General features: G+C 25.7%; 1 protein-coding gene across 1 annotated transcript; it reads left to right on the forward strand.

Annotated features, from left to right (window-relative positions):
* Positions 1-20,594: 20,594 nt before the first annotated feature.
* On the forward strand, positions 20,595-50,443 carry LOC135924089 (uncharacterized). The gene is made up of 15 exons (XM_065459137.1): positions 20,595-20,628; positions 20,744-21,372; positions 30,894-31,030; positions 32,074-32,563; positions 36,442-36,656; positions 38,854-38,990; positions 39,654-39,822; positions 40,467-40,554; positions 43,690-43,828; positions 44,382-44,579; positions 46,740-46,930; positions 47,646-47,749; positions 48,607-48,770; positions 48,947-49,072; positions 50,353-50,443. Exons 2-15 carry the CDS (start codon positions 20,772-20,774, stop codon positions 50,441-50,443), a joined length of 2,850 nt encoding a protein of 949 aa, XP_065315209.1. The 5' UTR covers positions 20,595-20,628; positions 20,744-20,771.
* Positions 50,444-53,931: the final 3,488 nt, after the last annotated feature.

Consider the following 53,931-nt stretch of genomic DNA (forward strand, 5'->3'; position numbering starts at 1 on the left):
AAATTACTTCTTTTTTAAATCAAATTTATTACTATTTTTCTATATCTAAAAACATAGTATATATATAAAAAAAAGTTAATTGAACATATTAAATAATCAACTTAAATAGTTAATATATAAAATAAACAATATTCAAATTTATTTAATCAATCAACATTTCTGATGATAAATTACAGAGTTTAGAAGTACCATTTGCATTGCGTGGCACGGATTTGAAATATAAATTTAAGTCCAACCCTGTTTTAATATTTTTTGCCCCAACACGGCCCTGTTTTAAAAAAAAATTCGATCTATAAAAGAAAATTTTCGGCCAGGGTATATAATTTTTTTTTCTACAGCCTTGGTGGATGTGGCCAGCATCTACATGACAGGATTTTCACTGGATGCAAACCCCCTTCAAAAACCTTTGCCTACACCCCTAAAAAATTTTGCCGCCTTCGGCGGCGTTGTCTGTCTATTATTATTCTCACCTTTTTAATATATTGATACTCTTTTCAGAGAATTTATCTAGGATAACTTAAATTAATCTATCTCTACTACCAACTATCGATATTTTGTAAATATAAAGAATTTATTTTGTAAATATAAGGAATTTATTTTGTAAATATAAAGAATTTATTTTTTAGATAAATTCAATTAAAACCTACATTATTTACAATGAATTAATTATTATGGCATTATGAGCTTGCTGAAATATCTAAATCTTTTAAATTACATTTAAAAGGATAGCAGAAAGATTTATTTGGAAAACAATGTGTATGATTGTTTGCAATATATAGATTTGGTCGATGAATTGTATTATATTAATTCTATAATAAAAGTATTAATTTTTACAGCAATTAATTTTGTCCTTTTTATCTCAAAATTTAATAGATATCCCCCCCCCCCCCCAAAAAAAAAAATTTTTTTTTAATCCTACCCCCATTAAAACAGTCTATTCCCAACCCCCCTCAAAAAATAGGATGCGAACTGTTCCTACCCCTCCCGCTCATGTAGACACTGGATGTGGCATCATACCATATGGATCATTTTTCAGCGAATATGATCCATATTTAATAACTTAATTTTTTATCTCCCCATTTGTTATAAAAGGAGTTAGTTTAAATTTCCACACTTTCTAGTCAACTAGTCTATGCTTATTTCCTTATTTTCTGCTCCTCTTGTAATTTAATACAGTCTTTATATAAATATCAGTCATTTGGGGCTCTCTCTTTAGCAACATACGAAATTAACTGAATTGTAACAGAAAAGGGGATAGATAAAATTATACTTATCTGGAATAAATTTTTGTTATAAAAAATATATTATATTTTGAATATTCAGTTGAGTTCTTTGTTGATTTTAATTTGATTGAATATCACCTAAAAAGATTAGTTAAATATTTATTTGAATATTATTTTACTATAAATATTTTCTTAGAATCGAAAAAATGAAAATACGAAAATGATAAATGAATTAATGTGATAAATTGTTTTACGATAAACTATTCTTAAATATATATTATTTTGATTTTAATTTTTATAGATGACAATGACAATTCAAAATATTCGAACAGACCTGGATATTAATCAAAAAAATATTTAGCCCGGTTCAGCCCAGATATTTTTTAAAATCCTTAAAATTTAAGTCGATCTAATATAACAAATATAATAGTTTCTAAATTCTAAAATAAGGTACGCAAAACTCACACCTAGTAATATTTTACAATAAATGGTAAAAATTTTAGGGAAAAAGTCAAATTTATGATTTCTTTATCATCAAACGAAGGAGAAATATCTGGTTCACCCGTCATTCTTGACGGGATAGCTACTAATTTATTATAATTGTATATATATTTAAATTGAATATTAAAACAATTTTGTATTATTAAATTATTCGAATAAAAACAGCCGTTAACAACAATTTTAGAAATATAAAATGTTTCTTCATTATTCCGCTAGGAAATTTAATTAAATATGAATAATTTAAAATAATTCCTACTAATAATATATAATTATTTTTCAATATTTATTGATACTATAAATTTTAATTGAATAATCTCGAATAATTTGATCGAATAATGGATAAAAAATTATTCGACGAATAATATATTTTCCTTATTCGAAATCGATTCGAAAATTCGAATCGTATAATTGTGTTGTTCATAATCGTAAAATTCGAATCGAATAACAAATAATAAATAATTCGTTTCAGATTTATTTAAAATTATAAAATTAATCACTTTTATTTTTATTATTTAATTTTGTATGTTCATATTTTAGCTAGGGGCTTTATGTGCTAAAGAAACATCTTTTTCAAAATTAGCAATAAAAAATAGATTAACACCTAATATATTATTATTAGTATCCAATTTTTAAATAATCAGCATCGATTTAAACAAATATTTTAATATTATATTTACATAGACTTTTACGAAATTAGGGCTATTAAATTACATTTTCCTTGTGGCATTTGTAAAATTCTAAGTTTTGAATGAGAATCTCATTTCTACTCCAAATTTATTTAATAATTATTAATATCCGGAATTGATAATAGCAAATTAATTTATTAAAATTTATAGTTTCAATAATCATTATAAAGTAAAATGAATATAGCTAAAAAGTAAAATATAACTAAAATATAAATCATGTTATAAAGTAAAAAAAAACTTTTCTTTTTGTTTTTATTACATTTTCGATTTTACTATTTATACTAACACTAAAATGTACATATCAATTTAACCAACTTTTTTTTTTTTTTTAACATTTCACTTTCGCTACTAATAAATAAAATTTACATAGTATAAAAATCCTTCAAATCTAGTGTAATCAATTAACATTTTTATAAAAACAATCACAATACGACAGCATTAAATTATTTGCCTTGTTGCATTAATTAATTTATTTTTATAATTTCCTTCCTTTCACCTTAAACTAAACAAAGTGGTGGGAAATAATATTATATTATATTAAATGATGTATATACACTACTATATTGTCCATTCATTAAATGTATTTAAGTCATTTTCGTGCTGATTTTTGAACATACAAAAAATTATGCTTATTTTTCTATTAATTCAATTTTGAATTAGTCCCTTTTTAATTTGGAAGAAAATGCAAATTTAAATGCAAATTTAAAGTACTGTAAAATTATATTTTAACTTTTCTGATATGAAACTCTAAAAGATAAAAGATTTTCGATCAGGGTTATTAAAAAATCTTTTCTTGGTTAAGAGGGCAAAGAATTTGAGTTAGATTCTATATTTATGTTATATATATATTATATTGATTAGCCAATACATGTATATTATAAGCAATTAGAGCAGTGGCGTAGCTACGGGGGTGGTTTTCGGGTTTGGACCCCTCCCAGAGCAAAAATTTATTTTTAGATTATACGTTCAAAAGACTTAATCAAATAAATACCAATAATATTTATATTTTTCTGGTTTTGATGTTTGTGGAAGGATATGTTATTACTATTGAAATTAATTGGATAGTATTATTATAAAGTCATTGAGAATAATCTACTAAATTATAAAACAAATTATTGATGCATTTAAAAAATATATTTATTATATATTATCGAAGATATGGTTATGATTTGTAAGATAAACCATAAAAGCCTGGGGGCGAAGCCCCCCAGGCTTTTATATGTATGGACCTCCTCTAAGGAAAATTCCTAACTACGCCACTGAATTAGAGTGTAAGATATAAATCTATGAATATAATTCTGGCTGAAGACCCGGAAAAATTTGGCGGAAAACCCGCTAAATAGTGGAGTTCTCATAAATAATATATAAATTAGAGTAAAAAGACACTTGCCTAAATATAAATTAGTACCTTGTAGCACCTCCTTCTGTATAAAGCTAGCGTGGTTCCTGTTAGCTTTTACGGTACATAAGCCTTATCAAATTTTGCATTTAATATATAATTTTACTTAAATGAAATAAAGTTTTAATACTCATTAGAATTTTTAGAATATAGTTCTGCCTCCCAAAATACAACAAAAACTCAAAATTTCCTTCCTGTTATTTTATTCCAATCTAAATATGTAAGAAGTACTTGAATGCTGCAACTTAAAGTTAAAAAATGAATTCTTTATGATCAGTTTATTTATCATCCTTTTTACCTTTATAGAAATATTGATCAATTAAACCTCTATTTTTTCAATTTAATGATTGTTTGAATTTGACATGAAAGTAAATGCGAGGTAATAAGATATGTTTATAGAGGAAATTTTTAAAATTTTTCTTAAATAATGAACGAATCAATGATATATATAACTATATCATTGGAACGAATAAAAAATCTGTAATATTGTTTGTAAATTTAAAATTAATAAATATTTAATAATTTAAAATATTTTTTTTATGAAGATTATATATAATATATCTGCTATATTTCATAAATTTAGAAACTATCTTGCGGGGGGGGGGATCTTTGATGTAGTTTAATACAATTGTTTTGAATGTATATACCCCTATTTAAATTTAATGAAGGATTTTTAAATGAGCTATTGTAATTAATACATATAAATACGAGTCATGGTGGGGGCAAAATAAAATTAGCATGGTCATCTTTAAAGTGAACGAATATAAATATTAAACCTAAGAATATGCAAATTAAATTCAATTTTACTTTGGTTAGTAATATATTTTTTATTATAATTTTAGAATTCAGCCAACGATTATGCCCTATTTATTGTCCCCTAGATGATTTCAATTCGGCCCCACTTCAAATACATTAATTGGTAGTCAAGTTTATATCATAGAAATCTATGACCTAACTAATGGTATATATTTTACCTTTGTAATAAATGCATAAAATTCTGGTATTTTTTAAAATAACTTGGTAGCTCACTTGTAAAACGTAAGTTTAGAAAAATCCAACATAAGCCAAAAAAAAATTAAGGTCAATCTCTTTTTTGTGAATATCCATTATGTACAACAATAAATACAATACATTTTATCAAGGGTTCTCTATATAACAACTATATTTTATTTTTATATTATAATTTATGTTAGAACTAACTACTTGTCATAACTAAGAGGGGCGGATTGACAGTCAAGGACCCTGAGGGATGGGGGCCTCAAACTTGGAGGGAGAAGGCTTTCCCCAAACTCTCCCCACCCTCATTTGCATGACTGTAGGCCACTTCCGTAAATTATATAAGGCTTATTAAGTAACTAGCATGAAACGCATAACATCAATTATGATCCAGGGAAGAACACATCGACTACACTTAAATTGTCAAAGAGAGAAACGTTAGACAGCTCAAAGTATAATAATTTTTTTTAAATAATTAAAAATCGTATGTTTACCTCGAAGGAATGGCTGGAATAATTATCGATTGCGAATGATTTCGTAGAAAAAATATTATAGAGGCTTCTCCTCAAAACTCCCTTTTTACGGCCTTTGACCCTGTTAAAAAGGAAGCTAGAAGGGGGTGGGAGTTGCATCCAAAAAATTTCTGCCATGTAGACGCTGCATTGGACGTGTTGCAATTAGATTTTCTTTAAGGTTTATCACAACACAAGACAAAAGTGAAGATTATTGTGAATATAAAACAATTTCCCAGAATCCAATCAAACAGATACTCATAAACAATAGAATCTAAACAAAACGACTTATTTTATAAAACGAATAATCAAGATGATCATATGTTCTTACGCCACTATAAATTAAACCAAGACCTTAATAAAAATTTAAGTGATAACTGAGGTAGTTGAGTTAAATGTAGTAGATTTCCTCTTTAAAAAATAATTTTGTAGTCTACTATTTGATGTGTTAGAGCTGACAATCTAAATCAAAATTATTTTTTTTTAGTTTAGTTAATGAAAAAAATTGCTTTTCTATTAGTAATCTTGGCGCTGATCTCTGCCTGCTTGTGATATTATTTCTACACCGGTGTAGAAGACGGTAAAGTATTAACGCGGAATGACGAACAAGAAGCAATTAAGCCAATTTGACTAATGTTATGCTGACACCCTACAAAATACATATTATATTGATAATCTTACATTGGTGGAATTTAATGGTCCAACTTTAGATAACCCTTATAATAACTTACTTTGTCTATTCGATATTACTAAAGCCTTAATTCTAGTCCTCAATTTTAGAATTTTTAAATATTACTATCAGATTAAACATAAAACTCCACATAATTCTTTGTTACTTAGAAATATATTTTTTCTTTATATTATAATTTTGAGAGTAAGGTAAAGAGGCAAAATTTATGTCAAATATTAAATCATTAAAAAACTTTATAATGGAATATTTAATCAGTATGCTCTTAGCCTTTTATGTTTGCTACTGATCTCCTTTGGATCGTCTTCAAATTTGACACGTGAACACGATTTTCCCCTTTTCAGTGAAAAGTAATATACTTCACAATTCGGACCTGTAAACAATGTAGACAAACAATTATTAGGCAAAATACACTTTAATAAATAGTAACCTGGAAATTTGGCCGCTTTCATGTTACTTATTGCTAAATCTAATTTTTTAATTAGATTTGTGTTATTTATCTTGTGACCTTTCTCTTTGCAGATATGGTATTTTAGATCTTTTAATGAGCACCCCAAACCATTATTGACCACGTTTAAACTATCTTGAACAATCAATTCCATGGAAGTATTTGATTCTTTTTGCATCATAAATATTAAAATCTATAAATTAAATTTTAAATAATATTTGTATCGATTTTACATCAACATAAAAAATAAGGTTATTACGTTATACAAACTAGTGATGTAATAAATTGCAAGTTATTAAGTTTCTCTTTTTATAAAAAAAATGAAACAATATGAAATAAATAAATTTCAATATGTTATCGAGTTGCACCAAAGCCCATATAAAAAAATTACATAAAAAATCATATCCAAGTAGTAAAAATTCTTTAAAACAATTTTTATTTTTTTTTATCTATAAAATTATTTAGCAATTATCAATATATTTGTAATAAAATGATGATAAAATAAAAAATTATGAATTTAAGATTTTTATTTTCTTCCTTTCAGATTGTTGATTTGCTTATGTTTTCAGAAAAAAACAACCAAACGGAAAATATATAATATTTATTATTTCTTACAAAAGAATTAAAGGTCATTAAAGAAAATTAAATATCAATTGGAATAAAAATAGGTAACTAGATAAGCAAATTTTGTTATTATTTTACCAAATAGCCTTGAATTCACAGATAACACAAATTCGTGTCGAAGTATACAAAATATGCTGTAAATCTGTATTCTTCCCCGCGAATTCGCGCTAACTGGGAATTCAGTGTATGAAATAAAAATGCTCTATAAAATTAAAAATTTTCAAGAGAAGTTATAAAAATATATTATAATATTTAACAAGGAAATATTATAAAACATTAGTACAAAAAATTTGGCATCGACCCCGTATATTGGCAAAAATAAAGGTTATCGGTTGAAACTGACCAATGCGATGAGTATGGGGCCGATAACTATACTCGGGTGCGATACATATTTGTAATTAATGATAATCTGCCAAATCAAATCATATTTGCACTTAATTTAAATTTGAATTACTATATCAGGATTTGTTTAATGTTCATGAAGAGTTGGTTATTGATCTTAAGCATTCAACGATACAGATTGACGGTAACGCTGGAAGCATCATAAATATAATTGTTTTATAATGTGAAGAGGTTCTACTTGAAAGTTAGTAAATTACTTGATCAATCAAAATGAAAATCATAAAAGAAAGAGGGCAGAGAAGAAATATATAAAATGCGTTTTAAATCGTGAAGGACAAACGTCTGCCATGTCTTAAATTATTTAGAATAGGACGCACCTCAAATATGCTTCAATTTTAATAAAATCATAAATACGTGTTATTTTATTTCAACATATCCCTTTCTAATTTCAATGACGATTTGCGTCATAACTCATACTTCCCGAATAGAAGTCATTGATTTCTTCAGCTAATTTCTAACTATTTAGAAACAGGGCTAAAAAATAAAAATATTTCATTGCAAATATTTTCAAATGGCGCTACTATTTTCCAGAGTTGTTAAAAGATACTTTTAAAATGGATCTAGATACAGATACAGATACAACGTCTAAATTATAGAACCATATCCAGATACATCGTCTAAAAAGTTATCTTGATACAAATACAATCCTTAGAATGTATCTAGATACAGATACAATTTTTATTATACTCTTATATAAGCTTTACATAAACCTAAATAAGGACTTTATTGTGAAAATGTATGAAATGAGTTAAAAAATTTATTGACTCGATATCATATTTAACAAAATATAACTAAAATAATGATTTTTAGATTTTAATATAATGACATAATATATGAAAATATATGATTAAATGATTATAAATAATTATTAGATTTCAGTAATAAAATATTTTCAAAATTTTGGTCATTAAGGCATATTCATTTATCTGTAAACAAATTTTTAGCTATACTAAGTCTTTCTACCAGGGTCCTTGAAGAGATTGGGGTGTTATATTTTATGAATAACAATTTTATATGAGGATATTCTCTTAAAATACTAAAATCTCGACATCATTTTTGAAAAAATATTTTTAAAATTTTTTGAGTATCAAAATTTAAATCATTATTAACAATCATATCTACTGCTGTGGGGAAATGAAAAAAATCGTATATTAAATTATTTGTTTTTTTTCACAAGTTATTTGTTTGCAATCAGTTAAAGACTTTAATAATTCATTAACTAATCTTTGTATTAATTGTTTTTTTTTCAACAACTGTGTTTTATTTTTTCTCTTAAAATTTAAAATTACAATTGTAAACATTTATTTAGTATCTACACTTTTAAATCAGGGGCGTCGCTAGCTTTTACAATCTCAGGGGGCTCAACTAATAGTTTTTTATGGGGGGATTCACCACCTCCCCATACCCCCAATTTGTGCCGATTTTATATTAATATATAATACTTTTTTAAAATTTGCTAACTCTAAACAATTATTCTGAATTTCATATTTTGTCATTTATTATATTTTGCATACAAAATAAACTAACATATAAATAGTTAAAACAATACAAGACATATCTAAAATTAATATTTATTAATACAAAATCTATTTATTACAGTATACAATATTTTCGATGGTTTATATAAAAAAATTTAGTGTCTAAAGAATTACAAGTGATAAAAAAGGTTAATTAATTAATACATATGCCTCAATTGATAATTGATAATGGTTTTTAAAAACCACATGAGGCTATATAATTCTTAGCAACCTACATTGGCAAAAGGTCATGAAACTAATATAACTCTCTGTTACCATTTTAGACAATGTTTTATAGAATGGACTAATAAGAAAAAATTTAGAGGCCTTACCAAATTAATAATTCTTAAAGAAGAGAATATAAACGACCAATCCAAATCATAAAACTATATGGTAGTTAGAGATTCCTCTTAGATGACATGATGGAAGCTAGATAAGTAATCGAGAAAATTATTGTTAGATATCAAATTTCTAAAAGATTTTCTTCCATTTTTAATGGTATATAAACGACTACACAGTTGACCATTATTGCATATCTAAAATATGCAATCATATGTTTTCAGCAGCTGTAGTAATAATCTTGAATTATATAGCTATACAAATAATAGATGCTGGTTAATTTGCAGTAATAGCCATGACACTCACAATGTAAACTAACATCAGAATTTATTATGTTGGATAAATTGGTAAAATAAAAACTCTAAAATTCTTTGTAAGAAATAATTATGCAAATATATTGGAGCCATGAGTTATTTAAACGGCAATGATGCCATATTAGAAATAAAATATTTTCTAACTATAAAATAAGGACCAGAATGATATAATGAAACATTTAAGATTTTATATATTGTCGTACCACCCCACCTCTAGTTGGTATATTATATCTTAAAATAATAGTAGTTTGTAATAATATCAAAAATATACTTGTATTAAAAATTTAGTTCAAAACTATTTTTCAAAAAAGAAAAAAATAGTTTTCCTAAGAGAAGAAAAGATATCAATTTATTACATCTATTGTAGGATGAATAATAAAATTTTTAATTTTAAAAATTATTTATAACCAAATAGATGGCGTTAAATACCTAAATGCAAATTGTTACTAATTTATTATCAAAAGCATTTATATAAAATTCATTATATTATTAACTGTAATATATTATATAACTGTCAAATACGTCTATATAAGTGGCATTTTATCTAATATTTTATAAACAACTGTATATAATAGAGCATTATAAGCTATATGTATAACTACATGCTTTTTATAAAGAAATCTCTTATACTTATTTGGACCTTGAAAATATTTTTAGGAATAGGTATGATAATAAAATTTAAAAATAAATATACAGTTGATTAGTTATTTTGAACTCGGCTAATTGCAATATTAAATTTTTTAGTTTTCAATTAATAAATAATTATATTTATTTAATTAGGGTTATATAATAATTTAAATAATAAGTCAATGAAGCTTCTTAATGCTAAATTAATATTTAGTGAGTGATATTGATATTCTATTTTTAACACAAAATTTGATTGCAAGCTGGCATAGTGAAAATATAATTTATATGTATTAATCTAATCTAATATTTAAAATAGTATTCATTTAATAAATATTTAGACAGTCTTATTAATTTTTAAATAATAAAATTAAATCGATATATTACTTAATAGAATTATAAAAGAAATCGTTCAGGGGGGCAATCAAAAAATTTTATTTTTAGTTCAAGGGGGTTAAGGTTCCATTAAAAAATTTTTTTTTGCTTCAGGGGGCTATTCAAATTTTTCAGGGGGCTCGAGCCCCTGCGCATTCTCCCCCTAGTGACGCCACCGATTTGAAATACCAAGTGTTCAGTCGATCAATAAAATAAATAATACCACATGGAATGTAATTCAGATTCTATATTACCCGCGCTTTTCGAAATGACAAATTCTCCAGAAATGGAATACGATTCTGAATTTACGTTATTAAAAACTAGAAATTCAAAACGTGTTAGCTTTGCTTCTTCTCCAGCTATTAGGTAATCAATATATTTAATAAATAAGATTATTTTAATTTTGCCTATTTACCAATTAACCTTATTTGAAATTTAAATTTTAAGAATATGTAACCATTACCTTTTTAGAATATGTATCTATTACAGTTAAAAATTATTAAAAAGATATATTAGAAAAATAACCTATATACAATAGTTATAATTTTTTATCAGTTTTAATTAAAAAAAGATAGTTTTAATGATATATCTAAAATTTAATCATACATTGTATAATGTTCTTTAATAATATTCTGTTTAAAAAGAAAATCCTTCTTGAAATGGCTAAACATTTTCTCTATATAGTTGCATCAATAAAATAACCAATTGCTTCTTAAACCATGAATCAGTTTAATACTTCTTTAGTGCTTTATATATTGATGCAAATTTTAGATTAACTAATTTTTTATTGTAAATTTTTTTTTTAGTACTACACATATTAGGATTGAAAATATTTATCTATCAAGATTTCAGAAACATTTTTTTGAATATATTAATGAAATATTATTTTACAAAAATATTTTATAGGTGAGTGAAATTAATAGAGTTGAGTTTTAAGATTGCATAATTAGATTAAGTCATTTAAATTATTAATGGATTTTTTTATATTTTAGAAGTTATGTTTTTTTGCAAATTACATGATTATGTCCTTCCTAAACTAAACATGGATTGATTGAAATTTTAAAATTTTTATTTGATTATAACTTTTTCATTACTGATACCATCAATATTCAATGCAGGTCATTTATTTAAAATTAATAAGAATGATTGATTATTTTAGATATCATTCCAGGTCTTGGTTAAATTGTAAGTAAAATTTTTGTTTTCCCCTAGCACTTTTAATTTTCCCTTTCTTTTATATATCTTACTTTTTCTTCAGTCCAATATTTTTCCATGATTTTTTTTCCCAAATCTAAATGTATTCAGTCATGCCTGTTTTAAAAATTAGAGATCAGTGGAGCTCAAAAATAGCTGAATTGCAAACCTGGACATGCAATATTTTTTAAAAAGTGGTTCTAATTATAGGTCCTAAAAATTTTTAAAAGGGATTTTGGTTCTAGCCATAGTTCCACCACAAATCAAGCAAAAAGTGATTTTTACTTATTTTAAATATAAAAATATGAAAAATTAGCATTATGTATGACAATTGTCATTAAGTCACATACTAATATTGAACATGCTCAAAATATTTAAATCTTACCTTTTTAACATTATTAAAAAGTCATAAGATGAGTTTTATGACAATTATCTCTACATTATTTATCAAAATGTTAAAATTATGTCAACACATCTTTAAAATAATTTTTACTTATTTTAATTTTTAAAAAATATGAAAAATGGTGATTGTGGCAACTGTCACTATACTAAAATTATATTGAATTTTTAATATTTAACCTTTTTTCATGACAAAAAATTAGTTTCAATATTTTTTTTACAAATTTTGAAAATTAATAGATAAAATAAACTTTTTTATAAAAAAATCGCAAAAGATCTGCTCATTGATTTGTTAATCAAGAATCTTTTGAATTATGATCAAACCATCATAAAAGATTTTTTTTCAAAATAATTATTTTTTAAATATTCTTTAATTTTAACGATCTTCAAAGATTTTTTGGTACATTTGAAGATTTTTATTACACTCTGAATAAAACAAGCTTATTCATGTTCATTTAAAGATGGAAAGCTTTTTTTCTGATTATTTTTGGCTCGTTAGTCTATGCGTATAATAAGTCTATGAATAAACGATTTAAAATGTTTGAAGTCCAAAATGGGTCCAGAACTCTGGAATAATTTGCTATGCCTATTATCAGAAATAGCAATGTCTACCCCATTTACATAGGTTTCAGTTGAAGAATATTTAGGGATTTACCGATATTTTTTATCGTATCGGGCCGATATTTCACCCGTTTTAAAATATCGGTTATCGGCAAATATTATAAAATTATCCGATCCAATCCGATATAGAATGACGTCCTTAACAAAAATAAAATTTTTAAAAAAAGTTATATATAAAATCATTTATTTTATAAATAAAATCGAAATCCATTTTTATGTATATTATTTTAATAATTAATTAATAAACATTCTGCCATATTGTTATTTTTTGCGCATTCTATTTATAAAAGTGTGCGATAATCTCTTCAGAATATATTATTAGTGAAGCTGCTGATATTGACAGTTACCATCGCCGCAGTCTGACCTCTGATAAATTGGAAATTTTAGTATTTCTAAATAGAAATCTTCGATATATTAATGTTAAATATTATTTTAAATATTTTTTCAAACTCCATAATATATTTGTTTATTTTTATTACTTATTATGTATATAGATTAATGTTATTATTTATTATAAAAGTGATTTAACAATGAAAATATTTTATATACTTTTAGAATTGCAATTGAATTGAGTATAAATTATAACTGATCATTTAATATATTTAAATGACATAAGTTATGGTATAGTTAAATTATAGATGTTATACTAATAAAAAGTATATTAAAAATTAAAACCATTTGTATCTTTACAGAATACAAAATTAGATATGATATCGGATCGGATCGGCCTTTAAAAAATCCGATATTATCGATATTGAATTGATATCTAATTTTGTATTCTGTAAAGATACAAATGGTTTTAATTTTTAATATACTTTTTATTGGTATAGCATCTATAATTTAACTCTACCATAACTTTTGTCATTTGAATATATTATAATGATCAGTTATATTTTATATTCAATTTAATTGCAATTCTAAAAATATATGAAATATTTTTATTGTTAAATCACTTTTATATCACATTAATCTATATACATAATAAGTAATAAACAAATATATTATGAAATTTGAAATAAAGAATTAAAATAATATTTAAAATTAATATATCCAAGATTTCTTTTTAGAAATGCCGAAATTTCAAATTTATCAGAGGTCAGCCTACGGCGATGGTAACTGTCAATATCACCAGCTTCACTAAAAAGAGATTCTGAAAAGATTTTCGCACACTTTTATAAACAGAATGCGCAAAAAACAATATGGCAGAATGTTTATTAATTAATTATTATTATTAAAAAAATATACATAAAATAGATTTAGAATTTATTTAAAAATAAATGATTTTGGGAAGAACAAAGAGCCTTTTATTTATTAACTTCCTCATTTCATCCGGTGGAAAATTTGAAGTGATAGAACGGTAAATATTATTTTATTTTAATCATATTTATTTACAGATTCTATGAACATTATATCTCAATATTGATAGTAACTTACACTAAAGAAATTAAGCTTAAAATCAGCCATCACCCACCTTTAAAGTAATTAAATTATACTGAAGTTTTTGGGTATAGGCTTTTTCTTTGTCCCACTTCTTTTAAATTAAAGCCTATAGAGGTTTAAGCAACATTTTTCGAAATGTTGTGCCTACAAGTACGTGCGGCTTGCCCACAAACGTGTGGAGGGCTCCTCATATTTTTACTTTTATACCCAAATTAAATTGTTCCAATTAGATGGAAATGAGGAAAACCTAGCGTAGCTCTGTTAAATCTTCAACGCTAGAGGGCAAAAGCGCTATATATCACGTATCACGTAAATATAACTTTTTAAAAAAAATTTTAAAACATTTTATTTTTGTTAAAGACGCCATTTTATATCGGATCGGGAAATTTTAAAATATTGGCCGATAACCGATATTTAAAATGGGTGAAATATCGGCCCGATTCGGTATAAAATATCAGTACATCCCTAATATATTCCTTAACCACAGAGAACAAGTTATGTATAGAACTATATATGTACACCTTTTAAAAAAATTCATGACCCTTTATGAAACCCCATCAAAAGTTTTTTAAGCTTAATCAAACCTAAATCTTTATAAAATTTTAATTCTGATTGAACATCTAAACCTCTATGATTATTTTTCCTGGAAACTAATCGAACTCAATTATATCAAAAGATTTGACAATATGTGTGATTCCATATTCCAAAAATTAATTAGATAAAATTTTTATATAAGAAAAGATTTCCTAGCAAAACTTTTTAGTCTCATTCAATCTTATTTTTGCCCAAATATTGCACTTGTCAATGATGGTACTTTATTTAGCGCGCTATTTTTTTCAGTAAAGGTAGTTTTAGCGCGCTACATTTAAAAAAAAATAGCGATATCGGTAGCTCGCTACTAATTTAGAAAGTAGCACGTTACTTCGCTACTTTAAATTTTCAATAATAAATACACATAAAAATTAATAAAATATATTTATAATTAATTCCAAAATCATAATCTTTTTATTTAATTTTGAAATTTATATTTAAAGTCTGCACTAAAAATTAAATTTTCAGAAAATTAAAAATTTTAAATGACGATAATAGAGATTGGTATTGAAGATGATTTTGGTACAGATCATATCTACAAAGTAATTTCCCTGGAAATTGATGATAATATAATATACTTTGATCTTAAATTCGCAAAATATTTTGATCTCGATAAAAAAATTAACACAGGGTATAAATTTAGCTGTAAGTGCCAGAAGGTTTTATCATCAACCAAGACTAGTAGCTTCTATTTGATTAAACATTTAATATTCCAATCCCAATCCTTAGTCTTTAAAATAAAATTTGAATCGAAGCTGTATCTATAATAATTTTTGAGCTAGATGGGTTTATGAGAAAGTTGATTTTCTGGCCTAGTCTAAACATAGTATATTTCAACTGGCCGTAAGTTATTATTCAAGAATTATATATAAATTAAAAATTACAATAAATAATTAATTTATTATATCATCAGACTCATCTATTTAATGATAATATTTTATAAATTATTATCTTGATGTTAAACATCCTTAAAATTAACAATGTCCACATTTTTTGACCCCAGAAATGACCTCCAAAATATTTCCAGCCCCCTAAATTAAAAAAAATTTAGTTAATTCATTCACCATTAACCCTAAATCTAAATGAAAAAACAAGATTCTTAGAAAAAATAGCTGTTAAAATATGAAACAACAAGGGTCATTTAAATTCAATATGACTTGATAAAAATTGTAATATAAAGGATACAGAATATCGACAAAATCGATATTATTTTAGGAATGTGCCGATACAAATTTTTTACCGATACGATCTGATCCGATATTATTAAAAACCAATCCGATGCCGATCCGATATTTATATTGATTTATATTTACCATCTATCTTTGTATCAATGTCATATTTTATACTTTAAAAAAACATCTAATTTCACGAAGGATTAAGTTAATTTATTTTTTATATTTTTCGTAAGTTAATATTCTCATTTAAAATATATGCAATATTTAAGGGTTAATATAGTGTTGTTAAATAGCTCCATTTAGCCGATTTTTAAAAAGACACATCAAAATTTTAACAAAAATATTATTACATATGCCTCGAAATTTCGCCAATAGAAGTCCAAACCTTTCTTATATCTGTGGGAAAAATCATAAACATGGGTAATTTACTCTTGGCCAAAATGGAGTTAACCATTTTTAAAATTAGCTAAATCGAGGGGTTTAGCAACACTAACTGACTCTCATTCGTTAAATATTTTAAAATCCTTTTTTTTGCAGATAAAATAACAAGGCTATATTGGTGAAGTATTATGTTACTTTTCTAATAGAACCTTTAATTCGGAAGTTTCCACTCATGATTTAGTCGAATCCATTGGTCTTTTATATGTTGGTTTTGTAATTTATGAAATATTAACAATTTATCCATTAAATAAAAATCTTCAGTCAATAGATACAAATATAGGGATGCTAAAAATTGTATTGACTCCACAATTGATATATTAAAAAATATGAGGTAAAAATTCATTCGACTTGATTAAGATTGAGGCTGAAAATCTTATATTAAGATATAATATGACCCCCGAAAAATTCTCAGGTATTCGTTAAACGTCTAAAAAAATTTTGATTATTTGGTTGATACCAAATTAAAATTTGATTGTGGAATTAATCTAGTTGAAGTTTTTTAAAATCATATTATAAAATAATTGATTATTTTATTGAAAGTTTTTTAGAAAGATTTACTGACGATGGATATAACCTTGTCTCTTCTTAATTATTTTATTGCAAATAAATGAATTCAATGCGTCCTTATTTAACCTTAATATTCAAACATTATATCATGAAATGAATATCGCATAGGGATTATGAGATGCCAAAGTAGAGATAGATATGATATTAAAAATATTATTGATATCATTGGGAACAGCTTCCTGTGAGGCCTCATTCTCTACACAAGGTTTTATCTATCATTAAGGAATTGATGAAAGATAAACGAAAACAAAATTTAGTTCTTATGGCTTATGAAAAAAAATAACCCAAAATTTAGCTTTTAATTTATTCATGTTGAAATTTAAAAATAAAAATTATCGTATTATATATTAGGCCTGTTCAAAAACGAATTCGAATCGAATAATAAAATCTACTATTTGTATTCGATTCGAATATTTCTAATAATTCTAATTAATTTGTTTAATAAAATAAATCATATTCAAATATATTGACAAATTTTTTTATTACAAATTTGATTTTAAACAGAAAAAATTATAATAATATGTAATCAATAATCTGATAATAAATAATATATAATCAAGTTATAAACAAAATTAAAATATATATTATTAATTTAATTTATTAAGCCAATTTTTAAGGCAAAGAGTTTTTCTTATATTTTCTTCCTTATATGACATGCGGTTTTTTGAATAAATTAGTTCCAACTGAGAAAAGCCTTTCACAAGCAGTTGATGTTCCTCGTATAGATACATAATCCCATCCGATATGCATTTGCCTTCCACCACATTAACGGGTCAGTATCACTCTTTACTCTTGGTTCACTCAGATAAAAATCTATTTCACACAGTTGAATATTATTTTGTTTAAAAACAATGTCTAGCCTGTTTTGTTGAATTTTTTCATTATTTGTTTGACAGTTATAATTATGAGCTTATAAAATAAAATCATATTTAAATGGGGGTAAATTAAATACCTGTATATCTATTGTAAATCTCTTTAAATTTGTCCATTAACTTGGATTCAACAGATATTGATTTAAAATATTCTACTTTAAGCCTGGGATCTAATATTGTGGTTATTATTGCATCATCGGCAGTTAAATTATAATAGCCCAACAATTTATCACATGCTACTTTGAAACTATTGTTAAAGGATTTATGGAAACCAGGTTTTTCATTTTTTAGATGTTCAAGAATTAAAATATAATAAGGTATAACCAAATTATAAGTAGGATAATTCTCCCCACATACCATATTTGTAGTTTCATATAAAGGCAATAGTATAGCTTTAATTTTTATAAGATCCTCCCATTCTTCCTATATGTTATCAAAGTATTATATTATTATCTAATTATAAATTTTAGTTTACCTCTGATATTTGTTTTTCTTGAAGAATTTTAATGTTGTTATTACTTCATTAACTAATTTTGTTATAGCAGGCTTTAACAATAAGCCCCTTTCAATCATTTGATAAGTGCTATTCCACCTTATTTCACAATCCAATTTTGGTTTTAAAAAATTTAGGGGAGGATGTAGGGAACTACATATATTTTTTAATAAATTTAATTTTTGAGGGGAATTACGAATCATTCTAATAATGTTTCTTAGTTTTAGAATTGAAAGGTCTAAAATTTTTAAAATTTCTTTGGATATTAATACATGGGCAAAGCATCGGATGTGCCCTATTTTTATTAAGGGATATTTTAAAGAAAATGTATCAATAAATGTTTTATTATTAGTTGCATTATCTAAAGTTATATAAAAAAATTTTATTCTCTAAATTATAATTTTTAATTATTTTGACAAAGACTTAAAATATATTTTCACCTGAATGTGTTTCATTTATTGGACTGACATCAAAAATTATGTTATTTATTTTAAAATTATCATCAATAAAATGGGCTGTTAGGCCTAAAAAAGGAACCTGTGTTGGGCTAGTCCAAATGTCAGATGAAAAATTAATCTGGCTTTTATTTTTAGATATTATTTCCTTTACCAATTGTTCTTTTTCTGCAAATGTATTATACATGTGCAATTTAAGAGTATTGGAGCATATTGATTTTACAGAACAATCAAGATCACTTATAAAATTTTTAAAATCATTAGAATTAATAATTTAAAAGGAATATTATGATTTATAAATAATTTTAATAAATTATCCTTAAAATTAATTTTTTTTGAAGAATTTGGTGTAGACTTTCAAAAAATGTCAATTTTATTATTTTTTTTACTAAGGTGTGAAATAATGATTAATAAGAGATGTTGTTTTGCCTTTACATTTTATAATACTCTTGCAATGATTGCAAGCAGCCTTTTCACTATATTTAAGGATTTGATATTGATCCCATATGATTGCTCTCTTTTGTGAGGAAATTTTATCATCTTCAACATCAAGCATAAATTCATCAGAAGCATTCTCCTCTAACATAATTAGGCTAGCTAACAATAATTATTGTAGAAATGTAATATATTTTTATGTACCTCTGGTTTGTGTAATTTTTAATATAATTTATTATGAGATTCAAAAAATAAACTTTTCGTGAGATTCAAAAAATGTGGCAAATAAAAATTTAAATTTTCACTTCAGAAATTTTTAAATTTGTGCTAGAATTTTTATAAACACAAACACATCACCTGTCCGATTGGCAGGTCAACAAATAGAAATGACAAATGTTAGATTTATTAAACAATTTATTAAATATTACGAATAATTCGTTTTATTCGAATCGAATAAATGATTATTCGTATTAGTAATTATTGGCCTATTATATATATTAGTGATCTCTTTCGGGCTAATTTCTCAAGCCCGGCCCGAAATTTATTTTTTTAAATTTGTCCCTGGTTCGATCCCAAACGAAATTTTGTCCCAAAGCCCGACCAAAAATAAAAATTATTTGTCGGCCCGACCCGGCCCCAATTTATTTAAATACAGAAAAATTTAATTTTTAATAAGAAATATGCAACCTTGTTTCTTGCAAGAATTTTAAATATCTCAATCATGTAATGATGTCATATTTAAAAATTTAAGCCCGGCTCGAAATTTTCTAAAAAAATATTAGGCCCCGCTCAAACCATAATTATTTTTAAAAAATAGACACGGCCCGGGTATAGGTCGGGCCGTGATTTGCAGATTTCTAATATATATTATAGTTATTTTGTAAATTGAAAATTATTTGCATCTAAAAATTTAAATTTTTCTGAGTGTCTGACTATTTGTTTTTACTTCAAAAAAATTACCCCCCCCCCCCTTCTTATTGAAAATTCCCGGCTACAGGCCTGCCTCCCTGATATCAAGTGAAAGAGATAATCACTGATTAAACATATATAGAGTTAATAAATAAACTAAAACCCTTAAATCTAATTTAAAAACTAAAAATAATGATAAAACATTACACATTTATATCTATTTATTTGAATTTCAACAGAGAATTTACAAAGGACGAATCATCCCACAACGAAAAAATGATCCAAGAAAATAGTAAAAAATTATATCGTTAGTATGAACTCTATATGAAAACTATTTTACACTTTAAGAAACATGTTACACGCCAACGTTCACGGATTACAAAGAAGAGTATAATAATATCTATTCATTTCGAAATGTATACCTATGTGCATACCTTATTTCTTAAAAAAACTACATTCCATTTATTATTGCCAAATTTTGTAATGTATATATTGATAAATAGCTCCCTACATACAGATGGTGTTCAGGAGATGTCCTTAAATATAAATAATCTTCCCCCATCTAAAAGATCTTCAGCCATATGCGAGATCCATCCAACCTACAATAGATACCACCATGAGCTGAACTATTCTTGCCGTGACTCTGAACCGATGGATCTAGCGAAATCTAGCCTTTTAGATGAGCAGAACCTCTCTTTATATCATGAAACCGTTCCGAATCAAGTTATTCCTACCCCTAATGAGTCTCAACTTCTGGACATTTCGGTGATAATGGAGGAAAATGTGATTAATCATCCCACCAAAACCTCCCAGTCGAAAATGCCGAAAACGGTTGATATCTCGGTAGACATGAGCCTCTGTAGCAGTCCCGATGAAATTCGTGATGGTGTCCATGATTTGAAACCTATAAATATTAAGGAAAGCGATCCTAACGATGATATAAATAATAAAAAGTTAACCTCCAACCTTCCGATTCAATCGATAGATATGTCCCTCGTCGAAATCTCTATATTAGGAATCAAATCTTCAGATAAAACAGATGATAGTAGTTATAATATCAAAGAAGGGGTTTCTAATAACGACATTGTCTTGGATGCCTCTTTATTTGCTAACGAACCTATTTGCATTTCAGGTTTAATACTGCAGAGTTGTTAAAGTAGCGCACTATTATGGCTCACTACTTCTTTTAGTAGTGGTACCTAATAACTTAAAAAAAATAAATAAAAATAGCAGTAGCGCGCTTCATTTAAGAAAAGTAGACAGGTGCTACTTAGCTACTTTAAAATTATATATATATATATATACTAAATTTTATTTATAATTTAATAATTAATTTTAATATTATAATCTTTAAATATAATTTTGAAATTTATATTTCAAAATCTGCTCTCTAAATTATAAATCTAATACTACATAATTTAAAATATAAAATGCAGTCAATCAATAGAGATAGACATGGGAAATTTTTTTAAGACAGATGATATCCACGTAATTTTGCTAGAAAATGATATTCTAAAATTACCTTTCCCCTCAAATTTAGATGCATGAAATAGCGAAGGACTTTTTTTAAATATGTTATTTATGGTTTTAATAAAATGATTGTCTATTTTTTAAAATTGCCACGCCTAAATTTCTGAGAGATTGGAAAATTTCTCAATAATTTTGGTGTAGTAAAAGAGGTTAAATTGATCAAATTTAATTTAAACTAAATTGATTAGTCATATAACATTAGGACCAGGTGTTTCTCAAATATTAGCATAAAGTGGTAATTTTTACAATTGATGCAGTTCAGCCAATTTCCTATTTATCAATCTGATTACATTATCACTTGTTAAAAATATCCAGCAGAAGTGATGAAAAGAATTTTGGATAATTTTCAAGAAATGAAAGAGTTTTTAATATTAGATCTATTTGAGATCTCTTACATCTTCACAAATACAGAGAGTTGGGGCTATATTTGTGTAATGACTAAATATCAACTAATTCGGATCAATCTCCAGGCCCTTGCCGGAGAAAATCCGTGAACATTAAGGTTTTTTAATTTATATTAGTTTCTTCCAAATTTGATTGCTATCTTTTTAAGAAAAACCCCCAAGCCAAAGTGATAGTTTTCGGCTAAAAACGTGGTTTAGCTTATTTTATTGGTTTAAACGGCTTACTAATCTAATTGGACACACTTGGAAATGCTAATATAGAGATTATTTTATTATTAAAAGGCAGTAAAATAAATTTACATTTTTTAGTCATATTTCTATCAATATTTTTATATGCTTGAATTTGAAATGTTAATTTTATGGACATAGATGATATATAAAAAATATAATAAATTTTTTTTATATAAAGTAACGTAAAAAGGAGCGAAAACTGCTTTTTAAAAAAGGTAGCTAATCGCACGCTACTTTTTTGAAAAATAGGTATAGCGCGCTATTTTCAAAAATAGCTTTTAACAACATTGAATATTTGTGTATAAACTTATAAAAAAATGATTGATTACATTTAATTAGGTAAATGAGGGGATAGAATTTATAAGATACGGTTTTAATAACTCAAACAAACCTGAAAATTTATCATAAAAGGACAATATAAAAAAGCTATTTATTTTTAAAATTCCAATTTTACATATTATTTATTTGACTCTTTTTATGTTAATCCTTCTATACCTTAAAACAATCAGCATTATAAAAAATAAAATATATTAATACACAATGCTGTTAACATTTCTCAAGAAACTATAAATTCTTATATGGTTGCTGATTTGCGGTCTTATTAGGATCTACGAAACCCAGCTTGTTTCGGTCCTTTAAGATTTTTTGCATAAGTTTCCCAGCTCTTATTTAAATGTTTTGTCTGGCCCATCTGAGATTTTTTTAAAATTGCATTCTCCGCCCTTTCGTAAAATTTATGAAAAGCTAGGTTCAGCCTGGCCTTTAAAAATTTTAAAAAAATCCGGCCCAGGCCTTTATTTGTAATTGTATCTTAACAAAAAATAACTTATTTTAATTTTTTTTATGAATTTACTCATATTTATAGATTTTGTATTTTAGTTTAACAGCTCTTAAAATACAAAGAATATTGTAATTTATTAAAATATTAGTTTGAAATTCAGAAAAAAAATATATTTAAATTTTAATGCCAGAACTGGTTCATTAAAATTTTACAAATCAGATAATTTCGAGGTGGTCCTACCCGCCCGTTAAATTTTTCCCCGGTCTGGCTGAGAATCCGGGCTTTGCAGATATCTAAAAATAATTATTTTTTCCATTCGTAAAAAATCTCGAAAAGACAGTGAAAAAACAAGAAGATAATTAAATTTATAAAATTGATTTCAATTTTAATTTGATAAACTCAAGTTGAAAAAAATGAGCGAGTTATAAAATGATTGGGGTTTTTTCCAGTTAAGAATAATTTTATCTGACTCAATTCCTTTTTTAAAGATTGAATTTAAGATCTTTCCAATTAGTAAAACCACCTCTTAGCATATGTGAAAGAGAACAAAACCAATGATTTTCCCTTATCCCTATTTTATTTTCATTTATATCGAGATCTTCTTCACTCGATCCTAACCTGGATAAAATATCAGGCAAGCAATTTTCTTTACCTCTACGTATCTAAATTCCACATTAAAACTTCCCACTAATAACAACCAACGTTGTAATCGTGCAGATAACATTAATTCTCGATTATCTTTTTTAAATAAATGAATTAATTATTTATGATTGGTATCAGAGTTGTTAAAGTATCTAGATATAAAAATGTGGTATCTGTATCTAGATAAATTTTTAATTTAAGTATCTGTATCTAGATTTTATTTTAGACGTATCCGTATCTATTTTAGATACTTTTTAAGATACATTTATTTAACGCTTTTTTATATTATAAATAAAAATACTTAAATGCAAAATTTATTTTATTTCAAATGAGCATATAATTTAAATATATATATTAAAAAATATTAAGACTACTATAATAAAAAATTATATATATAAAATATTAAAACTTTTTATATATAAAAATATATATATGTATATATTCATTAAATATTATATGTGAGTTTATCAACAAACCAGGCAATACTTGATATAACAATGCAACTCAAGGAATCGGAATTGATTAATTTTATTTTATTATACTAATTTAAAAAATTTTTTTTATATTAATATTAATAATGATGAAGAGGAAGGAGTAATAATCAATGAAGCATCAACAAGTTGATACATTGTTTATGGCCTATTTATAGAGAATATTTTAAAATAATATCTCAAAATAAAGAAAACAGATCTCTGATAGTAAAATGTTTACCATGTCTATATCTACAAAAGAATACGAAAATTCCAGTTACCATTACCTCAACTTGCAATATTGTAAAATATTTAAGGGTATATACTAAATAAATGTTTACAATTGCAATTTAAATTTTAAGAGAAAAACCAGACACTGTTAATGAAAAAAACAATTAATACAAAGAATAGTTGATGAATTGTCAAGGTCTTCAACTGATTGCAAACAACTAACCTGTGAAAAAAACAAATAATTTAATATCCGATTTTTTTAATAGTTAATAATAATTTCAATTTTAATACTCAACAAATTTTAAATAATTTTTTCGAAAATGAATGTCGAGACTTTATTTTTAAAGAATGTCCTAATATAAAATTGTTATTCATAAAATATAACACCACAATCCCTTCAAGCACCCTGGAAGAAAGACTTTTTAGTTTAGCTAAAAATGTCTTTACAGATAAACGAGGATGCCAAATTTTGAAAATATTTTATTACTGCAATCTAATAATTATTTTAATCATTTAATCATATATTATATTAAAATCTAAAAATCATTATTTTACTTATATTTTGATAAATGTGATATCTAGTCAATAAGTTTTTAGCTCATTTCATACATTTACATAATAGAATCCTAATTAAGGTTTATGCAAAGCTTATATAAGAGTATTAAAAAATGTATCAATATCTAGATACATTTTAAAAATGGTATCTATATCAAGATAACTTTTTAGACGATGTATCTGGAACTAGATCAGTTTTTAGACGATGTATCTTTATCTAGATCTATTTAAAAAGTATCTTTTAACAATTCTGATTGGTATAAATTACAAATTTTTTTTCTATTTATTTATGACATTTGGTTAACCCTTTAACGTCTCATGATTTGTTTTGACATCATATAATATAATTATATTTTATAAAAGCCTATAGATTTAATTTAACATCATATGATATAAATATAATAAAAATACTTTCGCATATTCTTAAAATTAATAACGTATATTTTTTTATTTTTAAATTTGAACCAATTATATTTTCATAATTTTTTTTTTCCATTTTATTGAATTTTACGATTTTATAAAGACAATAAAACATATTCTGTGGAAAATATATATTATTCCTAAAATTCTTATTAATCATTAAAGGTAAGCGTATAATATTATAATCAATTATTTTATTAAAAATTATGCTCTTTTTTATATCAACTCAAAGTTCATGATGCCAAAATAAGTCAATGGGATTTTAGAATACAACTTTTAAATATTTTTTTTCGTTTTATATTTATAATGGTTTTCTATAGTTATATTAAATTTTACCATAAAATGTATTCTAAATCCAATCAGACCATACATTTTTGAATTTGGCGTTCATAAGACCTATATCTTCTGACTTATATTATAATTTTACATTTATTATATTTTTTAAAATGATTCTATATAATTTATAGATGCCAAATAATTTATTAATAGTGGAGGGATATATTTCGGAAGCTGATATCGATGAATCAGATCATAAGGAATTTAATTTGCATACTCTCTACAATGATTCCCCTTCAATTTCATCAACTCCAATATCTAATAATCTTCAAATCGAGATAGAGGATAGAGAAATTAATGATAACATTATCATTCAAAATAATATGAAATGGAGAGTAGGTTATATACATCAATTGGACACAAATTATGCTAATAAATTTTCCACTTCAACCAATATATTAACTCCGTATCAATACTTCAAATTATTTATTTCAAATAATATACTAAATAATATATGTGAACAAAGTAATTTATACAGTTTTCAGCAAATAAATCGATCGCTAAATCTAGATATAAATGAATTAGAACAATTTATAGGTATATATCTTTTTTCTTCTTTGGTCAAAGTTCCTTCATATAGACAGTATTGGTCTGCAGAATTAACGTTCCCTCAGGTTCCGGAAACTATGTCTCGAACCAGGTTCCAAATATTGCGAAATTATTTCATTTTAATGATAATTCTCAACTTATCCCAAGAAATCAGGATGGATATGATAAATGTTTTAAAATAGGCCATTTATTAAAGAGATTCAAAATAATATGCAAAAATTAGAGATGGAGGAAAGAGTATGTGTTGATGAATTAATCATCCCGTTCAAAGGGCGGAGTTCTTTAAAACATTATATAAAATCGAAGCCTCACAAATGGGGTATCAAAATTTTTGCATTAGCTGGATCCTCCGGTATTGTATATGATTTTAAGATTTATGCGGGAAAGCAAACTAATCCAACACCCTCAGAATTAGGGATAAGTGGTGATATAGTCCTCCAATTGGCTAAAAATATCCCGAAATTTCAAAATCATAAACTCTTTTGCGATAATTATTTTTCTTCAATAGCATTGGCTAAAAAATTAAAAGAAAAAGGTATATTTATGGTAGGGACTATTAGAAGTAATCGTTTGAAAGATTGCCAGTTAAAATGCGACAAAGACTTAAAAAAAGAAGGTTGTGGGAGCTATGTATATAAAGTTGATAAAAATGAAAATATAATAATTGTCAAATGGTATGACAATAAATTTGTGCACATCATCTCAACATTTGTCGGTGTTCATCCGGTAGTAAATGTAAAAAGATGGTCACTGAGTAACAAAGAATGTATTGAAGTTCCAAGACCAAATGTATTAAAAATATATAATGAAGGTATGTGAGGAGTCGATTTACACAATATGCTTGTTGAATGCTATAGAGTAGATATCAAAGGAAAAAGATTCTACTTAAGAATTATTTTTCATCTCATAGATATGTGTGTAGTAAATTCATGGCTTTTGTATAAACGGCAAATATGCCATGAAAAGGAGAATAAAATCATAAAACTTATACAATTTAAAACACATATTGTTAAAGCATTGTTTTCGGCAGGAAAAACTAGTAAAAGAAAATCAGGGAGGCCTTTAAAAACCGATTAAAAAAAATTTCTTCTATAATGGCTCCTATATCTGATATCAGATATGATAACATAGGTCATTGGCCAGATTCCTGCAAAACTAGGCAAAGGTGCAAGTTATGCATAAATGCATACTCAAGAACAAAATGTGGAAAATGTAATATATATATTTATGTTTTAATCAATTTAGAAATTGTTTTCGACATATTAATAAATAAATATTTTTATTTTTTTATTACACAAAAGCCTGATGATTTGATTTGGCATCATCATTTTTTTTAACTGTATATTTAAAAATAAAAGTTGAAATAAATATTAGGCATCTATGAAGTGTATAAATGAATAATTTATAAAAAAAATTTTTTTTTTAATTAATAAAAAGTTGGGCGTCAAAGGGTTAAACCAAAAATAACCGCAATATCGCGTTTCCACTTCTCGAAACACTCTAGAATAAAATATAATTGGTCTTTCCAAACCATGAATTAAATGTAATAATGCACCTCCAACACCTTTGTTCGACCCATCAGCAGCCAATATTATTTCTAAATCATTGTTAAAACACACCAAAATAGGTTGTTCCCCAATTTTCTGTTTTAACATTTCAAATGCAATTTGTTGTTCACTGGCCCATTCACTTTCTCTCTTTTTTGCAATAATTTATATAAAGGTACTGCAATCCTTGCAAAATCATCCAAAATCTATGATAATAATTTATTATACCCAAAAATGATTGAACATCCACTTTATTTGTTGGCGGCTTCATATTAGATATATTTTTCAAATTTTTATCCAGAGGTTTCACATCCATTCCATTAATGAGATGACTAAAATAGATAGCTTCTGTTACCCCAAGAACACTCTTTTCTTTGCTGGCAGACCTTTATCACAAATTCTTTTGAAAACTTCTTCCAAACGTTGATTATGTGGCTCCGGTGTTACACCCATAATCAACACATCATCCATATAATAAAAAACTCATAAGCCCTGGAAAACTGATGCCATACTACACTGATTCACTTAATCAAACAAAAAGTAAATAATCCTTTAGGAGTCGTTATAGTAAAAACAATTTACTTATTTCTTCCTTTAAAGATTACTGTAAATATACAGAAGTAAAATAAACTTTGAAAAATATTTTGCACCTTTTAAATTGGCCAAAATTTCCTTGATTCTAGGCTATCAATATTTTACTTCCACAACCTCTGGATTTAAAGTTACGGAAGTCAGCATACAGCCTCATCCATTTGATTTTTTTTATTGGAACCAATGGAGTGGCCCATTCGATATATTCAATCGGAATAATAATCCCATCATTCACCTATTTGTCTATTTCATAATCTATTTTTTTTCTCCATTCAAAAGGAACTCATCGACATGCGAAACTGAGTGAAAAACCTTCTTTAAGTTTTACGTCTCATTTAGACGTCGTAACTTTTCTTCAAAATTATGCCATATTTTTTAACTAAAATAGGTATATAGCATTATTAACTTTATTTAATTCACTAATTTCAAAATTTATCATTTGATCTTTATTAATTTCACTATTGATCTTAGAGCTACTCGACTCTATCATTAATTTTTCGGGATATTCAAGAATATGATTATTAACGACAAACCTTTTCTTCGTTCAATAAATTAAACATTTCTCTTTCTCGAATTTTATTTCGGAAGCTATCCGCAATTATTTTTCTTTCAGTATTATCAGCAGCCAATTCGCTATCAATGATAAAAAAAATCCCAATAATTATTACTAAGTCCGATTTTAGTAATCCAATCCCACCCCATAATAGTTTCTACATTTTTCTACTATCCATAAATCCAAACTTATGGTAGTATCATAAAAATAGCATTCCATCTGGTTTAACCCAAAACTTTAATATCAGAAATCAAATTGTTTCACACACATATTTTCTTTTTCAAAAATGCCATTCGGCTAATTATAAAAAATTTCCCTAGACTTTATAGAAATGCTAGCACCCGTATCAAATAACTTATCAATGTACATATGATCAATCCTCCATTAAATCCGAGGACACGAACATTGTTCATTCAATTTTTCAGTCATTATAAAATTTCATATGTTTTAATCGGCTGATTAATATATTTTCTCTCTGAAATATCAATTTCATTAGAATCTAAATTCGTGCATAAATTCAACTCGGGATTTAGAGGATATTTAACAATATTGATATATTTTTTACAATACCCCTGGGATATGCTTCCCATTTAAAATTATTATAACACCTTTTATTCGGATTATAATAATTTAACATTTTTCATGTTATCACCGTGATAATTTTATCATAATCACTCCCTTTATGGGATTTATATTTCATTTTACCATTTACAACAAGATTTTTTTAACACATTGCATTTATTAAAAAGAATTTTATTACGATATCTCGGTTTTCGACCTTTACATGATTACATCGACAATCATAAAGTCAGTTTTTATTATTTGACATTTTGGCACAATTCATGGCCACATGTCCTGATTTTTTACACTTAAAACACAAACGCGAATCATCATAATCTGATTGTAACGCTTCGAATTTATTCATGTTAATACCAGAAATTTTTCTCACATAAGAATTTCCTAATACTGATTTTCTCAACGGAAAACCCACACAAAAATTTTGCTGCTTTAACATACAGGTTTCAGCCTTGTATCCCTTATAACCAACGGTTAGATATAACATTATCCAAATTTTCTGTCCCTTGATAAACCATTTTTTTCATTCGGACCATTTTTGCCACATAACTGATTTAACTGATTATTATTCACATTAATCAATTTACATACATTCTAGTATATAACCTTGATTACATCTTTCATTTCTTTTAATTCCTGGATGATTACCACCGATCTCTCCACACATTCCGGACAATCACAGATTATCCTTTAAATTTTTAACCACTTCTGGTTCATCATTCTTGATTTCATTTAAAACTACTTTTATAACTTTTCAAGTCCAATATTCTTTTCAAATAATTATCTGATGCCACAGCATTTTTCTTCAATTCACTCGATACCTTTGTCAATATATAGGTATTATAATTTCTTTTACATTTATTTATCAAATTTTTTAACACTATGAATACTAAATATATCACTAAAAATAACAATATCGTAAATAAATGACCAATTAAATCAAACCCATTAAGCTCTTTATTAAAAAATGAATAATTTCCTGCAAAATAAGATGATTGTATGCTAAAGAAAAATTTGTAGTAGAATATTAGTAGGTTATATTTTCCGTCAAGATTGTAGTTTAGTTGTAAAAATTTTAAAAAAACAGAAAAGGTATGTTTTTTTCCATTAATTTTTTCCTGAAAAACTGTTTTTTAAAAAACATTTTCTTTAAAGATATCAGTTCGATTTGAATGGCACATAAACAGGTTAGCATTCTTTTAAATTCAATATATCCCTATACAAAAAACTTTTAAAGGTGCCACGTATACTGAAACTCGAGCTATTCTTCCCTTGCAAAATAGCAATAATGATAAAACCGAGATTGAAGACGAGGAAAAAGATTTGGTCCCCAAATTAAAATCCATTCTCAAAACTAGGATAACGAACGAAAAAGTTAAAAATAATATATAGTATTTTCTTTCCCCTGGTCAAATTTAGTATCCCAATCTCTAAGTTTTAGTGGATAAAAATAAAAAATTTTTTTTAGATTTATGAAGAAGTAATGATCATTTTTGGGTATTAGGTCACCTGTAGCGGTGAAAACGGAAAATATAAGTAGATGTAAATACCTACCGACATCGTGAGTATTGGTGTCAGTGTATCTTTCTCAAATCAATATATAAAGGAACACGCGCAATTCTTTATATATGAAACGGCATCGATTATCACCGTTTTAAGAATCGCACTATCCTATTCCATTATATTATATATAATCTTTTCTATCTATTTGAAATTGAGACGAGAAAAAATATTAAGTGAGAGGCAAGAAGGGATTTTCCACCCCCACAATTGTAAAATCTTCAACTGTACATTCTCACAATTCCAAAAGAAATAAGAAATCAAGCGTACTTTAAGAATTTTTAAAAAAATATATTTCTTTCCCAAAGGTGTCATTTTAAAAAAAAGATAATTTGTTAAATATAAAATAAGATGGTCAATAAAAAAAAATCGTAGAATCGGATGGTATCAACGTTTATAAAGATGTTTAGGAATCGATATTCTAAATTTTATTTTGAAACACCAATTATAACCCTATTTTTGATACAGATTCTGTTTGAAAATTATTAGTTGTAACGCTTTTCAATTACGCTGATTGCCGCAATAGTTTCAACTAATGACTACTTTTCCACGATCACTTTAAAATTGCCTAAATAATTTTTATTTGAAATTTTTTAAAATAAATATGGTTTCTTTTGTAACCTTTTTTTAAACCTCAGATTATTTTTTGATAAAATATGGGGGCTTTTTTTAAATAAAACGTTTTTTAAAAATAATATAAAAATGATTATAAATGATTCTGTCTAAAAAAGTTCTTCAAAAAGGAAATTAATTTTTTTTATAAAATCAATTTTCGAATCGAATAATATATTCATATATTTCAATAAATGTAATTGCTATAGAACGTCAAATCGATATTATTTAAAATTTAATATCAGATCATAATTCGCAACCCTTTCGATGATCAAATCCCATCCTCGATTCGAAAACGGAAAGACACCGAATATTTATATTCGGAAACCGCTGACACCAAATACAGCCAGGCCAAAAAAAGCGTGCTCACACCTCTCACCTTGCACAATTCGTCTACAACCGTTAATATGGATCTATCTGACACTGAGTTATTGAACGAAGTGAACATGACTCATTTGATCCTCAATGAGACGGTTACTTGTACAAATCTTCATGATAGTTGCAATCTCAATAATGATAACCAACTTATGCGAGACATAACATATACTGTGACTGTGACTAACACTGAGAATAAATTGATTGAGACTGCCAATAACGATGCATTATTATTACGAAAGGAAATGAAAGTTGATGAGAACAATTTGGCAACTACTTTCAACATTTCCCTGGATTTATCCGTTGATACGGCCTGTAATACCGCGTTTTTGGATGATAATTTCAGTAGTGACAGTTCAAGTAATATATTATTGCATTTCATTTGTCAAATATATTAATTGTATATGTTGTATTCCATATTAAATCAACCAAAAAAAGTCGATTCTCAACCCCACCCCCTTCGATTTTTTTAAAAATTTGCATGTTGGTAGCATATACACTAACTATGTAAAATTTTACTTTTCAAATCGCCTTACTTCATGAGATATGGCCATCTTTAGAAATGCGGAAATTACAAAATACACTATATTTAATTTTAAATATCTCAAAAAGTAATCAAGCTAAAGACATAATTTAATTTTATTAAATAGCTCTAGAATAGCTCTTTATTATGATATAAAATTTATTTTATTGAAAAAAATATTACCAAAAACCGGAAATGGTTCTAAAATAAAAATTGCTCTTTTTTTTCTTTTAAATTTTTTTTACAGATAGACATTATACTTCTTAATATTTGTACAAAATCCTAGATTGGGACGAGTACTGGGCCAAAAGTTATGCAGATCACTAGTAGCCATTGTGTCATATTTAGCACATAAATTTAGCTATTTTATTTTAAAAGGATAATAATTGTAAAAATATTTATAACTTTATTTAGCTAATTAATGAGAAATAAATATTCTAATAAACATATTAATTAAATAATATCATACATTAAATAATCTCTTTTGCACTTGGTTCTTTTTTTCCATTAACTTTCATTGATATAAAATTATTCATACCTGGCATAAGTCTGCTGTTTTCATCAGAATTATAAAATTCTATTACTTTATTTGCAACGTCATTCGGAATTATTCTACTTGGTTTTATGATATTTGGGTTTGACAGAACACCCTTTTCTTCAACTAATTGTTTAGCTAACCGAACCATAAAATTTGTGGTTGATAATTCCTTTTCAATTTTATCAATGGTAAAACTGTTAAAATTTGTATTTTTTCATTGCGAGAACTTGTAACAAATTTTTCTTTCAGTTGATATATCATTTTGGCTTCAATTTTTTTCTTGATTCTCTAGATCTGAATTTTCAAAAATTTATTTACAGGATATTTTTTTTCATTTAACCTTTTCTTTTTAATAGGTGTCTCCCCTAAAAATGGCAAAGTTTCATTTAAAGTTGAAATTGAAGTATTGAAATCTGTATAAAATTCGGGATTATTGCATGGTTGATCAGGTTCAGAATCGCTAAATGTTTCATTAATAGTTGAGGTAGAAAGTAAGTTAGAAATAGAAGGTAATGTGATAGGGATCGTAGAAGTAAAAGGTAAGATGAGATTTGTTGAATATTTTTAAAATTTTTCAAAAACTACAAATTTTTTTATTAATTGATAAGCTAGAATTTAATAATTTAATTATCTGGCAATGAAAAATAAACTTCATCATTCACTAGCAGAGTTGCCAGGTCAATAAATCTTTAAGAAGAAATTTGGGACGAATATAATTTTTAGGTTGGGGTGAAGAGATTATTGAGCTCACTTTTTATTATCATAGTTGTTACTTTATTAATTTTTACAAAATCTTATTATTTATTCCTTATTATGCTTCCAATAAAGCATTTTGCGTTATATTTATTTAAAATAATACAATACAATTTGGTAAATGTTGTTTTGAGTTTTTTAACATTTAAAAAATGCAACATATTCAGATTTTTTAGGATTTTAGTTTTAATGCAATTATTCACATATATTGCCCACTTTTTTAAAACATTAATTACTTTATATTTAGTATAATATAGGATTTAAGCCATACTACTTATATTTAAAGTGTAATAACTATTGACCCAGTACTCGTCCCAATCTAGGGTACAAATATTAAGAAGTATAATATCTATCTGTAAAATAAATTTAAAAGAAAAAAAGATCAATTTTTATTTTATAGCCATTTCCGGTTGTCTATTTCCGGTTTTTGGTAACAATAAAATAAATTTTATGCTATATTAAAGAGCTATTCTAGAGCTATTTAACAAAATTTAAATCATGTCTTTAGCTTAATTAATTTTTGAGATATTTAAAATTAAATATAGTGTATGGAATTTCAGCGTTTCTAAAGATAGCCATATGAAGTAAGCTGAGTTGAGAATTAAAATTTTATATTTTTACTAGTTAGTGTATATACTACCATCATACAAATTTTAAAAAAAATCGAAGGAGGTGGAGTTGAATCTTCAGTTGATTTGATATGGTATACAATACAACTTATATAACCATTATTTTTAAGTTCGACGCATAAAATAGCGTTTATATAATGACGATGTTAAATCTGAGCACTCATTCATTAATTTAAGCAATATTCGCAGTTTTTCATAAATATTTAATTATCCATTGTTTAAAAAATAATGTACTAACCCTAGCCCATATCACTACACCCCTTAGCCAATATCACTACACCCTTTTAACTTAACAAAACATTAACCTCGCCCAAGAGGTTAGTTCTAGAAGTAGAAATTCGGGCCAAATTTGGATTTGAACTAGATAACATATGCATGTCAAACTCACTGTTTACCCTCTGAACTTCCGTACCACTTGAAAAATATCAACTTTTTTTGTAAATATAATAATTTTTGCTAGTTTTTTTCCCAATAAAATTTGATGTAAAAATAGTATATTTTAAATTTTATTTTACCTTTATCAAATAAATACATGCGGCATCAATTTTATAACTATCATTCCTAAAGTGAAACATGAGTAACCTTCAAATTTATAAATATTTTGGCAAATAAAGTCATTATTTGCAAACGAAAGATTCCCTGACATCTTACAATTGCGCAATCAGGAAATATTTTTGAATCAATAAAAACTACAAACAGTTTATTTTTAAGTTTTAAAAATTGAATATAAAATATGTCATGAATATAGTGCTTTAGTATTATGAAAAAATGTAATATTAAAAAATCTTTTATTTGATCACTTCTTTAAAGTAACAAGCTAATAAATCGCTCTTGAGTTGTCATCTTTATGGTGATTCCGTTATATATACAAAATAATAAAAAACCAATCCCAACTTTTCACATATAAACATTTTAGTATTATTTAGGAAAGCACATTTTTTTACTGTGAGTAGGGAGGAATGTGTTCAATTCAGAAGGATTTGCCTAATTTTTAATTTTAGAATTTGGATTCGTCTAATCTTAAAATCCTAAATTTTTAGTAACCCTAATGGCCAGTTCAGCCTAAAATTCGGATGGATATATTATTATTTATTTGTCTCATTCATTTCATTTTCATGCATTTAAAAAAATATATTATGATTATCAGATGGTTTAAAAGGATTTGTTAATAAACAAAAAAATATCAAAATTGTAAATTATTATATTTAATTAGGGTGCTACCATTAAAACACAGAAATTTATTGATAGTTTATAAAAATGAATAAATTTGCAATAAAATTGGTAGCTTATATTTATAAGAATTGTAGTAATTTTAAAAAAACATTTCATTTATTTTATTTCCCCAAACGGTTTTTTCATCGTTACTTCTATCAAATTATATTTAAGCAGAAAGAATTTTTTTCATAGTCGAGTGAACACTTTTTCCTATACATTAACTTGGGTAGCTGGCATAGTGCTATCGAAAACTTTGATTTAGCGCTTTTTAACAAACGACTAGATCTTTTAGCCAAATATATAGGGCATTCTGCTATCTATATGCTCTAAGCTTGGGTAGATGACACCGTCAATTAACTAAAGTAATATCTAAAATGATGACTGATAATAATATCTTTTTAGATGTTCAGGTTCGGATGACAAATTTTTTTGACTGTTTTGGTTTAGTAAATAATAAATGTTAATACTTATTTAAAGGTTGGCTTTGGGCACCCGATTATATTCTTTTTTTTAATGTTTAAATTGAATAAAACTATATTTCGATGTTTTATTATAAAATAACTTAATATGTTTTGTAAAGGTTTCGAGAAAAACGAAAAAAAAATTATGGATTTGTGTAGCCAGAAAGTCGTTGTGGCTAAAATTTCACCTTGCCAACAAGTTTTACCTCCACAAGCTATCACAGAACGAATATCTTGGAAAGATATCGAATCAAAATATTACGATGCCGAATCTGTAAATCGATTCATCCAAAATTTCGAGTCCCCTAGTACCACGTTGAAACAATACTTTGACGTAAAAAGATAGCTCTAAATATCATTACAAATCTAATTTTTGCATTCTTCTTTCACCCTATATTATTTTTGTACAAAAAAAATATATTCTCATCATTGTTGCAGGATATCAGTTTAGGATTGGTGCATTTTTTATATCCTTTTATTCCTTTTTGATATGATCTCTTCATTAATGAGTATACGACAATTAGAATAGCATTTTGCTTTGCACCTAAATTTTAAATGATACATTACCAGGTAAAAGTAAGTTACTATCATTAATACAAATAGTTGAATAGTAAAAAGGTGGATATGCATACAGCTTACTTGATCATTCATCCATTTTTCTTTATTTCATTCTTTATGTTATTATTATCGACAGATTGATATTTGAGTATTATAAAGTTTTTGAAATGATTGCATAATCTGACTCATTTAAAATGGAAATCAAAATTTTTGTTATATAAAAATTTATTTGAATGATTAATGGACATTCAATAATATTTTTTTTACAAAGCAAGCAAGCACTATATAAATGGAAACAATTTATAAGATTATATTAATTATTATATAAAAAATAGACAGGCCTAGTCAATTTTTTTAAAAAGAGATGATTAGTTTTTTTATGTCATCTCAATAAGTAATAAAAGGGACACGTATCATATTAAAATTTAAGAATTTCGGTATAGGTTACTGCCAGTAAAATGGTGTCGGTCCGATTTTTAATCAATATTATAACTTATAATTTTAATTATTCCAGTTAAAATTTCGTCCAAATTTATGCTTAATAGTGAAAACAAATTGAGCCTTTGCGTTTTGCCTTACGTTTTTAATTTAAAAAACGCAACGCATCTTATGTTTAAATGGAGACGGCATTTTAATTTAATAAACAAAATTAAATATTTAAGTTTTACAACAAAAATATGCTTGCCATATATTTATTAAAAAGAAATAGATCCAGGAAACGGGGAAAACACCTGAAATAATTATTTCTCTGAATATGTTAAGGAGATCTTATTGCTTTGCAATTTTTTATTTACATCATAATGAAGAGATCGACCTTCTCTTATATTCTTGGTTTGATTTTTAAAGATATCCTAAATTGCAATAAACAAATTGATGGAAAGGATCATTATTGAACGTTTTAAACGCTATGTTACATACGCAAATAATGCATTTCACATGGTAACGCTTTCGTGCAAATTTGTCAAATTACCCTTTAGCCCTTATAAACATTTAAACAAAACACAATTCGGTTTCCTTATTTTAAAAAATACCCATGTAGAATATAGCCTTAATACATCAAGTTTAAAGAAATATTATTGATCATTGTCAATCGAGATAAAATTTAAATATGCTTAGATTATTATAAATTTTACTGATTTTCACATGGCTCCATCTCCATAATAGACATCAATTTATCCTCAAAATTCTAAACAATAGCATTAAAACTAGTGTTGTTAAACGGCTCGTTTTTAGCAGATAAACGGCTAACTCAATATTTTATCCAGAAAAATATTACGCAAGCCTGAAAATTTTGCTCAGGCCGTTTTGAAAAATCGGCTCAAAACGAGCCGTTTAACAACATTAATGAAAACTATCTGTAATTGATCTGTCTATTATAGTAGGTTCCATCAATCATATATGTTCAAGCCATTTGTATAATGTTTTTAATTCTCGATTCTGATGGTTTGCCTGGCTTAATTTTATTAAGCTGGTCTTCATAATTCTTCAATTTTTACCTTAAACTTTCTGAGCTAGTGTGATAATTAGGAATTTTATATTTAAGCTTTTTTAAATGGAATAATTTAATATTCCTTTATATTTATATCTTGATCCAATAGTAGCTAGATGCTCAAATATAATAAACTTTTTTGAAGATATGGATAGATATGATTCCAAATCATTTCGTTAGGCTTAAAACTATTAAAATTTTTTAGTCATAGCTTTATCTTGTGGCCTATAAATATAAAGATATCAATTAATATAAATTGTTCATACATTTTCGTACTACTATCCATTTTTGAATTCAAAAAAAGTAAAAAAGCAAACTAGATTTCATTTTTATAAATGTTTATAAGCACAAAACGGAAATGTGATTGCATGATACCATTTGAAATGCAGCAAAACGCAAACGCTCAAATTGTTTCCACTATAAATTAAAAAGTTGTACTTTTTTCACAATATATATTTTTTAAAAAAATCATTTTAACACTTAGGAATGGATATCTTCCTTGGAGATCGACTCTGATAGCATTGAATTTAATGCAATTGAAATAGAACACAAAGCATCGATCACTGATATCTATCAAAATTACCCAGCCCTATTGCGGGAGTTTGTTGAAGATAAATGCCAGTAACAACTGAAAAAAAAATTATTTATGTTTTTTAAAAGAAATTATATAACGGATGATTATTATTACAATATTACTATCAGGTATTAGTTAGATAATTGCTTTATTATTAGTCAGCTAAAAAACTGAAACTGTTAAGCCTAAAAAAAATTAAAACTTCGGATTTTTTTAAAAATATAGCTCGAATTTGAAGAAAGCAGTAATATATTAATTCGCTCCTCAATACTTATAGTTTTTTTCATCACGCACATGTAGTTAAGTGAAATTACTCAGTTTTTAACCATTTCTCAACTATACTACCAGGGGGAATAAAAATAAATAATTTAAAATAAACCCTCACAGTTATAAATTTATAAAATACAGCATATTTTGTTTACTACCTTGTGAATGTAGGGCAAACCCTCATCGAATTGCGGTGGAGATTACAAAAATACAGCATATTTTGTAAAATCGCCGCGAAATCGTGCTAATTATGAATTAGGGGTTTTTAAAATCATTATCTTGTTTAAGATATAAATATCCGCCATACTATCTAACCCAGGTTACTTAAATATTTATTTTATATTTAATAATCGTTTTCCTTTTTTTCGTTTGTTTAAATGCATAAATTCTCCTTTCATCTTGCTTTCTCCATTTTTTATAAAATTGCTTTATTATTCACCCAGAACCTACCTTAATCAAAAAGGCGTTCCCGATCATTCTGAAGTTCTAGATGAGTTATTGGTTCAACCCGATTCTGTACCTACGATTTGCAAGCAAACGGAGAAATCGGTCGAAACATTTTTCAATAAAATCAAATTGGAATTTTTGAAATCGTTTCAATCTATGATAGAGGTTTGTTTGTTGTTTTTTTTAGAAAATTTAAACATTTTATCTACTATCTAAGAATATCAGATTGAAAGGAGTTTAAAAGCAGAACTATCAACCGGGACAATTTAGAAACTTGTGATCTCCTCTCCCGAAAATTTAAAGGAAACCAGGAACTCATTTTTTTAAATTTCCTGAAACTTTATTTGTATATTATTCAAAATTTCGTATAATTCTTTTGGGAGGGTTTATTTGCTGTTATAAATAACCGAATTTGTGACTGGATCCAGAATCTGGAACCCTCAACGACGTCAAATAGACTTGACTTTTTTTTAAAAAAAACTGAAAACATGCTTCTAAGTTAAAATGACTTTTCTAAAAGATTTAAAGATAATTTATAAAGATATCCAGAGTTTATAAACTAACAAAATCAATAGCCGAATCTTGAAATGTAATTATTAAAATGATCTCAACGGATTGTAAATAGTTTTAAATCAATAAAATTTTACTATTAAAGAAGAATTTTGGGAGTTAGGTAATTAGATTTTTTTTAAATTAATGATTTTGTTAAAATAAATATTCTTGATGATTTCGGGAATTTCCTCCTTTATATAACTAATTATAATTTTTTTCTATAGATGATATAAGAATAATCATTAAGTATTTAAAAGGTACTTCAACACCAGAATTTTGAAAAACACCAAAAGTTGAAAGATGAAGATACACAAAAATTAGCCATGGCAAGGGAAGCATTAAAAGGTAATTTTTTAACAAAATATATGCAAAAATCTTTATAGCAAATGAGCCAATTATTTTTAAAACACTATTTTAAAAAATTATATTTCTTTTCTTTATTTTCCTCCTATTCTCAAAAAATATTTTTATTTTAACTATTTGACCAGAAACTGGGAATTGATCAAGGCCTAAATTTTGCGTTAATAATTTCTTCAACGTACTTCTTGATCTGTGTTCCGTGATAATACATCGGTACACGAAAGGAATAATGAAGAACTAAAGCCATATACTAATTTTCAGATATAAATAAAATTCTTCATTAGGGAAAAGAAGTTAACAAGTTTAATTAATATTTAGGATTGAAGATCTCGAAGGAAAGCTTAAGAAAGGAGAATGAGATATGAGAGGAAGAGTTTCATATTTTCTAATTTGATGATAAGCCAGTATCAGACACCAGGTCATCAATCATTTTAGGGACCATGATAGTTAGTTAATTAAGAGGACTTGCCAGATTACCATATTCAAGATAAAGTCATTTTCCCCTTGATTTTATTGATAATTTTATATATCTTAGTGCGGAAGAGAGTCGGCTCTAATGGATCACTTTGCTGGAAACCTTTTGAATTGACTGAAAAAAATAAGGGTAGCATGGTAGGCAGCCTAAGAGCCTCCTTTGATTCTAAATTTACGTTGGGGTTTTAGGAGTAAATTGAGGGTTATACTGATTTTACTATTTATGTTGGGGGAATCCAGTAGCCCCTCCACTTTCTGAGCGATGGAAGCAGAATACCCCCCTGAAAAGTACCCCCCTTTTCAAAAAAAATAAAAATTAACCCCTCCTTTAGAAAAAAGGTTTATTATTTTATGACACCCATAAATTTCAAAAATAATTTTTACTGCATCAATTTTGAATATATAATATAAATAAAATGTAAAAAATATATTAAATATTATTTTTAAATAAAAGAATTTATAATTTTATTAATATTTGATTGTTTAAATAATTGCACAGTGCAATTATTAATTAAGCATTTGTATTTTTTTTGGTTAATATTATTTTTGGGCATATTTTGAAATTGGAAAAATAATTTTATGACAAGAAATCTCGGATAACAACCTAATTTGTTAAACATCGGCCAAAATTTATTAAAATGTAATAATAAGACCCCCCCCCCTCCCACCCCCACTTATTATTTAATTTAATATGTATTAATGGAATCAGGTCGAGTCCGATATCATAAAATAAAATTTTTTTTAAATTTTAGAAGCAGTTGCTTCGGATCCCCACCCCGTTGTGGGTCACAGGGGTATAAATAAGGGTGCTTAAAGAGGTATAAAAATTGGACACTTGAAAATATATATGCTCATAATTCGAAAAAAATGTCTTAATTTTAAAGAAAAATTTGATGACGTAAATTTTTTTAAGATTTAAAGAGCGGTATTTATATATTTGGCAATACCATAACTTTTAATAGTTTAATAAAAAATGGCAATTTAGGGGAGGTGGTAGCTTAACCACAGCTCCTCCATCTTAAATAATTAAAATGATCAAGTTAGACGTTTCTGAATTATTTTTTTAGTCCCAAACAAAATAGAAAGGAACCAAGGAGGTCACTCTCGTAGATACCTTTTATTAAAGGTATTAATTTTTTTTTAAAAAAATCTTTACAATAGAGAAAAAAATGAAATATTTTTTTGTGAAGAATTTTTAACAATTATTTTTCAATTTCATAAAAATATTTTGATAAATTTTAATTGAAAAAAAAATTAGCAATAACGAAAATTAACTCAAGTTTTACATCTTCATATGATAAAAACCTTAAGAAATAAAGGTAGATCATCTTATATACAATCATTTTCCTTATGCTCTTTTATATTTTTTCACATAAGAAATGGTTTCAACTGTCAATTTTTTTTATAAAACTGAGAATATAAGGTGACTGATTTCCTAGGTCTTTTAGAAGTGATAAAAGTGAATGCTTAATAGAATAGGTAGTGTTGTTAAACTCAATATTACATCCAGAAAAATATTGCCTAAGCCTAAAGATTTTGTTCATAGAAGGAACAATGGTCTAGACATATATTATCGAAATTTCGAAGCACAGGCAATATTTTTTCTGGATTGAGTTAGCCGTTTTTAAAAATCCGCTAAAAACGAGTCATTAATTTTTCTCATTATTAATTTGATTGGATCTATATATAAAAATAAATATAATAATTTTACTTCATGGTTTGAGAAGATTACTAATTGCCAATTTATATTACATTATGTACAATTATCCGAACAAGTTGGGCATCATCAATAAAATGTAATAAGCAAATACATATATGCAAGAAAGCTCTGAAAGCAGCTGTTAAAGAAGTTGGATATTTGTCCGAGGGAAATTACCAATAATTAAATGATATATTGGATAAAAATTTTAACATTTTAAATTATTCATAAACATTTAACTATCTTATTGACCTTGGCTAACGTAAAAAAGATGCTTAATTTAGAAAACACACATGTCCATGATTTTATAATTTACCAACCTAAAGAAAAAATATTAAAGATACGTTTGAAAAAGAAAACAATCCAAATACATGTGCTTACACTGCGGATCCCCAATATAAGGGGAGTATCTCACTTGAGTTTGATGAAGCATATGACATAATATAAAAATTAGTCGTTTTATAAAGTGATGATCATCAAAATATTTTAAATGATATCATAAATTTCAGAAGTAAAAGCGGCGATATATTTAATAGCCAAAATATGTGGAAACCAGTAACTTACATAAAAAATAATCAGATTTCGGGCTCAAGTTGTTGGAATGGGCTTTGTTCACCTTGAATAAGAGAGGCGTCTAAGAAATTGAAGATCTCGACAACCAGAAGATTGGTAGGAGTATATCATGACCTAAGATTGATTAAAAAAATTTAAAGAGAATGATAAGATTGAATATAAATTAGAACAAGGTTCTGCCATAGAGAGCGAAACATTCATTATAGAAGTTAGAAAAATGTAATTTAATATACTTTTTTTTTTACTAAAATAGAATTAATAATGTCTTAAAAACATTTATATGCATTTGATCATATTGACCGATATGTGACCGGTCAAATGCACAACCCTGGTATCCAAGTTAATAAATAAATTTTTTTTATAAAATATTTAAGCCAAAAAAAACGTCAAAAAGGCAGAATCCCTAAAACATGAGAACGAATTTAACGATCGTAAAAAGATTTTGGAAATTCGTATTGAAGAGGCTAAGATGGAAAATGAACGAATTGCCAAAAATATTCAGATGAAAGAAGAGTATGTTAATAATAATACACACAGTTATAACTAAGGAGATGGTACTAGTTATATTCACAAAAAAATGTATAATAGGTTACGGTCGATATTTTATTTTTAAAGTTGGAATAAACCATTTGCTTTATACTTCATATATCGTCGGCTGAGTTATAATGTTCTTTCTCTTTTTTTAAATATTATATTTTTAAATTTATTGATATTACAAAAGCCAAAATGCTTATAAGCACTAGGTTTCCATCCTTCAAAAGTCAGAATAATCTATTGGATTCATATTCCTTTTCCTATAATGATCTTCACTATTAATTAATTTTTTAAAATTTGTTTTATTGATATTTTTTTTAATCGCCCTATATTAAATAACAACCTCCTGTGTAAATGTAGTGATTTCTCATATTAATTTGGCTCTTTAGCCATCTAACAATTTCAGATGTTCTAAAAATGATTATCTCAACAAAATAGGTACAAATGAAACCAAAAGTTTTGGATTAAATTTTTTGTCTAAGCTAATAATCCATTTTTTTTTCTCCCTCCCCTCGCAAAATAAAATATATAGCAGGATAGTCGAATTACTGACCCGGCGTCTATCTTTACACAAAGAAAGAGCTAAGTTATATAATAGCTTGATGGATAACGTCCTAGATACAATGACTGTATTAGATGATGGTATATCAATGGATGAAGAATTTGATGAAAAGGATGATGTCGAAAATGGACAATTGACACCAAATGAACGAATCAAGATTTATAAAAAGTTATTAAATTTTTTTCATTTTTATTTTCTTATGATTAATTTACAGCTTATATATGTTTAAATATAGAGCCAAATAATACCACTATTATATGCCATCATTACTCTATTACTTATATTAACTCTCCTCTAAAATCCCCTTGACAATAAATTCACTCTATCTCATTTTACGATATATTACATACTCATTTCATAATTAAACTTTTTCCTGAAGAAAAAAATAGTAAAGGCAACATACCCAAATTGCGATTCCCCGTTTTCACAAGCACTTCTGTCATATATTATTAGTAACGTTTGATTAATAATAGTATAATATCCATAATATTTCTTCTTACCAAATCTCAAATAATTAACAGAGTATCAGTATCACATCCGACTAAATACCTTTTTCATCCCTACCACAAATTACCAAAGTATTAAATTGCCCCATATTGTATTATATCCTTTGTCTTATTACGTCCAACTTAAATTTTAACATTAAAAAATAAACTCTGGTAACAAAAAGCTACTATTATTTTCTCAACTCACACCAAATCAATACCCAACTTATTCAATCCTCTAACCTTATATTTTCCTGCCCATCTTTATAGCCTCAGCATTTATATATTACGCTTGTGATTTCTCATTCTTCTTATACCCTATTTTACCTTTATGTCTTCCCAAAAATTTGTATTAACTCGTTAGCATTGGTAAAGTAATGCTCCTCCAATCAACTACCTAACACCCTATATAAAATATACCCAGTATAACGCTTTAATACTCGTTGTCTTTTTATTTATTTACATATAAATTTAAAAGTATATATACACTGAACAAACACATTAATATTTTTCCAACAGTATTGAATCACCTTTTTAGGCTGTCCCCTCTCTTAATAAACATTCATCACTTTATTTTCTAACCATCTATACACGAAATCTAGAAGTCTATGCAATATTTATTGAGACCATTGATCCCCTTACAATAACTAGGCTATTACTTTTCCCTATAAGTCAATATGCCAACGATTAAGAATTTTATAATATAACATAAAATGATAAAAGTAGAAATTAAATAAACTAAATTAAAATTAAATGTTTTAAATCAATATTGGTACTACAACACATAAAAATATAAATTTAGTATATAATTTATAAACTTTATATTGCTTTATTCAACAAAATTTGATTTTTTATATAATTCACAATATGCTAATATTTAAATAATTAATTTGAATATTTATCTTATCATCTTAATATACTGTCAAAATATATTTTCTTAATGTTTAAAAAAAATTAATAATCATAAATTTAATAATACTGTTATTTACTTTTAATATATTTTCTCATTATTTGATGCTTAAAATATAAATTTATAAACATAGGTTAGTCACAAATGACCATAATAAGAGTAAAAAAAAATTGTTATACCACTTTTTGGAAGCCGATTCCATCAATATTGAATTGATATCGGTCGATAACTGATCCTATATCAGATCTTATTTTGTATTCTGTAAACAACTAATCGTTTTTATTTTTAATGCGTACATCTAGTGTTATATCGTTCCATTTGAGTCGATTTAAAAAAGGGCTAACTCACTATTCTATCCAGAAAAATATTACGCAAGCCAGCAGATTTTAATCATAGAGGGCACAAAGGTTTAGACATCTATTACCGAATCAACTATGGCAATATTTTTTGGCTAAAATATTGAGTTAGCCATTTTTAAAATAGGCTCAAGTGAAGCGATTTTGCATCAGCAATACATTTACTCATCTCATATTATAATAGTAATACATCTATGATTTAACTATACCTTAACCTAAGTCATTTAAATATATTATAATGTTATAGTTTATATTCATGAATCTTAAAGTACACTTATTTACATGATAACATTAATTTATTTACATAAGTGACAAATAAATATATTATGAAATTTGGAAATAATTTATAAATATTAAGACACCATTTTATCGGCTCGGAATATTTTATAATAGTGACCGATAACCGATATTTTAAAATTTTCCGATCTGATAAAAAACATCGGTACATACCTAGTTATAAGGAACTTATATTATGTTTTACCTTTATTTATTTTTATGTTAATGTTAAAATAATTTTTTACTTTCTTTTCTTCTTTCTTTAAAATTTTTAATATTATCCTTAAATGCTAAAATTAAGGCAATTCATGTGGGAAGTCAAAAATTGCCCGTGTACAATTGACGAAAATATAGAGGTGTATTTTAATGATAAGACCTATCTATTGACTATATCTCTTAAGTCCGATTCCAGCTATAATATAAATTCTAAGAATATTATGCAATCTCAAATTCCTATAAAGGATATTACTTGGCAAAAAATTCCTTCTGATGGTAATTTCTATTAATTTATTACATAAATTTTTTTTAAAAATAAGTTTTTAAACTTTTATAATTCTGTATCTTAAAATATTTTTTTTGCAGAGGTGCACTTGCATCAACTTTTAAGCCTGAAATATTTATTTTTCTAAAAGACACAAAAGAAAAATTAATATAAGTGCGTTGTTTGCCAATCACATTTTCTTATGATTCAGGCCTTGTCTCGATTCCATCTTGTTCTAACTTCTTTTTCTTTTCTGATAAAATATTTATGCCTTAGGGATTATAAATAAAAAATTAGATTATACATGTTATTTTTAATACATACTCATTTAGGACTATTAAAAAAATGCATGCCAACCACATTTAAATTACATCTAGCGAGCACCCTATTGTTATGAAAAACGACTGAGTCGATTTTTAGAAACGGCTAACTCAATATTTTAGCCCGAAAACGATTGCTTAAACCTAGGGCCCAAACCTTTGTGATTTCCTTTCTTTCTTTCAGGCTTGCATAATATTTTTCTGGGTAGAATGCCACTTGATAAAATTATTTGATATCAGTGAAACAGTGCGCCCCTGTATTTTACATATGAACATATTTAAAATTTCATTACCATTGTCATTGAATCATTTTAAAAAAAAATTATATCTTAATTAGACAAACTTATGGCGTTCAATCTTAATATTTTTGATTAGAAGATTTTTCTTTAATTTTTTATTTTTATAGATCAACTCACAGTACTCGAAAAATTTATAGACAAATATGGAAAACTCTCATTTTCAGCACTAAACCTCGCAACTCGTTTTCCCGATACAAGTTTCATTCCTAGCGTAAATATAGATATTTATATGAATTTATTCTGTATTTTAAGTTTTTATTGCCCCCCCCCCCCGTAAATTTTTAGAATTATAAATATATAAAAACATTTACAAAATTTAATTATTTATAAAATATTTAAATTGTCGTCAACAGTTCAAATACCCTTGATAAAAACTTAAAAAATATTTAGTTATTAGATTATAATTTCAAAGAATCGCGCTAAAAATAAATAAATTCTAAAAGATATTAACTATTTTATATCTATATTTATATAGTATATAAAATTTAATTATTTATACTTTATATATCTATTATAATAATTTAATAAGTTAAAATAAATTAATATACTTATAGTTTTATTACATAAAGTAATATATATTGCAATCAAGTGAATTTGAGGATTTTGAAAATGATATACTTTTTGGACACATTTTACATCTGGCAAGGATAGAATTAGTTCTGTAAAATATTTTATAATTGGACCATGTTACTGTTAATTCATCTGATTCTGAATTTGATGATGAATAACAATATCCATGCTTATGATAATCTGTAAAATAAATATTCAGATTAATAACTATACTATTGGAGAGAAATAGTGACCGGTCAAGTAAAATATAAATAATATTATTCAAATTCATAACTATTATAGGACAGAAATAGTGACGGATTAAAAAAAAATCAGTGATAAAAAAAACTGCCAATTAAAATATAACTTTTTTTAAAAAAAAATCGGATTAAAATTTTTTTAAAATAATTGCCTTAGCACTTTCATAAAAAATGATCTAAATCTCTACCAAAACCATACATTAAAAATTCCCCATATATTATTTTCCGATTTACATCATATATTTTTTTTTCTCCTAAGATATTATCGGGTACGCAAGTTCTTGCCTCTAAATTAAAACATCTTCAAAAAGAATTACAGTTTTGCTCTTCCAAAAAATGTACCCTTTATATTCTTCCTCAAGTATCAAATGATGCAATAAATACATCCACTAATGAAAAAGAAGTGGACCAACAATCCATAAAGTTTATTCACTATATATTTAAGTGTTTTTTTTGGGTCATTTCGAACGTTCTGACTGGATATTAAAAAATTGCTAATACATTTCTACCTGATTGCTTAGTTTGTTAAGAAATGCCAATTTTGTTTGAAAGGGATATAAGATGCACATTTCATTTATTTTTTCAACTTAATTGCTTAGATTTGAAGTGGGCGTGTTTATCTTTCAGCCATTTTCTCGTTACAAAATTCAAATCGAGCTTTTATCAAATTCCTACCTTGAAGACAAGCTTACATTTCACCTTAAGAGACTATATGGACAAGATCAGTAAAATTTTATATTTCACATAATAAATAATATTTTACTCAAAAAAATTAAATTGCATATTCTTTTTTTCCACACAAATATTGATTAATTTACTTTACATTTATATATATAATTTTCATATAAACCTTCAGTGATATACTGAGGCATAGCAACCAGAGTTGTTATATCTAGATTATAGATATAAAAATTGTTAGAAACATTTTTAAAAGTATTTGTATCTATTTATAGATACATTTCTTTCCGATTCAAGACACTTTTTATCTTACACAAATATATATTATAATTATTTAAAGATTACTATTATATATGATACTGATGAAAAAACAATCAACCCAGCATCAGTAAGTTTTTTAAACTTGATTGCAGATGGCTTAAAATGTTAAAAAATTTATAGAAAAGAAGAAACTAATGAGCGATAATCTACTTTCAAGGTTTCCAGATGTAATCGCACAAAAATTTGGATTTAATATTATATTTATCGGCACTCCAAGGAAGATATGGATAAAGATTTAAATTTAACATCCAACAAACTGAATGATTATTTTTAAAATGAGTAGCGATTTTATTTAGACAAAGGATTATTCATTAAGTTATAAAGTATACCTTTCGATGCACCAGTTGAAAGACTTAAAATGTGTTGAAACTATGAGCCCTTAGTTAGGGTAATATTTTATAATCATTTTAATAATGAATATAAAATGTTTTCAATTTTGGCATCATGTATACATTAAATGATTATTATAAAAATGTATATTACTTGGGAAAATTATAGATATATCTTAATACATTTTAGGCTATATAACTTTATCTAGAAACATCTGAAAAGTAACTCTGATAGCAACACCGCAGAGATTTTAAAATTATTTCTAAAAAAATCACGATATTTTGACTAGCTTTTTTTAAAGTTTCCTATTTGCATTTTTATCGAACTATGTTAAAACTATTAAAAAGAAATTTGTAGGAATTTTTTTAAAAAAAATTGTTTATTATTTGTAAACAAGTTTTTATCGGATATTTATTTTTATAGTAAAAATATGAATTATTTAAGATAATTTTGCTTTTTATTTTCCATATTTTATGCAAAAATACTTATAAAATTTTTATTTTAGTATAAAATGTTTAAAATTTATATTTATAATATTTAAAGTAACATAATAGCAAAGCTTTATAGAAATTTGAACGAGACAACCGTTTTAAAATACGGATAAGATATGTCCCTTTCAATTACTCGCGTTTTTTCTACATCCTTGACTAATCATATTTTCGAATATATTTTTTAGGGAGGAGTATATAAGAAGACATCTTGAATCAATATCACCTGAAAAAGGATATCTAGAAAAATGTCTCAATATTTTTACAGATATAGCATAGATATAGAATTGTGATTATTTATATATTTGTGTAAAAATTTATAAATATGTATATTATCTAGAAATAAATATAACATCAATTTTTTTTAAAAAAACACATAAGAAACGAACAAATTTAGGATTTTATTATTTCTACTAAACTAAGAATACTATAATCAATTATATATTTATTTTAAGTAGAGCAAGTTAAAGGATGCATGAAAAATCTCGTGCCATCTTGTCAGGGAATGATTTTCTACAATATTCGATTTGGAAGAGGAAAATACTCAATCTCATTTAATGTCTGTTTGTATATTAAATGATATTACACTCACTCATGGCAAAATCTAATATTTTTGAAATTTTATAAAATAAATATTAAAAAACGTAAAATAATTATACCAAAATGTATCTAGATATCTATATATAAATACATTTTATAAAAACACATTTTTGTATCTAGATACTTTAACAATTCTGCCAAACACAATTACCAATTTTATAAAAATGAAACATAAACTAAAAACATATTTTATTTATAAAAACAATATTATAAGATTTTTTTAGTCTCCATTTCCATAAAAAAATATTTCATTATTAATTGCATTTTAATGTCAAAAACAAATTTGTTTAAAAAATATATAAACCTTTAAAAAAGGAATAATAATAAATTCCTAGACTTATACTAAGTGAATTTTTGTCTTAAAAAATGAATAAAATTTTTAAACCTTAGTCAAGCAATAAACTTCGAAAACATATGTAAGGCAACTCTGTTCATAACATAATTTTGGCTTAATTCTATTTTAAAATTTGGCTTATCATAATACAAAATTTGCATTACTTTAAAGCGAAATGGAAGATAGCTAGTACACAGTGGGATATGATAATTTCCGTTACCTATGCCAAAAATCCTTTATAGAACATCAGATAATTTGTTATGCAGATTATAATAATATGAGTAGATTTTAATAATTTTTATATTCCTTATATTCTAAGCTATCAAATATAAGTTATTGGATTTATTTTTTATGCTTACTTATTAGGGCTGTGCCGATATTAAATAATCCGCCCCGATATTTCGCGTTTTCTAAAAAATATCGGATCGGGCCGATACCTGTAAAACGATCCGATCTTTTTACTTTTCTTATTTTATATATATTTATTTTACATTAATAATATTTTCTAAATAATTTTTTTTAAACAATACAAATGCGCAACACCCCTTAAATTTTATTTATTTTTTAAAATAGATTTATAGTATTTTAAAAGTTTTTTTTATAAAAATAAAAGGAACACCCAAAGTTTTATTTATTTTAAATCTTTTTAAATAATAACGCCAATTTTATTATTTATACTTTAAATAAAATAATTTTTTAAAATTATGTTATCTGGATTATGAAAATATTTTACAAAATGCGTTATCTGCGGAATTCTAATTTCACGGGGAGGAATAATGAAAAATTCATTTAATACTACCAATATCCGTAAACTTTTTTTAATTATTGTAGAAATAAAATTAAATTAATAGCATAATTCGAATTTTGCATAAAAAATATTCATTTCTTAATTATATTTGGTTCAAAGGGGGGTGGGGAAAAATCAAAATAAATATCGGATCGGATTAGTGAAAAATATTGGATCGGCACGGCCCTATTACTTACCTAGAAGTCAAGCAATAACGATATATATAATAAACATCTACTTAGGATTAAGTAACTATGAGTAAAAAGTTATAATGTTTTTTCTGATAAGACCCGTCAATAAGTAATTCTGAGTTAATAATGAATATTCAATATAATAATGAAATTATTTTAAATGTGTTACCTTGAGAATTTATTTAGTGTCGTTAAACGGCTCGACCAATTTGGGCCGTTTTTTAAAAACCGCTAACAGCGCAATAGTTTTATCATCTATTAGCGAAATCTCGAAGCTTGGGCAATATTTATCTGGCTATAATAATGAGTCAGCCTTTTTACACTAGTTTGGGCCTCTATATTTACTTCCAATATTTATTGCCTTGTGACTTTATCTCTAAGTCATTTGATAACTCGACACTTTATCACGTTATTTTATTGACTTATTTATTTTTTTTTAAATTATATTTTTCATTTTTATCTCTAAATTTTTTATTAAATTTTAAAAAAAATTAAAAATAGCAATATAAAAAACTATTTTGAAAATTAAGAATGCTAATATGGTGTAATAATTAAAAAGATATCAATACAAAATTTCTTTATTTTAAATTTATTTATTATAAAATATAATAACTGAATATTAACCTAATAAATTTATGTATATACTTTTCAAAAGTAAATAACAATCAATGTAACTATTAGATTAATATTATGTTAGGTGAAAGAAATAATATAACAAGTCCGTAAGGTAAAATATAATTTAATATAATTCAAATATATCAACAAAGAAAAATATGATATAAAATGTATTAAATATAAAAATATTATAGAGGCATAAATCCGCGAATGGATATGCAATTGTATCTTTCCCTAAAGTTTTAGGAAAAGCTATTTCCATGCTAAAGTTACCTATAGTATAAGTACAAAATGTAAAATTCGAAGTTTTGACTGACATAATTAACAAAATATGTTGATTTGATTAAGCTGAATACACAAGGATGATAAACGTAAATATATAAATTTTATAGATATAATTCAAATTTTAAGAGGTAAAGTGGAAGATATTGGTAGATTTTAAACAGGCACCGATTAAAATAAAGTGTTTGGTGACTAAAAGAAGTCTAAGTCTTTTATCGGCCTTTGCATATCTTCCAGATGATGATCTGGAAATGTAATTGAAGTCTTGGCAAAATATTTGTAGAAATTAATGGCTACTTTTTATTTCCTATTGAGAAGACCTACTGTACTATAGTAATTATTATATTTTCTGTTATAAATTTTAGAGCAACTAAATAATTTTGCAGCTCCCCTATGATGTATAGTTGTGAAATAAACAATTATACGTTAAATGGTGTCACCAGAGCAACAAATTGTGCCGAAGGCTGGCAATATGAGATTTAACTTCTATGACAATGTTTCACCTGACGTTTTTGAAATTTTAAAAGGGGGTCATAAACATATGCACAAATATAAGGTCCTGTATCTTCAAATCGTAATTCCTAAACAGCGTTATCTCTCAGAGAAATATGAAGATAATAAAAAACGAGTTCAATGATGTGTTTTAAAATATAGAATTTCGATATTTTTATTTATATGTTGATTTATGATTACTTTTTAATAAAGAGTAGATTAAATTCTTTATTGATTATGTTGTAAAATAGTTGATAATTAATTAGTAAGAAATATTAGTTTTTTTTAGATATGGAAGTTTAACGAAAAAGTCCAACAATCAGATATTGCCAAAATGTAATTTTCAAATATATTAAATTCAGTTTAAGTGTATCATGATAAAGTGTCGCATTATAAAATGATTGAATAATTAAGTGTAGATGTGATAACGTGTCACGTGGTAAAGTGTCTCCAAACCAATATTTAT

The sequence above is a fragment of the Gordionus sp. m RMFG-2023 genome, chromosome 2, assembly GCF_954871325.1.
Source record: "Gordionus sp. m RMFG-2023 chromosome 2, tfGorSpeb1-WG-v2, whole genome shotgun sequence".
Classification (NCBI taxonomy): Eukaryota; Metazoa; Nematomorpha; class Gordioida; order Chordodea; family Parachordodidae; genus Gordionus; species Gordionus sp. m RMFG-2023.

What these genes read in the sequence shown, in the direction of transcription:
- LOC135924089 (XM_065459137.1), top strand. Translation starts at nt 20,772, where the DNA reads ATGTCCTTAAATATAAATAATCTTCCCCCATCTAAAAGATCTTCAGCC. An exon ending in CGTTTCAATCTATGATAGAG is followed by an intron (nt 39,823 to 40,466) that starts GTTTGTTTGTTG and finishes AGTATTTAAAAG; the next exon opens with GTACTTCAACACCAGAATTT. An exon ending in GCAAAAAATTCCTTCTGATG is followed by an intron (nt 46,931 to 47,645) that starts GTAATTTCTATT and finishes TTATTTTTATAG; the next exon opens with ATCAACTCACAGTACTCGAA.